The sequence below is a fragment of the Phoenix dactylifera genome, chromosome 7 (genome assembly GCF_009389715.1).
Source record: "Phoenix dactylifera cultivar Barhee BC4 chromosome 7, palm_55x_up_171113_PBpolish2nd_filt_p, whole genome shotgun sequence".
NCBI lineage: Eukaryota > Viridiplantae > Streptophyta > Magnoliopsida > Arecales > Arecaceae > Phoenix > Phoenix dactylifera.
Window position 1 is genome coordinate 1 of NC_052398.1, and position 70,111 is coordinate 70,111.

The following is a 70,111-nucleotide window of genomic DNA, read 5'->3' on the forward strand; positions in this document are numbered from 1 at the left end:
CGTGATAGTTTCAGATCCCCAAGTACGTACCTGGACCATAAAATCTTTCATCACATATGCTACCGCATAAATAAGAGTTATATATTGCTTACCTGGGAACAAGAATTGATCCCAGGCGTTCGAAATCGTGTGAGAACGATCCTCTACAGCAAGAACTCCGAAGGATTCTTACCATTAATCACGATCTAGCCTTGAGGTCAAGAATCATCCGCCAGACTGAGTTGCGTGTCTCCTTTGCAGTCAAGGATATGGTTGTACGAGCCTATAGAACAGATCCTGTTCAAGAAAGGTCGTGGCCGAGGACCACGAGCTCTGATGGATTAACTAATAAAATCCTTTCTAGCAGTCGATGTGGGACTATAAATCTAGCGCTTCGACCGGATTTGGGTCAGGCTGTAGGCCTTACATTGTCTCTTGGACACCAACTTCTGCTGGGCCAATCCTGAAAGCCTAGATTTTGCAGCCCAAGCTTGACTCACCGTCAACTATGGGAACCCTGGTCTGAGCCGAAATCGGCTGGACCCAAAAAAGTCCCAGGAGGTGACAGGTCACTGTGTGAGCACATGAAATTGATAAATTGGCTAAACGAGGTGGGCCAACATGTTGACATACGTAATTACCTTCACCTCGAGAGAAAGGTTAGAAAATAGACTAAATATAAATTGTATTTATTCTTAGAGATAATATTGAATTAATAAAAATATTTTTATTATATATTTATTCTGGGTAGGGTCAAGTTAAATGTAGATACTGTCAAGTAAGCTTGTTCATGGCTTAAAATCGTAGTCTTGCATAATGGCAAGGGGAATGAAGTGTAACTTTGATTTGATTTTTTTTTCAAACAAAAAATTTAGGCTATGTTCCACATTACTTCCGATTCTAAATTTTTAATATTTTTTAGAACAAAAAAATCAATGCAATTCGCAATCTTGTTTCTAGTTTTCTGAAATTTTTTTAGTTTCTAAAAATTTGGGAAGCCAGAATATCATGTTTCTAAAGCTTTTTGAAAAACTAAAATCATTTGTAGCCACCACCACCATCTGCCACCAAACAAAACTAAAATTTAACATGACCTTGCTGCCAAAAGAATACGTAAGCACTTGCAAACGCATGTAAAGAACCAAAAGCAGGTGACATCCAGCGGATACTAAACAGAAACCAATCCCCTCATGTTTTCAAATTCGCTATGACTTCTGATTCTTAACAGAAGGATGGTTCGGCTGACGATAAATGACGGTCATAAAGGTGAAGGGACGTTTAAACAGAGAGGCTCGCATAAGAGCTGGGGTCTTCTCACCAAACAACCGAAATGGCTGATCTAGCGTCCACATAAAAATTTCCATCGAATAGCCTCGTTGACAGGTGATTAATGATGCCTTAACAGTTCAAAACAAAACTCAGAACAAAGATACACCAGCTCCCATGGAGCATAAGAAAAAAAAAAACGCTTGACAGGCGACCACAAATGAGACGATAGCAGTCCTGTTTGTCAAGATACACCAGCTCCCATGGAGCATAAGAAAAAAAAAACGCTTGACAGGTGACCACCAATGAGACGATAGCAGTCCTGTTTGTCAAACATTTACACCTCAATTGGACCGCTGCAATATAATTGGCACTGCTGGATGATGTGTTAAAACTAGGTGGTGGTCATGAATGGAGACCCCTTCGATGCCTCGGCATACTCATACAAATGGCACCAATGATATAGATATTCTATTGTTACAATCACACATCAGTAAGCCGCGCAACATGCTGCACAATAATAAGAGATACTGGATTCTGAAATAAGAAGGAAAATGGAAGAAATAATGAAAGAGAGATGGAGGATTTATCTTACTATTAACATATTAGACGGCCTGCCCTTTGCTGGTGAGTTCTTTTGGTTTACCACCTTTGCCACCTTCCATCTGCAACAAAATGAATTTTGGTAATTCTCAGCCATCTAGGCTGCAGTGCATAATACCGAATGCCGAACCCACTTAGTTTGGGATCAAGCTTAGTTGAGTCCATAACACCAAACCTCCAATCAACTACAGGAGATGTACAATCCTAAGTAATACATGAATGAAAAGCCATGCAACTAATGTTCAATCATAACAGAAGTGCAACCATGCAATACAAACCTGGGCAAATCTAGGATGGTCAGACACAGCTGGGAGATAGGTTCTCACCATTTAAAAGTAGCTGAAGGTCAGATGCTATTACGCGGTGTGGTCTGCGTAGTAAAAGTTGTACGATTGCAGACACAAACCAGCAGTTAAGTTTCGCCATTATAAAAATAGATGAAGAATTCATGGCACATTGCAGCATGGACATCCTAGCAAACAACTAGACCTACCTAGTAATGTCACGCAGGAAAGCTAGGACAGAAGATCGGACACCTATGCAACACAGACACCTTGCTTTTCAACCCAGAAGATCAGACACCTAGGCATATACGGACAAGCAACCAAGAATGTTCATGCAGGAACCTTAAGGTTGATACTTTCAAATAACAACACAGGCGCCTGGGATTTCATATTGCTCTAGAATGCCATTTCATGCATGGAACTGAATCAAATGTTTTCTGTGTTGATAGAAGATAACAAGAAAAAAGATTATTCTTATTGGAGATGCTCATGTCCTGCACATAGGGTACATCCTACTGAATCATGGTACTAGACAAAGAAAAGTGTCCAACTATGTTTATGTTGACAACTTGACAAGTTGAATGAAGTAATGCAAAGATTTGTCTAGAATTTCTGCAACCAAGTACTCAAAAGATTACAAGTATTGACAGATTTAAAAGCAGCGCAATTGAGCTTTAGCTCAAGATGCAGGTAACAAGAATATTTTGAAATTCAGAAGTCTTAATTGGACAATCCATTTGCCCAAAGTATCTTCTGAATGGCACAAGGAGAAAACAGTTCCTAATTTAGTGCAACTAGACAGCTCCCAATTTAGTAAAATTGAGCTTAGTTCAAGCAGCTACTAACAAGACAAACAGGCCGTAAGATTTTTCTATCCTCAATTTCTGGCAAGGTAACATTCCAAGGTGATCAAAGATCAGTATTACAGTTTAGCTAAATTTTTCCATTATAGTTGCACCTAAGAACATTTAGGATAAGCATCAACTTTTCCTACTTCAATTTATTAGATACTTTAGCAGTCATTATTGGACATCAAAAGGAAGCAAGTTAACAAAATCAATCAGACAAAGAAAGAACAAAACTACATATTGACTAACATTAACATGGGTGTAAAAGACAAAGGGACCAACAGACTGACAGACAGAAAGAAAGATAGATGGACGGGGAGAGATGGGCAGAGAGGAGGGTGGGGAGTGAGGGAGAGAGATTGCTGGAACTAGAACCCCGTCCCCACCTGTTAGGAACAGCCGATCAACCGGTGAAACTTACTTAAGGAGCGCACCTCTTCTCAGTAAAGCAACTCAATAGCTCTAAATAATCAATCGATTATCAACCCTGTCATCATACATCCATATACAGTCACCTCAAATTTAGTTTAGGAGGTTAGCATTTTGGTGCATTTTGCAAAATCAACATTTTGATCTCAATTCTGCCTAGTTATACATGACTCCTCATCATTCCTTCAGGTGAGAGTATTCTCCTGACAACCACTGAGTTCATGCGATCCTGTCTCTCACACTCACCCAGCATTACCCACCACATCATCTGTAATAATAATCACTTTGTGAAATATGATATCGGTATTATACTGCAAACTGTTTTGCCAAAAGTCTATTGAGAAACTCTTAGTTGTTAAACAGATAGATAAGATGCCAACTCAGCAGTAAAAATAGATGACATGCTCATGCACATTAATAATCCCTTTGGACATTATATGAATTTCATTTACTAGAGTCCCCCAAATTGGTTGAATTTCAAATGAATGTCTATCCAAGATAAGAATGGAAACCTCATGGTAGGAAGTAATATGAGGATAAATAACAGCAGAAAGAGGTTTCGAAACCAAAGTCGAAGCCAAAAAAGCAAACAACAAACAGGAAAAATGCTAATCAAGCAAGCTGAGGCTAATGTCTTGTTACAGCAAATGTATCAAAAGATAACAATCTAGAAGATTACATAAGATCCAAAAAATCTGAAAACCAAATGCTTCAGCAACTGTAATCATATATTAGATCGGCACATAGGTTATCAAGGACCCTCACAAGCAATTCCAAAAGTTAAGGAGCCAACAACCCGATCATTGAAATGGAAGATCCCAATCTCATAAAATGACCTAAAAGTGAGATGGGATTTGATTATTTGAGACCATAAGAAGCTAGAAGCAGATATAAGATCCCACCAAAAAATAAGCATAATACTCGCTTTTCAAAGATGACAACGTCAGCTAAAATAGCCAATCAATCACCTAATGATGTTTTATAATAAATGGATGAAGAAAGCTGTAGCAGATAATTCTAAATACCTAGTTCAACTCTCAGCAACTACCATAAAATCCTCATGATTTTGAGAGATCGTCAACATATTTAAGATTTTGACACGAAATACAATTGCTTTCATTCAAGGATGATTATAAGAACTAAAAGGTTAAAACTTTTATACATTCAATGCCTTAATCAACCAAAAGATCCCGAAAGGAATCAAGATAGCGATGCTCTCATTTTAGAAAACAGGACAGGTCCCTGAATTAAGCAACAAGTAAGCAATAAAAATCCCACTCTTATACTTCCAAATCAAAATCCCAAGACAATATACACTCGTATGCCAGCAAGATCAGAAGGCGAAAGAGTGAAGTACAAGACAAAAAACTTTCAATAATGCACAAACAAATATCAAAACCGGAAAATTCAGATTTGCCCTTAGAAAATCATCTATTCAAACCCGCCCCCGCCCCCCAAACCCTGGGGGGAAAAAAAAGCTTTCTAGAATTAAAAATTTAAAACTATCGCTGACCTTCTCGTTGTTCTCGTAGTAATCATTCAACGCCCACTGATACTTCGATTGGTTCAACCCAAACAAATCCGCCAAGTACTCATCCAAGCTCGAATGCACTGCCAAGAAAAACAACCACGCCACACCTTAAAACCCCAAAGAACCGACCAACAACCACGCAAACCAACCAGAAAAACCTTTAAAAGGTACCATCTTGGACTCTGGCGACGGCGTTCCAGAAGAAGCCGAACGCGGATGCCGACGCCCGAGCGGCCGACTTCTCGAACTGCGGCGGCGGGACCTGAACCGGCGGCAACGCCGGCGCCAGTGACGGCGACGGCACCCTGACGGGCAAAGGAGCCACATTTCTTGGTCTGGGACTAGGGTTCAGCTTAAGGCTAGGGCTGAGAGGTCTCGGGGCCTCGGAGGGCTTGGGTGTCGGCGGCGGAGTGATGAAGACAGTGTACCTCCCGGCTTTCCCGATCACCGGCGGTGGCGTCGCCTCTCGCGCCCGAGCAGCGGCCATGCCGCAGGAGGGAGCGAGCAGGCACGGGATCGGAGTCGAGACGGTGGAACTCGGGCTAGGATTTAGGCTTGGGATTTGGGGGGAGAAGAGAGGACTCGTGGGAAAGCTGGAGTGCCCATGGTGGGGGAAGGGAACAGGGGGTTTGTGCTCTTTTAAACGGTATCCAATGCCATGCTTCGGAGGACCTTTCATTCCTTTTTTCCCCATATTTCTTTAATGCGGGTGGAAATGATTTCGGTGGGATTTAGCCTCGTAGTTGGAGGAAATATCGAGAATGGCACCGTGAGTGGCGAGTTTATCGTGGGCTAACGGCGGTGGGCGTGCGAGGATTAATGGAATGGGTGGTTTTGTAAATATGTCGGTGGTAACCGGGGGTAGATTCAAAAAGACTTTGAGGAGCAACTAAAGCAACATTTGGCATCAATGGGAAGCAGAAAGAATGTCTAAATATTGATAATATAATAATAAAACGATAACAATAATATCTGGATATGTAAGTGGTCATCCATGTCATTGTTGGAAGAACTTATTGTATACCAAATCTTCATCTAATTGTAAGGTACAAATGAGTCTGAGTCGGATCTTGTGTGTTCCGATTTGATCCGATTTCTTATTCAAATTTTAATTTTAAATTCAAATCCAATTCAATTAAAAATCAAGTTGGATTGGATCCATACCTACAATTTTTGATCCAACAGATCGGGTTGGGTCGGATCTATGTATAACTCAGATTCAACCTAAAAAATTCAGATCCGGATCGAATCTAGTTCCACCTTAGCATGAGGGTACTCTTTCAAATCTTAGAATCCAGCCTAGCTTTGGCAAAGAGACAAAATCCAACCACCAGTCTCCCAAGAATCTCCTAAGTTTTTTTTACATCCTTAATCTCTCTCCTTGCTTTCTCCAACATTAGGCACGCCGTACTATTGTAAGGGCTAAATACCCAACCGATCTCTTTTTTCTTAATCAAATCTTTGTTAAATCTTAATGGAAACGAGCCATAAGGAGAGGCCACGCAATCCCAGAAATGAGAGGAAGGGATACAGCAGGAGATGATAAAGATAATAATGTCGTCAACAAACGGAACTATCGGGTGGGGTCCGCTCGAAGGGAATGCGGCAATGAGCTGGCGGCGCGCTTCCCGTCGCGCCTGACGCGACCGCCGAAGAGCATTCGTACTTTGGCAGCGTCTTCTGGTGGATTCCAAACGATCACCGAAGACTGACAGTCTGACACTCGGCGATCGGTGGCGGACGGAGATTGAAGCATGGTATCGAAACAAGTGCCATTACCAACGAGTCCGGTTTACCACCCATGTTATTTTATGTTTTGGGGGAAGGGGTACGAGATGAAGTTTAAAACTTTAAATCGAAGTGTTTAAAATTTTTTGTTCAAGTTTTTGTTATTTTCTGTTCATTCAGCCGGCTGTTTAATATCAGATCACACAATTGCAAGGAAAAATTATAGCAGCGCACCAGCATGAGCACTAAACAAGCATATGATGAATAAAATCCATATCAATGCATCTCAGTGATCGGCTGAGCGTACGACTGATTTAGTGCATGCAGTATAAGAAATAATTGATGAGGCTAAACAGATGCCTTCTCATTGCTAAGTACTAACAGATGTCTCATCATTACACAAAATGGTAACAGAAACCGGACACATTACTAAGGGCTGGTCACTTGAGAGCGTAGGGACTGGGGTCATGACTTCATCAAGAGGCAAATGATTAATTCCGTTAAGACATGCCGAATTCTACCTTTTCAAATACAACTCAACGAAGTTCCTAAAGAACAAATGCTGTATCAGCATAAAGCACACATTTAAGGCCTAAATTCTCATTAAAATAAAATCCCGGATGACATTTATTTTGATATCACCAGCTAACAGAAGACAAACAAAAGCCAATCCAAACAGGCCCACAGAATGGTGCAACCACAATATTGTCTATCAACCTTAATAGTAAGGAGAGAGAACAAGCAACAGAATGTTTACTCATTACATAACTTTTCTTCTCACGAGCCCCCCAGGTCCTTTGGTGGGGCTGACCAAAGAAATGGCACTTATCACATACATCACAGACATTACCAAGACAACAAGTTTCATCACCAAATCCATGGTTCTCCAGTATACAAATTTAGCTATAAAAGCTTCTGTCCGTTTCCCAAAATTTCAGTTCTACCAAATTTCTATAGCTGCCCCCTATTTGACAGAACTAATATGCAAACAGTATATAGAAACAACAACCAGCATCACATCTACTCCAAATTTTCCAATGGACATACAAGACAATTTTTTTGAAAAATAAAAAGCATCAATAGCAAAATATCTTAAGGGTGTGCCTAGTAAAATTACTCTATTATAAGTTCGAAATACGGAAATAACCTCTCCACACTTGAAAGTAACGCTGACCCTCATCACCCAACAACGACAAAAGCCTCATGCACTGGGCCACCGCCGAATATTTTAAAGGCTAATGAGTACATTGCCCAACAACTATATACAGGAATATAAGAATGATGAGAACACACCCTTTTTTTTGATAGGAGGAACTGCATAACTCTGTTGCTGTACATAATCAAGCAAGAGCAGAACAAAGAAAAGCAAGGACAAAGAAAGGGACAAAAAAGGACTCAGCCAAAGCATTGAAGTGCAAGATAATGTGAGAGATGCAGAGATACACTCACTTATACACAGGCAATTCCGTCATTTTCTATGGAGAGACATATCAGGCGTTGAAAGAAAGCTACAAAACAAGATGCAAACTGTGCTAGTACTTTCTCAATGTTACTTATATGGTAGCAATAGCAAACACATATCCCATCACGTGACAAATATCTCTACTGATGATTGAGAAAGATGGGCTTATAACATCCAAGTGTTCAAACCATAAAGAGCCTAAACCTAACCACTACTCCGGACTTCTCTCTGTCTCAAGCAAACGTTATCCTCCACAAGCAGACTGGATCTGACAATTCTTCACTCCATGGGTGGTAGTGTTTAGTCAGCTCGATTTCTTATTGGAATCAAAAGAGAGCATATGATTTTCTGGCAAGCCTTCGAGATAACTGAAATGGTCCCACCATCATATGACAGAGCTCGCTAGAGACAGCTCATGAAGCTCACTTAACATCCACTCTTCTCCAGTTTGGCCACCAAGTACAACTGCTCTACTTCCTCCAACAACGCATGTACTGTGTCCCCAAGCAAATCGTGGCGATCGACCAGGTACATTCAGTATCCTCCAGGTTGGTTTCTCTTCAGTTGGATCCAAGAGATAAAGCTGGGAAGCTGAATGAAGACCAGCCACTGACCCACCAAATATCAGGACCCTACCACCAGGTAGGCTCACAGCAACATGATCAAGGCGGGGTGGAGGACCAATTCCATCGGGATTTCCAGCACCTGGCATTCCACTCCCAGTAATGCACCTCCAACAGGGTTCTTCTTCACTTAGATCCATAGTGAACACATCACTAGACCGCAGCCGAAGAGGGCCGCTCTTAGCCAGACCACCAAACATCAGTATTTTCCTCCCATCATAGACAGAAAGTGAGTGGCCCAACCTAGAAGGTGGAGTCCAAGATGCCGGTATTTCTCTCCATATGGGTTTTTCCATTGTGACATCCAATAGGTATGTATCACTGAGTAGTACACCAGAATCAGCACAACCTCCTGAAACCACCAACTTCGTGCCATCAAGTGTGCATGAGCTGTGCCATGACCTTGGCAGCGGAGGAGCCAGTCCAGAGATCTCGCGCCATGCAGGGTGTTGTGCATCCAAATCCAAAATGAAGACATCATTGAGCAAGCCCTGCCTTCCACAGCCACCAAACACAACCAACCAAGATCCATTTAAGCAAGATAGTGTATGGCCCCACCTGCCTGGTGGTGCTGAGCTCACATTAACATGCCTCCACTCTGGTTTACTGGCATTCAGATCTAACACAAAGGTATCATTCATCGGTTGCATGTTAACACCTTCACCACCGAAAAGAACAACCCTATTCCCAACAGCACAAGCACTGAAATTGCAACGGGATGGCTCCACAGCACCACCAACTGTCAATTTCCTCCATGCAGCAGCTTCAAGCGTGGTTAGCTCTCTTGCAAGTCTTCCCCATCCTAGCCTCTTTGCTCCAGGTACAGTTTCTAGTGCACGAGTAGTTTCGGTGCCCCAAGCATTCTGACAAACCATTTTCCAGAGATCCTCATTCTTTGTTAACTCATAAAGCCTCTTGCACACAGAACCAACAGATGCAATATCTCTTGGAGACAGCCTTGAAAGGATTTTTTGAGACAATACCTCATCACTCAGTTGCAACATGCTACAAAATTCACGACATACGTGTCCATTCCCTGTAGAGATAGGTCGGCAAGAGTTGTCTACAGTGAAGCGGGTGGAAGGTCTGACACATTCCTTTGTCATGGAACCAGGCAATGGTCCCAGGTCAACATTTGTGTCGGTGAAGAACTGAATGCCCATAACATGAGTTATGATCCCATCATCCCCGTAAATTGGGATTAGCTGCAGTCTGTTCATCAATGGAGAACCATCTTTCCTAAAATTCAACAGGTCGCCCTGGAATTCTATGCCTTTCTCGAGGCATCTTTGTATTTCAGCAACTATTGTAGCATCTACTAATGGATGCCTCCTTTGTGCAAATGGTCCTCTGCATTGCAAGAAGCGGCTGAAACGAGACAATGCAATAGATGAATATAATTCTCAAGGTTCCTGAGAAAAAGCTGATTGAAGATATGCCTTCCCTACCAAATAAAGTGGTCTGGGAGGAATAATATCTTCTCAACAAATAATAGCTAGACAAAGCTGAATGATTCATATTGACTGGGTTATGGAATATAGATATGATCCATATAACCAATTCAACCATGATATGAGTTATTTGCTGGTTCACAGTTACAAAAGAAGAGCCAGAACTTGTTGTTCTTCTTCTTGTTTTTTGATGTGTGTGCAAGCATGCATGCATGCTGTGTGTATTAAAGTAGTTCCCAACATAAAATTACTGCTGATAAGACAGTTCAAACAAGAAATATTTTGAAATTTGGGGCCCAGGTTCTAATCAGAATCATAAAATTTAATTTGTATTCACTATGCCAAGATATTCCGAACATATTAACATATAGATCCTGAAAAAAAATTAATTAAATTATGAGAACCTGAGTGCATCAGAACAAAAAGGAAATACGAAAAAGAACATGCAAAAGAATCAGCTAGAAAGCAATAAAAAAAAAAATGCAAGGTGATGATGGCAAATTTTCCCTAATTTCATGAGATATTTTAAGCATTTGCTCCCTTTTCCCCTTCTATTCTTGGACTCAAAAACTGCCAAAATGGAACGCTGCGACTGGTAGCATACTGCTCCAAAGTGAAACCGGCACCAGTGCAGGTGCTAGGACACCGAAATCCTGCGTACCAGTACGTACCGACTTTACCGGTCAGTACCGCTGCATATTGACGTACCATAGCAACTATTGGTGCGCACGTACAGGTAAGTATTGTCTATATTAATATTTTATTAGTATCGCACCATTTCGATAGAAAAATGCCACAGAGGGAGGTACTAGTATTTAAAATCTTGCTTTATTAATGGAATTTGTATTTGATAATTGATTGCCATCTTACTTGTAGCTTCAGAAATGTATATCAAATTCATGTAGTTCACATTACAGAACAGATTATCCAGATAACCAAATTATGCTGCAGTTGTAACTAGGAAAGCCTATAATTCCAACCGCTGGACCATGAAGAATGAAACAATAAATGAAGGAAGATAACTAATATAACTCTGAACAAGGGTATAACATCCAGATAGAATTACAAAATGAAGAAATCATTTGCTGCAGCATTTAAAATGAACCAAAATGCTCAGCTGGTAATACTATACTCCCCTGAATAGAACAAATTAATTTCTTAGAGTTAGGAAACCTGAAAGGTCTAGCAATAAATCAACATCACAGAAGAAACATATGATATTAATTGAAAAAAAATCAATTTGCTAATGGTGTTTTGAAGAATTAGTAGCTCCATGCACACTGGTATGGCAGTTTTTTTTCAAATCCAAACCATCTAAAGATCTGCCGTCAAAGATGAAGACAATCCCATTTCTAACCCTCATTTCTAACCCATATCCCATAGGATTGACACGGTCAACGTGAGATTATGTTCTAATTTCTCACAGAGGATGAACTCCAACATTCCCTCCTTTCCCAAAAAGACACCAAAAGAGAAGGGAAAAGGAAATGAAAGAGAAGGGAAAAAAATGAAAAGAGAAATGAGAAAATGATAATTCATATAAAATAAGCTCCATATTAGATAGCATAAAATGATGTTGATGTCAAATAAAATTCCAATGTAAACCTAAGTATCACATGTTGCTAACATATGAAAAACATAGCAACAGTTTGCCAATGTTTCTCCTCTTATTTTAGGGAATTGAACAATCCACCATTCCACCTGTTTAGCACGGTGTTATAAAACCTAGGCAGGTGGACCAGGTCGCCAAATTTGTTTCAAGGCATTGTTGATTGTAACAAAATGAAGCACTTACATAACCTTGCAAATATAATTCAAATAGAAACCAAACCTCGCTAAACTATCCAGCTAAACATACTTCTGTAACCCCATCACACCAGATGTGCAGAAACTAATTGTATAACTTCCAAAAAAATTCTGCTTCTTAAAGCTCAAAGACACATGTGCAAAGCTACAGGAGATAAGAGGCAAAACAAGGGGAAATGGATAGGCAGGAAGCCCCATAATGAAACAGGCTGAGGACAATCTTAGACTTCAAAATGCAAAACATAAAAGAATTTGCTAAAAATTGCACCAAATATATTCTCGAATTGTAACTTGCATCTATCTACCTACTAATCATAATATCTAAGTTGATTGCAAACACCATCCAACTGACTGGAACTACTCCAAATCCATGCATATTAAACCAGGAGCTCTTGCAAACCCTGTCTAATGGCTTAATCAGGAGTTGTTGATTATGGGAACTCATTGAAAGGATCCAAATAAAACAGCTGATTCTAGTATTCTTTGAGTGTTTTTTTTAGTATTATAAGTAATATTATTGTTGAAGTTAACATACTTGCATCATTAAGGAGATGTTATTAAATCCAGGATTTAGGTCCTAGTTGATACCAGTTTATACTAGGTGTGCTGGTTTGGACCAATAACCAACCAAGTCCCGGGACCAGTCTATACCCCGAAACCTCATAACCAACTGCTCCCGGCACTTCCCCTCTTTGTAGCGACCAATAACAAGCAGCATAAGAACTGAGACCAGCTGGTTCACCAAAGACTAATTGGGATGCGATCATAGGACACTTGGCTGGCTTTGTTTTCTGTGTTGTATCTAAAGATGGAGAGGTGGAAAAGGAAGGAAGATGGAGATGAAAAGAGGAAGAAACCTTAGATCTGGCATGGCACCATAAGCTTAGTTCTGCAACGGCACCATAAGCTTGATCATGGGCTCAAAAAACTCATGTAACCATAAACAAAAAGTGGTAAAATTAAACTAAACAATATAAAGAAGCACACCTAAACAAATGGGAAAAACAATTAGGTCCATGAATGCTACCAGGATGCCATGGCATGGCAAGTCTTTGTATGCGAGCACTTGGTACTATATCAACCTGGTCTCCAATCAATACAAGGATTGGGGACGGGATCTTAAAACCTTGGTTCAGCTTGATATTAGTAAAGATTGAAGTGAAAAAAATATAATATTTCAACCAACCTTGAGCATCAAATTATCAAACATGAAAAAAACCACCACCAACATCGCAACTAAAGTCTTTTTTGTCATAAAATTGACAAACATCATGGAGAATTTACATAATCTTAAGCTTTCTCTTGATCAAATAGTATAGCAATATTGCTTTTTGCCTTTATTGTGACTTAGAGGTCATGGGTTCAAAACATGAAAACAACCTCTTTGCATGCAAGAGTATAGTTGCATACATCTAACCATCCCCAGGCCTTGCAATGGCGGGAATTTTATACACTAAGCCATTTTTTTTCCTTCTTTCTTCAGCCATTTCAACCTTGTTAATACCCCCTTTTTTCATCATCCTTGTTCCACATAGATTTGGCCCCTTTTTCATTTTTCTCTTTGCTTGTCCTCTTCATCCTACATAGTGGAAGCTATGATCCCTCTAGTTATTCCTCTTTCTTTCTTTTCTCGATTCCCTCATTCCTAATTCCTTTCTCCAATCCTTCCCCCCTCTAATCTTCTGATCCCTCTAATTATTCCTCTTTCTTTCTCTTATCTTGAAAATAGATGCAAACTTCAGTTCTTCACTTTTAGCTGACAGAGAATTCATGACAAACTGACAATACGGATTTCACACACTGCTATGATATTATGATGGATATAGTGCGTTTTGATAGTTTAAATTGTTATCTTGGATAATAGGAATATTCTCACTTCGATTTAATTAGGTTCATGAAAGCTAGGATTGCTTCGTTCCCTGATTCAACAACCACTTCATCGTTGATATGTTCTGTCTAAAATAGCTCTAATATCTACCATCATTATGGGTATGAGCGTGTGTGTTTTTGAAAGGAAGATAATGTTTGATTGAAAGATTTACTAGAATCTCAAAAACGAAAGCTCAGAACCCAAAGTAGCCAACTCCAGCACCTTCCCATGTCCAATTTAAACAGTAAAGATCGATGGAACCGAAGCTAGCCAAACGAAAAAGAACCCAAAAAGCCAAAGACAAGATTTTGGCAGCAGAAACGGGGCAGGGCACTCACCAGTTCCTCCCGAGCACCTCCTCGGCGCGGTAGCCCGTGGCATCCTCGAAACCTCTGTTGACGTAGATGATGGGGTGGTCGGGCTCGAGAGCGTCGGTGACCACCAGCCCGCACGAGGCCGCTGACTGGAGCATGCCACCCATGGCGAAGGAGAAGGCCCCGCCGCCGTCGCTCAGCATGAAGCCTCCCACTTCCTCCTCCTCCTCCTCCACCTCCTCGCCGCCGCTCGGCCCATCCGAGTCGCTATCCCACTCCATCGCAACCACAAAACCCTAGATCCAGACGACAAACGACAAAGTCCTTCAACCCATCCTTGTAGCTGAAGGCAAAGCCAAGAACGCAGGCGGGAGCAGAGCAGAAGAATCCGAGGGGAAGAAGGGAGTCGTGGAGACGGCGATAGAAGGAGAGGGCTTGTCCTTCTCGCTCTCGCTCGCTCGCTCGCTTTCTTTGAGGTTCTGGACGGAGTTTCGATTTCGAAGTGGGGAAGGGGAGGGGTTAGGTCGAGGGGGAGGGGTGGGGAAACGAACGGATGGAGGAGAGTGGTCAGGAACAAACCGACCTAAAACCGGCAGACAGGGGTGATCTGGGCGGTCGCAAGTAACGAGTGGCCAAGGAATACGTGCACAATATTTAATTACCGTGTTTGCTTTACGAACATAACAGAATGAAGGAAATGGACGAGCCAGAACTTGATTTTGTAATCTTAGGCTGCCTTTGGCACGTGACTTCTTTTTTTATTTTTTTTTTAGATTTCTAACAAAAAAAATATCTTTAGTAGACTTTTCTTTTCTTTTTTCTTGCCAACAGGAATCAAATGAAGAAAATATATATATATCTGCCCGCATGGCTTCTCCACGATGCTCCTCCAAATTCCTCAAATATTCCGCCTAATTCAACCTCACTGAGAGCACCAGCCACTCAGGGAATAGCTGGTTGTCGAAATTGGCTATCAACGAGAGGTTGTTAGCATCCGTGATGGACCGATGGTCTCCACTATGATCCAATGGTTGGGCCTCAACGTACCGCACAAAGATAAAGACTATATAGGAGGGAAGAGCACCTCCCGAAGCTCTAATCGATGCGAATAGAAAAAGGGGCGACATCGAACATCTTTAAGGCATAGAGAACGAAGCCTCGGGCATCATTGTAAAGGTGGGCGAGGAAGGCGAGGTGGACCCAGACATAGAGGTACAAGTTGGAATGTTGACAGTAGCCTAGGTAGGATCTAAAAGGGCACAATTCCGCACAAACTTTGAGCATTTGCTCGACCGGCCAAGATTGGCAAGTTTGGCCTTCTGCTTAGATGTGGCCATGGCCTCCTCGAGGGCATTGATGCCTCGGTCGAGGGTTTGCAAGGATGGATTTTGGAGACACGACCGAGGAGGAGGAGCGACCTTCAGTGGCAAAGGAGGGGGAGGCGCTTGACACTGCCAATGTAGGCACGGTAGGAAAATTCCTTTTTTTAAAAAAAAACTAATTTTTTTTCACTTTCATTTTTTCAGAAATAGAGTAATTTAAAAAAATGGAAAATATTGGTTTAATTTCTGTATTTCTATTTTTTCTTAAAAAAAGAAAAAATTATACCAAACGGGACCTTAGCTGCTGTTTGCCGTTTTTTTTCTTCAAAAATTTCAATTTGGCATGTTATTTCTACTCACAAAACATTCAACTACAAATTTCTGTCGCATGTAGTATACTTGGAAAGTTGTTATTAAAAACTCTTTTTTATTTATCTTCTCCTGGTAAATAGATTATCTTTTGAAAGATTGGGAGATAAAAGAGGGACGAATTTGAGAGTGACATAGCCACTTTTTTCAGATTTCAAGATTGGGCCTAAAAGAGATCACTAGATACTAGAACTGGGGCTCTAAGAAAAGACTACATTGAAAGGGAAAGGGATAATGTTTGTTTTTCATGTAATTGTCGTATAGAAATATATTTTTTTAATGCGATCTCTATATAAGATAAGTATGAAACATACAATCAATGGCCAATGAACATTTGAGAAGTGTTATTATATGTAGCAAGAGATAAGAGATGATAAAAAGATGCGAATGATAACAGATTATATATATATATATATATATATATATATATATTGCTCAGAATTTTTTTCATGTGTATAAATGCTTAAAAGTTTCACATCACTAGATGATATTTCTGAAGATATATGATTGTCAAGAGTAAGTTCTTCCCCACCTTGGACAATGATTCATACTGGCAATTGGCACTATGCATGCATGCTTGCGGGAGGTGCATATTGCTTGATTTAATCAGATATCTTTTACTCGTATACATGCATTGAAATTTTGATGGAACATAAAAAAGCATGTGTTGAGGAAAGAAGAGAAGAGAATGGGTCTATAAAGATTATAGATCTAGCATTGCAATAGCAGAGCTGTAAACATATATCCTAGTTCATACACAAATAAATATTTTATCTTTCAGAGCATTCTAAAAATTTATTTAGTAATTTTCCAGCCAACACTAAGCAAAACTTTATAATATAGCATATGGTGGAAGCATCCATAGATAGCTCTTCTATACGCATATACAGGAATATGATAAATATGTCATTGTTGCAATGCCATTTCCTCGTATGTGCTAATGGTATATGCATTTTCAAATACATGTCATAGTTTCAAATAGATACCTTGGTAAATAATTATGGGGCAGAATTTCAATACCAAAAATGCTTTACATACATAGCACATGCACATACTCAGCTTTCGCCACACACACACACACACTCAACTATGCGGAACGACCGTACCACTCAAAATCATCATCAAGCATCAATTAAAGCTGGGCATCGGCAACAAGCAACTTAGAACAAAAATTGCATAAGAGGATACCATACGGGTTGGATATTTTATTCTGTCAATTTTTTTTCAACACCCATTTTAGAGAGGGATCTAAAGATTAAATTGGATGGGCTAATAAGGAAGTCTATAGATTTCATAACTTTCAAAAAACTAAATTAAAAAAATTTGCATGTGTGAATAGAGGCCATCTGCCTGCATCTTTTCTTCTTCTTTATCGAGCTTCTCTCCGCTTGTTCTCTTTCATTGTCGTGTATGTTGGATGATTATTTTACTATGTGTATCATCTGATTATATATTATGTATTGTATCAATATTATTTTTTTTCAAAGATGGGAATTAAATTAAATATGGTAAAAATAGAGTTTGCCGAGCAAACTTGATGAGCATTTGAGGTAGGGAGGCGATTTGTTGCAGACCAACCATGCACGGATGCACCATTTGGGAATTCGAATCCTCGCAAAAATTTGGATACTGCCACTCGAAGCCGATGACTTCTTTCCACGGGTTCGGTTTGTATCTTCCGCACTAACGAATGATTGATCCTCTTTCGCGAGACGGCCGTTGGATCAAGCATTGCACACATCTGAAAGCATCCCGAGATCTTTCATCCATCCACCCGTACAGCTCTCAAAGCGGCTACTGCGTAATCCAACGGTTGATTTGCGCAAAGAAAGGCCGTGCTTCTTTCGCGCGAAAGATTCAACCGCGGTCCTTCTCCATTGGCCTGATTGGGTTTTACCTTATACTATAATTAAAATCGATGGAAATAATTTCAAATCATCCCAACTCTTGTGACGAGACCTCCTACCGGCTACCAGGTAGCCCCTATTTGGCCAAGGCGTTCATCATTTAAATCACCGACCCGACGACGGGCGGAGAGGCGTAAAGGCTGGCAGCGTCATGGCCGGAGCAAGAAACGTAGAACCCAAGAACTCCCCTCTCCCACGGCCATCTCCGTCGAGAACTCCTCTTTCCTCTCTTACCCTCTCCCTCACTCTCCTCTTCTCCCTTTCTCCCAGCCTTTTTGCTCCATTGCTTGATGCACCAGGCTCTCCGAACCGTTATGAGAACCCCCCGAGGGCGCCACACACTCCATTAAATCACTACTCCTCGAATCCCTTCTCCCCCAAGAAGCCCCGACCTCGGATCGCCTCACCGGAGATGGGGACTCGAAGGAGAGATTTCGTGAGGGGATCAGGGAGTTCTGCTTGTGCTGCGCCGCCATAGCCTCCGCCGACGGGGAGGATTCTCTCACCGTGAATTGGAATTTGGATCCCGGAAGACCTTATCTTTGCCGTGAAATCGGCGTTTCGTGAGCTGTCTAAAGCGGTTTCCTTTGAATAGGCGCGTGAGTTGTTTGTGGACTCGATGCCGGAGGTGTTGCCGGGGGTGAAGACGTGAAGTGGGTCATCGGAGCCGTATTGACACGGAAGAGGAGGGGATCGTGCCGGTGGTTCATTCGTTGTTACGGTTCATCAGTTTTCGGGGCTTGTGTTGCAGGTACGTTGGGTTGATGGAGGTTTTTGTGCAGATTATTTGTGGATCTAGGGTATTAAGTGTTGCTTCTTGTGATGAAAATTTTATTTGCGAGTAGTTTTAGGTTAGTTACCTTAATCTGGGGAAATTATGCTCGTTGGTCATTCCGTGTGCTTTGACAGCTCTGGGTCACTGGTCGCCCGACGTGAAAGAAGTTAATATATTCGGTAGTAAAAGATCTTTTCAAGAATGCAAGTTTTCCCCTTGACACCGCTAATCTGCGCTAAGTTTTTTGAGATCTTGACCCGGACATCCCCATCCCCCGGAAAAAGAAAAAGGGAACAATCCTGCATTGAATTGTCAACAGTGAGCCTTCCCTCTTTTGCCCTGCTGCTCGGCACCTGTGATCCCTTATCGACCCCTTGATGAACATGACTAGGTTTCCAACAAGAACAATCTATGCAACAAGTTTGTGCAAATGGTAGTTGGGCTAGTTGTGGCGCATTATAGTTTCGAGGATCACGATGCTTTCTGAAATCGAGGCAGACTTTCATAAGTTGCTTGTCGATGTGCTATGCGCAATATTTAGTAATGAGATATTGGGGCATATGGTAACCACAGCATTGAATGAATGTTTTGCTAATGGACATCTTTTGGAGGAGCCTTTTCTTGAACAGTATCTTGATGTAATCATGAAATTTTTATGCTATATACTACGCTGCATTGTTGGTATATGGCATCTAATATTTTTTGACATATGGGTTGCTTCATTGCTTGCCTTCTTTTCTTTCCTTTCATTATTTGCTGCTGTTCATCCTCTTGCATGTGTACAGGTGCAGTCATGTCTGAAGTAGAAATATTATTCTTGCAGGAGATTGGCTGCTGAGTACCTAGTGCACAAAACCCTTTGAACATCATCTTTTACTGAATATTGTTGAATACTTGAACTTGTAAACGTATATCTGGTGCTAATTGCATATTCTCTTGACATCATATGGTCAATATGCCAGGTTCCATAAAACAATATACTCATGCAATATTTCTGGTATAAAAATACCATTTGCTCCACATTTTTAATCATTTAATGGAACAATGAATTGCCTTGCAGAGACAATTCAATCTAAAAGTAAGGGGAATGACCCTGATTTTCTTTTTATTCAGGAGCAGGGAATGGTTGGCTCTATACATATAGGAAACAATATGAATGCAGCTGAATTAAGTTGATATGAAGAGGCAGTTCTTGATGCATGTAGCTGAAACATTCCTACAAATGGTGAGTTACGGCATCGTGTAGTTAAGTTGTCTGTGCTTTTGTTGATGTGCACCCAGCGGATGAATCCTTTTAGCTTTTGGTTTGTTCTATCCATGTTCCATCCATGTTCCAGTGTTTCATGCACCTTTTTCCTCTTAGTATTTATTTATACATTTTCTTTTCTCAGAACAGTATTTGAAGGTCAAATGCCCTTCAAATGCTTATGTAATAGGATATTGGGAGGCATGTTTTGACGATTTGATTATAAAAGGGTTATGGGTATAGTGATGCTTGAATGGTATGTTTAATATGTGGGGGTGACAAAGATGCAAAATTCAGCAAAATAGACTCGTACTGCACCATTATATGTCCCGAGAAAATTACAAACCAGAGGTTGCATAATCTCCCAGCTTCTTTCCGATGCTTTATGATGAGTTTATGTGCTGTTTGCGCATTCCTCTAGTGCAAACGAGAATTTAATGATAAAAAAGGAAGGGACCAAAACGTAGTTATAATCGGTCATTTTTCATTAGAAAACCACTCGTTTATGAGTTAATTATACAACTATCAGATTAAGATTTGGTTCTTAATTATGTTACCAATTTAAACGTATATTTTGTTTCCTTAAATTTTGTAATGGTTAATGTGCTTTTAAACCAACTTGCACTTGAATTTCTGTTTTTATTTAATCTTGAACCATATGAATATGCTCTCTTACATGCTTAACTCACAAAAAAACTGTCCCATCAGGGGCTGGCTTTAAGTACGAATGAATCCATCAATTTTAATCCTTTGACTTGATGTCAAGTTCCTGACAAGATTTTAAAGACAAACAAGCTCCTGCTATTACACCTAGAAGGTAAGTTGATAAATGGTGAGACCTATTTTCCTGGTTATTCTGTTTAGTCTAATGAAACCTGCGAGCAGCCTTCGAAGATGTCCATAAACCTGGACTGGAAAGTGCAGTATGTGTGCGCATGCATGTATGTGCATGTGTATGCTTGCGTGCATGTATTGATTTTTCTGATGATCATCTCCAAAATGCGTTCCTTATAAGTAGCAAAATTGACAAGTGTCTTATATATTCCATTGATATATCTATCATATTTTTGTTCTTTTTCTTCCTTTCTGAATTCATAAGTCATATCATACTGCTGGAAGTATATACATATATTTTCACATGTTCTAGGTTGGTAGACGAACTTAATATAAAATCAACTGAACAAAGTGGGCCATACTTCGATTCAGTGTTTCCCTTTTCATATTCTACCAGGTTGCTTTATTTCCACATACTTCTCTGATGCTCTGCGTACCTATGCAGGATTAGCTAAATGTTGTATGTCTCCTCTTTTTTATGGAAAAACATGATTAGATATTCCATTCACTGCCCAAGGGGACATGCCATAGATTTCACCCATGACAGACCTGTCTTCTTTATTAAAAACCAGCCAGACTTCAGCAAAGCAATCACCAGCCCATGTTTTGAAACCCATGCTTAATTTTTCAAGTAATATTGCTTCAAAATTTCTAACTCTCTGATCATTTTCGAATATGAATCATTTAATTGTAGTATGATCATGCTATAACTGACATTCCTTGTCCAATTATTTGTTATCATTTGCCTTCTATTATTTATTTGTGACCAAGCAATGGTGCAGAACTAGTGGCGAGTTTTGACAGGTGCTTTGCTCCTTTATTTTCCAATTTATGCAGCACAGAAGGATATAAATTGATCATAACTTGTTTGTATTTGTAAATAATATGGCGTGCAGCGGTGGATTTGGATGGTTGCATAGTTTGAACTAATCCCATCATTTCACAGGTTGTCAGTTGGCTGCATACAGTTATTACATTAACATGGATCAGGAAATCACCATATATTGAAAGGTACATTTAACTGCTCATCTTGGTATTATCTTGTCCTGTATGACCCTGCTCAGCCGAACATTGAAATTGCCTAAACAACTCGACAAGCATCCATCTAAATGTATATAATCACTCCCTTTGTCCTCCCAAAGTTTATTCTGCTTATATCTAGGTTAATGATAAATTTAGAAGCACATACAAATGCGTCTATTATTATCTATTATTAGTGGATCATCTTTCCCATTTGGAAGCAGGATGGAATTCTTGCACTCTCGAATGAATCTTGGATGGATATTTAATCTTGTAACATCCTTTATAACTTAGGTATTCCACTAATTAATTATGCAGTCACGGATTCTGTTGAATAAAAGCTACGGCTGACTTGTTATTCTCCAGTTCAGATTGATAGATGAGCTTTTATTCTTTTGGTACAATGATTTGGCAGTAAGAAAGAGCCACGAAGTTATCCGTAGTCACATTCTGCGGTTGTTGGTACTGTTTTCAGAAGTAAAGGAAAAAATTTGGTGTTTATTAACCGATTTCCTATGGCGTTTCGGGAATCTTGGTGTGCCTGGCTGCTGTCCGCTCGTCAACGTGTTAAAAGCTCATGGTAGCCGCGTGAGCCGACAGGCAGAAATTCATCTTTTGTTTGCTTTCCTCCTTTCAGATTGAGAGCCACCCACTTCGGAACTTTAGACAAATGGTAAAAGACTTGATGCACCGTACTCGCGGCGGCACCCAAGCTCGTGTCCGATTCCTGACCTGCGGGACCCACGGTGACCACTCAGTGGTAGTCACTTATCTCGTGGGTCCCACATCGCAGTTTCTTTGGGTGCACGTTTTGAACACTGGATTTTCCTGTGGCAAAAAAAAAAAAAACACTGGATTTTCTTTCCATCGCGTGAAGCTCACGTGGCGCCGAATAGCGCCGATACAACCGCATCCTTACGAGAAAAACCGGTGCATTCGATCTGCGGCGCATCTCCAATCTTAATCCATTTACCCCGAAATTCCGGTCCCCGAAAAATACCAGACCTCCTCTCCCTCCCTGCCCCTAAGTCAAAACCCAGCCCGAAGCTCCTTCTCCTCCCGCCGCCATGGCCTCCCTCTTTAGGGCTCGCCGCCAGAGGGAGGGGGGATCGGGAGGGAAGATCCTCCGCGGCCGGCGAGGGCCGCCGCCGGCCTCCCCTTACGCTCGCCCGGAGAACCCGCCGCCATCTCCCTCTGCTGCGTCCCCCGCCATATCTCGAAGCCCTAGGTGGTTTCAGGGCCTCATATCGGGCGCCGGGAAGCTGATCTCCACTGTATTTCGCTCTGATGACAGTTCATCTTCTTCGTCTTCTGGTTATTCTTCGGACGAAGAAATTAGTTTGGGCTCCGGTGAGTTACTTGTCTTTTCCCCTGGTTTGATTTCTTGGTCCTGATATTGTTTAGAGATATATTTCCCATTTTTTAGTTAGCGTCTCTTTTCGGTGTTTCTTTACTTTTTTTTGTGTACGGGGTTGTTTTTCTTGATTTTTTTTTACTAATAGGAGAGCGAAAAGATTACAAGAATCAAAGATCTGTTGCAAAATATGGCGATTTTTCTAGAATATTCTGTTTATCAATTTCTTTATAGTGGAAAATTTGCCACAGAAGGGCATACTTGATTTTTTTTTTCGAATTTTGTAATGGATTTTCCATTTAGGTCTGTTGCAGGCTATATGTACAGGAGGTTGTTTGGTCTGTGTCAGCTTTTTAGAGCCTTTCATAGTTGATGGTTCTGGAAATACTTTACTTGCTTACTTGGCTACTTGAGAATTTTCCTGTAGAGTTATATTTGGATTTTGCCACCTTTCATGCTGTTCCTGGTATAGTCCGCTCTCCCTATTAAGCACGTTGATTTGAATGAGAATCTCTATAGTTTTTTAGGTTACCTGGTTGTTTAGTATTTAGATACGCATTCTGAAATATGAGAAAAAATTCTAGTTACAGGTTGGGTGGGGGTGGGATTAAAGTTTGGAACCAATGGCCTCAGGTGGTTCAGTGAGGTGGTCTGGTTTTTTTCTGTTTCAAGTATGCTATTCTTCAAGTCTTGTGAAACTGAACCAGGTGGATGGGTTGGTGGGCATGGAGTTATTTCAAAACCAAATCTAGTTCATCTACATGCTTCTAATTCATGTGCTCTGCAAAAGTATTACTCAGATTCAATTGCTTCCCCCTACTTGGAACTAATGGAATGGTACAGAAAACCCAAAGTACCTTTTAATACATGAGGTCTACTTCGTATTGCCAACTCTAGCAATGATGTGTCTCTGTGTGTGTGTGTGAGAGAGAGAATCTTTTGAAACTTAAAAAACTGTCAAGTGCATCCACATGCTTCTAATTCATACATTTTACTAAATACAGATTTACTAAATACAGATTAAGTTGGCATGCCATACTTTATGCAATCCTTAACAATTCAAATTCTAGTAGAAAAACCTTGAAATGCCTTGATAAGCGACTTAAATTGGGATGCCTACTGGAGATGATAACTTTTGTGATAAAGACTAAAGAATAACCATCTTTCCATTCTTCTAGTATTACTATCTAGCTAAAATCAACATGAAAATTCCAAAAATACACCTAAACAGAAAAATAACAACCCAGACTACCTTCTACTTCTATAACAGCCTGCTTTGATACTATGATCTTCAGATTTGTTTCATTTGTTGTGCTCTTTTTTCAAAGCCTCCATCATAGAGACTAGAGAGGACCCTCAACAGAAAAACAATACCAAACGTTAAAAAAAAGTACTACATAATCCCTAGATATCTTTCTTAATTACATCTAATTTTTGCATTAACAGCTTAGGATTATTGCCACATGATGGGTTACTTGGTTTAAACTACCATGAAGAGGACTTATCATTGAATTTAAATCTTTAGATAATTTTAACTGAAATTGAATATCCACCATTAATTCTTGAGTTTTTTTTTTCCTTACCTATATTTTATTTCATTAAAAACCATACACCAGCAGTCTTCCATCCATTCAACCAATAGTTAAATGAGACTATCAAGTTCTATGCTTATCATCCTATAGGATGGACGTTCAGGATTTTGTTGATTATTCACTATTAAAAAAACTGAGTTATATCAAATAAAAAAATCAATTCCAATATTAAATCTCGCATGATGTGAGGATCATGATCCCACAGAACTGTCAGCTGTTCGTTATCACATATGCATTTGGTTTTCAATTCTTCAGTTATGTATTGGGAAGTAGACACCCCTTCTCATATGGTTGTAACCTCCTTCATTGCATCATTTTATCTCCCTGAGGAAGAGATCTCGACTGGAAACTAGATAGATGGGTTATTATACTCCTGGCCATCGATCTTCACATTCGACTTCCAAGAGGGCGACATTTCTCTGAGTCATGTAATATTCCATTAAAGACTGCAGCTAAAAATTACAATTCAGATCTTCAAGTCATCTACTTGCATGTGAGAGAGACTGCTGACCCTATGTTATGTTGCTAATCTGCAGAGAGGGTATCAGATTTACTTGTCTCTTTGTCCTCAGTTTTACAGTTTTACCGATTCAAAGGTGATGAGGCTGTAACCTTCTAATGTTCACCCTTTCTGTTTCATTGGGAAATCTTAAGTATATGCAATGGGATAGCATCTGTTTCTCTGTATTTCCTTTACAGGTTGCAACAGACCTGAACTTTGATGCCCTGAACACTTCAACTGACCTAATAGATTTTTTTCATCGCATATGGTCGAATATGTAACTTATTTATGTAAGATGAAGTTATTTTGTTAAAATGTCAGTTAAATTCAATTGTTATGGAGCAGGTAATGATCGATCTTATTTGTTGGTGCAGATCACAAGGAAGATGTTGTTGCCTCTTCCAAACATCTTCATGAATTAAATCAGGTAACATAATGATTTTTTTTTATTGGTATCATTATGTCTTATCTTGTTCGTTTTTATTTGTTTATTGATCCGTATGATCTTGTTGCATGAATTCAAATTGAAAATAAGGGGACCTTATGCTGTGAAGACCACTGTATGTTACTTTTAGTTAGTGATTTACAAATATCATTGCGTGAGACAGTTTGACAAAATGAAGTTAGCAAGTACTGCTGGCTACACTCCTAAACTGTCTTATTAGTAAGATGAACTTGTGAGATTCTTTTAATTTGCATATTGATCAAAGCCTTTTTTTAATGAATGATTAGGGAGGAAATAGACCAAATTCAATCAGGGATTGCATGAAGGGGTCACAAGCAGTTGTCTCAAGAAGCAAATCCAAGCTTGTTATTGAGCAGTTGCTTATGCAAGAGACCTTCACAAGGTAGTTTAGAATGTGATCGTTTTTCTAATTTTATCTGGTTTAGATTCATGCTAGCTCCTTCTTCACTTTGCTGCAAAAAAAAGTGTTATGTCGTGACCAATTAGGAATGCAAAATATTTGGCAAGCCCGTCAAGTACCTCTTCCCCCCTTATAACATATTTTGCAAGTGTTATTGCTTTGTGGATCAATTTCTCCTTCTCTCCTCTCTCTAATTTTGTGGGTAATGTCTTGCTTATATTCAATGAAATTTTTGCAACTATTAGGTGCAGAAGATGGTGAAAAGATATAAATCTGTCATTTTGCTGCATTGCATATCTTTTTGATATGATCTGTTTGAACTTTGGAGTCAATGCTTGGTGACTTGGGAGGATAAAAAGAGTACAGAAAATCAAAAATTTATAAGATGAATCCTATCTGATTTTAGATAGCATATGCAGAAGATTCACAAAAATATTGGAAGCATGTAAATATACTCTATGATATCTTCTGTATTTGAAGTTACAAATTTCTGGCTGTAATTTCATATTTGCTTGCCAGGGATGAATGCAAAAGACTTACAGAAATAATACAATCACGAGTTATAGAGTCCCCATTTACAGAAGTTGTTGAGGATGGAACACAGAAGGAAACTTCAAACAGGGCTACTGGCAGTGCTATTGCATTTTCCGGAGCTTGGCGATCCTTGAATCAAAGCAAGAAACTGCCTGAATTGGTTCAATATTCTGCTAGTAAGCTGAATGTCTTTTCTCCTTGGTCTTCTGCTGTCCAAGCATGTACACCTGATCTTCGTGACACAGCTATTAAGGAGGCCAGGAAATGGCTAGAGGAGAAAAGGCTGGCATCAAGTTCAGAACATGATCCTGATTGTGGACCTTGCACTTTAAATACCGATATGCTTCAATATGTCAGTATTGCTTTCTATTTTTTCCTCCATTTGCTTTTCTTTTTTGTGTGTTTGAAGATCCATCTAAGAAGAATTAATTGTTCTGTTTATTTGAATATGTAATGTGCTTCACCGATATGAACTTGGATTGTTAGTTCTTGATTTTTAATGGCTGTCACATGGGTTGGGGAAGTTTGATGGCTCCCCACTTGGGTGAAACCCATATGAACCAATTCTTTTAATTATCACGAAAAGCTTAGACCGGTTCCTCAAACATGTGTGACAAAAGGATGCTCATGTAATTTTGTGAAAGCTTCTCATTTCCATGAGCATGTCGAATGTTTATCAAGTCATAATACATTAGTGTTATGCCATGGAAAAGGATGTAATGTTAACAATCATAAGCTATAGACTTTGCCATTTAGTGGTATATGCACTATTTATCAAGTAGATGGAATATCATGTAATTAATATTCAACAAGAACAAGGGAAAAGGGAGAAAAAAGAACTTATTGGTTGTTAGTCTCTCTCTCTCTCTCTCTCTCTCTGTGTGTGTGTGTGTGTGTGTGTGTGTGTGTGTGTGAGCCTCATCTTTGCAATGCATATGTGTGTGTGAGCCTCATCTTTTTGCAATGCATATTATGTGTACCTCCTGTCATGCCATCTTTAAGCCTTAGCAACTCTCCTAGTTAATTGTAAATCAACTTGATACTCTCATTGATGCCTTTTTCTTTTTTGGATGTCTTCATAGTCCATGTGATTCAATGTTAGCATGTGTTGCAGTAGCAATATAATGGTATGCTTTAGTTTTCAAGCTCTCCAATTATTAAAAGAGTGTCTCCTCATGGAGTTGGCAGAAGCTTTTCTTGGGAAATTTGTATACTGGGGCAAAAAACCTTGGATCCAATTATGGTTTGGGTGCCCAACATGTCAACATCTGATATGCTGAAAAGTGAAAACTAAAGATTGTATAATTTGGAAAATTCTCACGACTCATCAATTGGACAGTAGTTAATGAATTGTAGATCAGTATATTGATGTGGCTTTCTGGTTTTTATGGAAAAAATGAGAGCTTGATGGATGTCAATTGAGAATGGTTGCCAAAAGCTGTCGTTAGATCTTTTACCACCTAATTTCATTTAGGTGCATAATATCCTAGAGCTGTAGATAGAGGTCTTTGCATTCATTAAGGTGTGGTGCATTAGTTTTGTCTTTTCTATTTTTTTCATCAATCCCTGGAACAGCAAAATGATCATTGTTGGTATACCTTTCCATGTTATTAGGAGCAAAATATTTTCTTTGCTAGGATTATTAAATTATGAGACTAACTGGTCCTCTCAAATTTGTCTCAAAAAATATGCTTCTTGCCCCCTTTTTTTCTCAAGACCAATGCATTTTCTCCTTGAATGTTTACGTATTTATTTTCTTAAAATTTATTTTCAATCTCCGTTCCGTATGGGAACCCAAAATGGTATCTTGACAAAAAATGTGCATCTTGATGCTTACTATTTTAAAGTCTAGAGACATAGTGCTGTTGTCTAACATCCTTTTGAACGTCATTATAATTTTTGGCATTCTATAATTGGCTGCAGTACTGCAAAATTTTGAGACAACCAAGATTGTTACGAATAATGACCTTGTCTTAAGCTTAGTTACATATCAGATTACAGGACTTATTTTTAAGGACAGATTTTATCATTACCATAATCATACCATGAAGGGCAATCGCTAGTTTTACTACAACTTTTTTTTTTCCTGATAACTTACATATATGTTAGCTTAGGTTGTCCCTTCCTCTGTTAGGGACCTTTGAGATAGATTTTTATACCTCTCACCTCTGTTGAACAAGGGCCGGCTTTCGAGCCAATTAGATGCAGGTTTTCTTTTGGCTTGCCATGTTCTGAAAATGAGACTCGTTTTACTATGATTTTCTGAGACTTTGGTAGCACAGATCATTCATCGATAATAAAAAGTACTGGCACGGCACACTAAGGCCAGAGAACGGCAGTTCTTAAGGAGTCTTTGTTGCACATGTTTCTATCATCTCTTAATTGGTTTTCTTTAGTTTGTCCTCATTTCATGACGCTCCTATGCTTCACGTAGTATAATCATATGCGATTTTTCTTATTCCTGGTTTCTGGCATTTTCATTTTTGCCATATCCATCTTATTTGTTCAAAACTTTGGACCAAATGCATAAAATTAAGGAGAAAAAGCCAACAATGTCTAGAACATTTGGTCATGCTACTACAATGGTTTTTAGCTGAATTGCAAGTGATGTATTTCGCATGTTCCTCAAACTGCTGAAGTTATTCTTCTTTGGGCAGGCATTAGAATGGATGAGCAGCTGTTTGTGCTTTTTATGCAATTTGCAGTTCTACTATAACTCTAGAAGGTTCAGAGATGTGTATCGCATTCTTTTTGAATCGTTTGGGCTGTGTGATTTTTTCTGACCTGGTTTACAAGTCAAAATTGTAAAGATTACATTGACTTGGTCATTGAAGTGACTGTTTTCCCAACAAATTTAGGAAATATGTTGTAAATTGATTGCGAACAAGTTATTGGCAAAAGTTATGCCAGATTCAGGTTATATTTTCCTGGTATTGGAATAGTCAACATATGTTAATTGGTTTATGGAATTTATCTTTCCCTTATGATTGGCTGTTCGTATATAAGGTAGAAGTTTGCTATGTTTTGCCTCATAATTTGTAGTTCCATGTTGGCAGAAAACTGGCTTAATCAGTTGTGCCTGTGGGACTATTTGGTCACTGGGAGACAGACACTACACCAGTAAATATCAAAAATCCCTTTCTTGTTTCCAACACAGCATCACCGTTTCCTTTCTATTCTGATAGGGATGTATGTTTCCTTACATGTGTAATATGTTTTTCCTTTCTAGTCTATCCAGATAGTATTGCCCTTATTCTGACTTGGTTTGTTGGATCTCTTAACATCAATGGAGAAGAAATTTCTGAATAGCTCTATTCTTGACAGCATTGTTGCCCTGTTTGTGAATATCGAAAATCTCTTTCTTGTTTCCAACACAGCATCACCGTTCTCTTTCTATTCTGATAGGGATGTATGTTTCCTTACATGTGTAATATGTTTTTCCTTTTTGGTCTATCCAGATAGTATTGTCCTTACTCTGACTTGGTTTGTTGGATCTCTTAACATCAATGGAAAAGAAATTTCTGAATAGCTCTATTCTTGACAGCATTGTTGCCCTGTTTGTAATTTTTTTTATGTCGGTGGATTTACTGTCTGTTTGAATAAGTTTTCCTCCCAGTATCTGCTTGATTTTGGACTTCTTGTTGGAGGGTTTCTTCTGTCAGATGTAACTAGAGTCCTTATAGATCTGTAAAAGGCATGTGATATGAACAAGAGGCCACCTATTTGAACATAGAACTGTTTGCCTAGTAAGATTACATTGTGTAAATGCTGTATACTTTCTCAAGGTTTTTGTGATTATTGGGTATTCATGCTTATGTAAAGTTTATTTCTTTTTTTTTTCTGTTTAAAATTGCATGTTATCTATGTTGAGTTTCTTGAGTGTCAAATTTATCTCACTTCTAATTTTCTATGCAGGGCATTGAAAGTGAGACAAGCTCACCTGTAGATTTAGCTAAATCGTACATGTGTTCCTTGCCTCCATGGAAATCTCCATCCTTAAGTAGTACTGGGTTCAAGACCCCACCGCCTAGTCGAATGCATCTTTACAAGGATGAACCCACCTGTGCGGCTTTAAATTATTCCTGGTCCTCATCCAAGGTACTTTTTATAGGTCATTTATGAAAAATATGAAAGGTGATTTCCTTTTTTTGTTACTGTACAATTGTTATCATGTATGGCACACCATTCGGTGCACTGCATATGGTAATTCAGTTTGTTAGTGCAAATGGAGTGAACATGACTAACTGATGTTAAGGAGAATAAGGGCTACTATGAGTTTGGATAAAACCCAAACCTTTAGTGCAAATAAGGAGTTTTATATCATACTACAGGCTCAAGTAAGGACTAGAGAGTATTGAAGTTAAATTGTTCTGATTGAACCTAAACCCTAGTGTGAACTAGATTAATGATGCAGTCAGTTAAAGTGATCGGTGAAAAATAAGCCGAGCTTGAGCAGGCTGGCTCATCTGAAGCTTGGCTCTGTTATTTGCAATGTTAACTCGTAACTTGGTTCAAGCTCATCACAATCTGGAGTTACCTAACGAGGTTGGCTTGTAAGAAATCAAGCTAGCTCAAGTTTGGCTTGTTGGGCTCGTTTAAGCTGTCACTTCCTGGAAATAAGCGATGATGCGCATGGAGAATCGTGCCAAGATGCCACTGCCAAAGGGAAGGGAAAGCGGATGGTGTTGTTGCTGCCAGCATTGCTGCTGGTGTAGATGAAGGGTAGGAGGTGCAGTCAGAAATGTTGCTGTAAATTGCAGAAGGCTGGCAGTGGTTGTGGGTGTAGTTATGGAAGGAGATGAAACAAAGCAAGAGACGGGTGAGTAGAAGTCGAGAGGGGAGGGGGGGAGGTAAGGATAGGATTTGGGTGTAGGAGAGTGGAGAGGTGAGATCAATTGAGAGGAGATGACAGGATAAGTTGGTTGCTGGAGAAAGGGAAGAGAGATCAGGAGAACGAGACACGGGGTTTGAGCACTGATCTAGGTTTTCATAAAAGACTAAAGACTCTACTACCTCGTAGATTCCCTGTGATTTGGAAGCTTGGTCCGTCTTCATCCATTGGATTTTAATCTGACTGCTGGACCAAATTAACAAATATTTAAATCAACCACTAGATCGAGATTGAAAGGCTGTTGTAGCTAATAGATTTTTAATAAAATATTTTAAATGTTATATTTACATATTATGTACATATGTATATGCATGATGGTATGTATCCTCGAGCTAGTTTGAGCCGAACACAGGCAAACGGGGTCTTGCTCGTACTCATTTTGTTTATATTTCTTGCTTGTGTTTGGCTTGTTTACTGTTCAAATGAGTCCAATTCGAGCTGAATTACAGGCCGTCTAATAGCTAAAGAACATCTTGTCTTTTCTATGACAATTAATATTATTAAATTTGTCTTAGCAAGATCAACAGCAAGCTGCACTTCGTCTCCTGGTATGTGAATTAATATATGATGTCTTTTCTGGCCCATATATCAGTCTGAATGTCTTTTCCAGTACACAGTGTTTCTAACTTAGATTATGGGTTCCATATGCATCCTATATGATGCTGATTTGTCATGCTCCAATCTGCCTCAAACATGTATGCAGGTTTTAAAAAGGGGCTCTCTTTCTATTGGATTGTCGGACACCCTTGATGAAACTCGCAGAGTTCGTCTGAAGTCAACTGATGATATATGGGAGATTCCTAAGTTTAAACAAACTGATTCATCTGTAAGATTGTTTGAGAAGGAAACCTCTAAGATCCCATCTGGAGATGACAAGCGAGATCGCGAAGTTCTAGGAGCTGGCCATTATTCGAATTCTTTAGAACCTACAGAGGCTTTCAATGCATCTCCAAAACTATCTGTGGAGTTGAATGCTGAATATCTTTGTTCAAATGGAGCCTTCAAATTAACTGACCAACAGGCTGGTGAAGTAAACCCTCTCCGGGAAACAGGCAATGTGTCTTCAACCAATATAGTTTCAGAGCCTGAAGAATCTCCTCATGCAGTGCAACCGACCAATAAAAGTTCACTGCCAGATACTAATCCGTTGAGGTCTGTTAACTCAGTAATGGAGAGTGAGCCTAAGTCCTCTAATCATAATATTCTGAATTTAGAAGAAAATAAGGTAACCTACATTCTCAACACTGGTTCTGCTATATTGCATTTCGTTTAAACTTCAGTTTCTTTTTTATTTATCTTGTTCAATAAGGGCAATATTTTGTAATGTTTGACTGGTTCATTCTTTATGTCAGGAGGATGGGACAGAGCTTTCGCAAAATGAGGTTCAAGATGACAGTATTGATGTTCCCAGTGAATCTCTTATTTCAGCTTCCAAATCAGTGGAGCATGGTGGTAATTTCTTAATGTGGAGTTTTATTGGATTTTTAGCTTTTCCAAAAATTTGATTCCACGATACCAAGCATCAGTTACTTTTGTTTATTAATATAGAATGATTTTTAAATTCAGGCGACCCCTTATCTGTAGCAAAAGTCATGACATCAGAAGGCATCAAGGCTGCAGCACCAAGGTTAGTTATTTCATGCACGAACCATTATCTTAATCAAAATTTCCAATGGTGTCTTGACATAAATGCTACCCATACACAGTATGAGAAGAGTAGGGCCTTTTTTCCTTTTTCCCTCATGATCTTGAGAGTCAAAATACCAAATCGGCCTTAGACTCCACAAACAATTCAAATCAGTATAAAAAACCAAAATAAGCCCCCCAAAGAATATGTGTGGATACTCTTTCAGCATCTATTTATTGGGGTGGTCAGCTTGCCTTTATCAGTGAATATGACATCTAATAGATTGAACATTGATTGCTGTCTGTATTTATGGTGCAGTGGCATTTGTCCATTTATTTCCTGTTTTTTGGCATATCTGGAAAATATGCAATGAGGAAGTATAAGGAATGATCCTTGAATATGCTTTATGAGCTTCATCAGGAAACTTCGGTCAAGTGAATAAGGAATTGATTTTTTTTAAATAAAATTTCGGATATAGGTACAAGCTGTTGGGAACTTATTCATTTTTTTTGTTTTAATATTTTATATATGTTTGCTAACATATCTCATGTCTATTTCAGATATGAAAAAGGGTTAGCCTCATAAATTGCTATGCAACTGAGAAAAAAAATGTTGTAAAGCAGCTTGAAGGATTTGTCAGTTGTTTTATTTAATGAATTAATTTACACTTGTTGGTCTTCATTAGTGTTGGTCATCTCATGAACCATGATATTTGGGTCACATTGGTGGTGTCGATCTCGAACCTTCTAATGATGATGGATGTGATTTGAAGATTGCATCCAAATGGTAGTTAGTTGATTGCTGGCCTTTGCCGGTCTCATTTTAATATCACTATGACTTGTGCCATTAGCTTTCAAGCATTTTTTTTTTTTGCAAAGGCTCTTTAGAGCCAATTTTGCTGGAGATGTAAATTCAGCCTGCTCATGCTCATCAACTCAAGATTATCATTTCACTTTAATAGGGGAGCACAACTTGCAGTTCTTTATACTACTTATTTAGAATATTGATATTTTCTATGAAATTAAGTAATAATTAATAAAATGATGAACTTTTGGAATGCTTCCAGGTGAAAAACTTTAAGTCAATTTTTGATTATTAATAATAGGATTAAAGCCAACACTTTTGTTCGGGCTGTAATGTTCGGGATTATGGACTACATGAACATGAAATGAGAATATTAGTTATAAGAATGCTGAGATTGGATGTATAAATAGGAAGTCCAAACGCCTAGCAATTTTTTTCTGCAACCCATCTATTCTTGAGTACCCTCCCTTCCCAATTTCTTACCAAAAGGAAAATGTCTAAAGAGGTTATGGTTATGAAGTAGTTATTTATTGGTCATCCTTTTTTTTTCCTTTTTTCTTCCAGGGCTGAAGTTTATTTAGAGAGTTCTCTTGTTTTATGCTGCTTTTGGATTGTTGTAGAAACACAACTCCGTAGGATCAAATTCATTTTGACCCTATTCTTTGAATATCAAATAGGCAATGGTTTTAAAATTTGTTGCAAAGAATGAATCTTGTATGTTTTCTGTCTTGTTTTTGTGCTTTGTTACAATATTTTATCCTTTTCTGTCTGAATTTCTACCTCTTCTTTCCCCTAGTCTACATGAACTTATGAGAAAAGTAAGGTATCAGAGCATTCCAGTTGACCACCAGAATTCTTGAAGATTTGTTGATGAGAAGAACCTGATAAAAAAGACAAGGGACATGAGCAACCTGATTGTTGATTTTACTTTTGCTAAGTAGACAAGATCTTGGCATGTGCAATGCATGTGGTGTGTTCAAAAACGAGCATTTGTTGGATGGTTGCGATCCCATTGATCAAGATTGTTTGAAGTAGGTTTGATAAATATTTTCTCAGGCTGTTGGCTCAAGAGATGGAACTTGTGGATGGAGGCACGCAGGAGGTTGCATTATATAATAGAGATTTGATAGGCAATACATGTTTAATGCAGTTAGTCCATTAATATAATAACTTCAGATTCTGTGCATATTCTTGAGTTGGGGATAGTAGGTCAACATTTTATGTTCATCCGCGAGCTAAACTTGAAATTTTCTGTTTATTCTTTCACACTTCCAAATTTCTTTATCTTCAACTGCAGTAATGATGATGGTGCGGACAATCGTGACAATAATCACATTTACAGCACACAGACGGTTCCCAAGGTTTTGGGGATAGTAGAAGCCAATGATAATCCACATCTGAATCTGGATCCAGGTCTCCAAGAAACACATTCTATTGCCGGTATGTTGAACATTACAATTTTCTTACACTGATCTGGCATTATCTGAGTTTGCTGTTATTTTTCCACCTTTACATATCACAACATTCACGGAGCTAATGCTAAGTTAGAAAATGATGCTGCTGACATGAATCTTTAGGAGTTGATATTGTGGGACCTTTTATACTTGAATCCTGTTTGGATGATCAATTAGTATAATTGGAGATTGCTTCCATAGTGGCGGGAGTCACATGAGATGAGGAGGTGCTGGGAAGTGGAAAAGTACTATTGGCTAATCAAGGAGTTCATGGATTCCCTGATCCCAAATGGTACCAAAAATCATCCACTGAGGTGGTTTTCAGTACCCTAAGTATCTCAGGTTTGTGGGATGAGTAAGGACTTACTGGTCCTCCAACTTCTTCCACTACAATCCCTTAGCCATTTGAAAAACACGGCATGGGAGTTACAAGCAGACGTGGCAAACTGGTTGTCCAGACAGGCATTCAGTGGCATGATAGTAGTATAACCTCATGTAATTTGTCCAAACATCATCTTTTTAAGATGCTGGCACTTAACTAAGAAGTAGAGCATCTTATAAGTTCTAAGTGGCAGTGTTCGTAGTATATGACCTGTTACCTTGGCTAGTGGTTGCTCAGAAATGATCATATGCAGGTTCCCCCAAAATTCCATGGTGATTCCCCTGTTATTTCTTTGTACTTTGTGCTTGATTGCCACTTATCTATGCGTTTACTTTGTCTGTTCCGTCAGGTGCTTTTGGATGGACCACTAGAACTTGAGCATGTTGTATATTCTATTTCTGAATTCATTCCTCTATTGAGCATGTTGCCTTATTCTATTTCTGAAGTCATTCCTCTATTGAGTCATTCAAGGAATTGACATACATATATCTACACAATGGCTAGCAACCATTATTCTTGAAGTCATGCTTTAATTTGATGGCCAGCTTAAATAGACTGTTCAATCATTCCAAAGAGTCCTTTGTTGACATTTTCTGGGATGACGATGATCATTATCTATACTTCAATTGTCGAATCGAAGATGTTCGATGCACGATGCTTCCAATGAAATTGTTTGGGTAGTGCAAGTAAGAACAGTCCTGCTGAGAAGCATCATTATCTTTTGTACTAAATGGGATTTCACCAAAACATAATTTTTTGCGTGAAGCTAATGCTGTCATTGTTTGACCTTGTCTATAACCAGCAAAGCTTGTCCTATTTCATGTCTTTAGCTTCCTCAAAATTCTTATTACCACTTCTATACTAGTCATTCTTGCTCCCAAGCTCTATTTTGTGGTCTAGAGTGATAGGCATTGGAGTCACATCTACTATGTATAATGTTAAATGCCTAGATTCTGGATGTTGTTGGAATGGTCCACACATAAGGTGAGTTTTATAGTCAAAAAGGTTATGACTCTGCCTCTTAAGTTCTATCCGAGAGTCCAACTCGCACAAGTACAAAATACTAGTCACAGCCATCTGAGACAAGCCTTCGATGGTTATCTTATGTTTCCATATCTCTACTCATATCTCCTCTTGGACAAAGCTGGTGCATGCCACGTGCAAAATACTAGTCAGATAAAATCAAGGTTTTTAAAGTGTTTGCATGTTACAATTGGATGGACTTGGAAACAAGGTTTTTAGAGTTAGGGAGTGAGTAACTCTAGCTGAAGATTAGGTGATAGCAAAGCATTTGAGAGAGCTTCCACTCAAATCTTTTAGGCATTGAATTGAAACCAATGGTGAAGTGGCTTATCATTGAAAGTTATTTGGTATTGAAAAGAAACCATCGGTGATCTGATGGCATGGGCTCGTTCACTATGTTTAAGTTACAGAACTACCACGAAACTTGATCTTCATAATGTTTCCATATGAATTAATATTTTTTAATTTGCTTTGATTTTTTTAATTAAAATTCTTTGATGATTTTGGCTTAACATTCACTCTGATCTTGTCTCAAACCATGGACAGGACACTTCATTTTCTTTTCTTTTCCTTTTTTTAATATTTTGGAGTGCTGGCAGTTGGCACTTGGGCGTGAAAAGAGACCAATTATGGCGAGCTTACAACAATCCTGTGTATTAACATGTGCATAATTCTGGAGTTTTGGTTTAGGGACATTGTAATGCTAGAAATGAGACTTCATTCTTCAACCAATTCGAGTACCAAGCGATAAAAGCCTAAAAGTGTCCAAACACCTGCAATGATGTTTATCCTTTTGTGTTAAAATGAAGCACAAATGCATTTGACAAAAGCACCATTAACAAGTAAACTTGGTATTGTATTCGATTTACACATGCACACAAGTGATTTTTTGGTACTTTAAAAAAGTGACCTTGATTAGGTTTTGTGAAGGTCATCGAACACTTGGGAAAACCTGTTATACTTGGCACTCATACCAAGGATCTAAGTTACACAGTTGCTGAAGTTTCTGAGAGAAAACCAGCAATTAAATATCTTCCACATGTATGCATTACATGAGAAATCATACGGAAAAGAACCACTTACCATATGCCTTGGTATTCTGTCCAAAATAAAGAGAATCATGCGAAATTTGGCTGCTTGGCACGCTCACTGTGGCAGCTTCTTCAAGGTGATTCTTTTCATGTGCCTAAGTGCTTATAGATTAGCTACAGGAGGATGACATATTGGGGGTTCTAATATTGCAAGAATCTTCGTGTCACTTTCAGAGACTGAATTGATTTACTCTCTCTTAATGTCAGCCATCTAATCTTGCTCTCTTTCATCTAACCTCAATTTGTTATAAAATTTTGAGTCTTGGTTTGGTATTGATATGGTATGGTACATTTGGTTTGGGGCAATATGCATCGGTATAGTGAGCCTTGATACAATCATTCAAACAAATGTTGCTGTTAAGATGACAGGACTAGAGAAACAAATAGCAGGAAGAGGAAATAAAAAGAGGGGATTGATTTACCCGAAAAAGGAGGGAATTGAAAAGAATTCGTGAAGTTGAAGTAAACACAACTCTGTCCAGAAGCACTTTAACTTTTTATAAGGCTTCATAGCTAGCTATTTAGGTCAATGCTTTCATTTGCATTAGGAAACATGGGACTGTTGATACAGAGAATCTATTCCTATAGTCTAACTCTTAACTAAAAGGACTTCCTTCTAACTCTATACAGAGAAAAAATCTGGACTCAAACTGATAAGCTTAATATAAGAGTCATATCAATACTTCCTTCCAGTTTGGAAAAATGATGCTAGCTGAAAAGCTAAATTTTAACTTGTCTTAGATAAGTGAACCTTTAATGGGGGTTTTGTGGGTTTCTTTGTGTAGTTATCCGACATATTCTTTTGATTATTTTTCCCAAGTATCTTGCATTGTTATTTTAGAAGAGAAAAGATGTTAATTTTGTGTTTTTCTTTTGGAATTGGAATAAGTATTTCCAAATAGGCATCCTAGTTTTTAGAATGAATCATGGCATACTGGCATGTCGGAAACGGTTATGCAGATGTTTATGAAATTAATGAGAGCATAATTTTGGAGTAGCAGGTGACATGGTAGAATGCCGTTGCATCTGCCAGTTCAGTCAGCGGCTTGCTGCACGGATGCCAGAACTTGGCAGGGGATTATGCTTGGTCTACTTGCTGTATCTTTTATCGCCATATGCTGTGTGTGTGTGTGTGTGTGTGTGGCTTTCAATTAAGATAAATAGAACAATCTAGGTCTTTGCTTATAATTTCCTTATATTATTTCATACTCAGCATGTTCAGGACCCCCAGACGGGAATCCTCAGATACAGACTGAAGCAAATGGATCAAAGCATAAGTTTTCTGCCACTAGGTAATCTTTAGTGAAGAAACCCTGTTTGACAGCCATCCTTGTTACTTTGCTACTCTGCTTTTCCAACAGATTGGTTTTGTTGCTCAGTTCACCTGCAGACTCCAATGCCAATTCGGATCTCAGAACCTTGAGCAAGGGAGACCTCAGTGGTACCAACTCCAATGGTGAGCCAGCTACTGCAGGCATCTCTGAGGGAACCCACGAGCTTCAAAACGAGACTGCCACTGACGTCTCTGCTGGTCATGATTCCAACAGTGCAGCAGGCAAATCACGGAATGGTACAAGGATGAAGACAATTGAGCGGATGCTGACTGAAACTCAGCCCAGAACTAGCGGCCGCAGGCGGAAAGCAGTGGCCAAGGCAAAAAGAGGAAGAGGGGCAAAGTGAGAACTGGTTGCTCGAACCCACATTGTATAGTAGTTTGCTTAAAAGGGGTGTAGCATGAATAGGTTGTAGTTTCAATTTATTAGCATCCATCATCAAGGTTGGGTGAAATACCACGATGTATATCCGTGGGATGTGCATGCTGTATCCATGAGATGTACATGTACCACATATTCATTTTCTATTAATTAACAGACTAGGATTGAGGTTCATCCCTTGAGTTCTGCAATTTCTGCCGTAGTTGTCCAGTTTCAGACTGCAATCAATCTGTATACTTCAACATTTATTTTGCTTTTGTCCTAGTCACCCACTTATTTCTACTTTTTCTTGATGTAGCTTCCTAATAACTATTTCAAATGCTGTGTTTTATCAAGATCTCTTTTGGAGTTTTGATTTGGTTAAATTCTTTGCGCTTGGTCAGAGGCCAAAATGGAAGAATCAGAAATGCGGGGCATGCCTTTCCGCAGGTGCACATATGACATATGCTTACAGCGTGGGTATGGGTTCGCAACATAGGCTGCCTGTGCCGCTGGCGTGCCCTCCAGATTGCTTTGTGCTCGGCCTTATAAATCCTTTGGTCAGCTTTTGTATTGGGCTGGAAACTTCCAGCTGTTTGAATTGTTTACCATTTGCAATGAACTTTTTTCAGGCTATGAACGAATGCACACTTTTCTTCTTCTTTTTTTAAACCAAAAGCCCTGCTATTTGAAATGTGCATTAGGCATGCATTTGTGTTACTGTTCTTGAGATCGTGATCCAGACTCAGCCCAACCTGATGGACAGCAGCAGAACGGAATGGTAATAACTCCTAAGTTGGGCGCTCGAACAGCATATCAACTAAAATTAGAACATCGAACCAACTCCCAAATGTGTTGGTAGGAACAGGACTCAAGAGCATCGTCTGTCGGACAAAGATGACCATACAGGTCCATTCATTCAGTATTCTGCCATTCTCCCGACCAGAAGAAAGCATGGATCAGGTCTAGAAAGCAAAATATAATCTTACAGACGGTTCATCTCTTTACACTTCACAGCTTCAATCCATCACCAGAAGGAATCATGTCTGTATAAAGCAGCCGTAAGGGATTTCACACCCAACCAGCGTAGCCTGTGACTTGATATTTCTCCCCTATTCATCTCAACATCCTGTTGTGTGGTTAACCACGACAGTCAAATAAAAGCTTTCCTCGAGAATTAGACCGAGATATAAGATCAAATGAACAAGGCGACAGGCATTTCTTATGGCCTACGGGCAGTCCTCGCCTGGTGTTTGCATCTCCATAAATTATTTATCATAACACTCAGCAATCCAATTTTAAAATTGGCCGATAATTCCAGATCCAAGGGCTTCTTCACATTGGGAAATTGTGTGGTATTGCAGACGAGATCAAACCAAATAGAACCACGTATCAGGCATACCCAGGGGGAAGTCTTTAACAAATCAAGGGTTTGGCCAAAATGCCGCATTTTTCAGAAGGGTAAGGCATCAATGCGTCAAAAACTGAAAAACTCCTTTGCTGTTGGAGGCATCTTCATGCTTCGACCATTGGTTCCGGGCCAAAAGAGTCTGAAAGGCTTGCACGTGTGCTGCTAGAGTGACGCACAGAGTTGAAAAGGATGTCCTTAATAACCTATAGCAGATGAACAAAAGCATGGATTAGAAAGGGAAAACCTGATACAATTGTTTCGAACAAGGCCGCTCACCTGTGACATAAGACCATGCACCTGCTCAACAGTAATTCTCGAGCTATCGCGAGTTGTCTTTGCTAGCTGAGATTCTTCATGCTGCCCGTGTAAAAAAATTAAAAAACAAAAAATGCAAACTGTATTTCAGATTGGGAAATATCTGTTACCAAGCAAATGACAAGAGGCCTCATAAACATTTTAGAGAATAAAGGACCACATAAGAAGAATATAAGCACTCATAATTTATTATAACATCTTATGAATTGTAGAGGTAATTCGCGGTATTTTAACTCTATACAAAGCCAATATGTTGGTCATAGGAATGTGCAGTATCAATATAGCTCTTGAACTGGGTGACCAAGGAAGTAGCGTAGGCTCATCTATTGAGTCATCAAACCAAGTACAAGGTCCCTTCCCTTGTGTGTTGTTTAAATTATTTTGGTGGTATATGCATGTACATATCAAGGTTTTCCATCTTGGCTAGCATCTCAGCCAAGAAGTTCGTTTGTTTCTATATTTAGCACTCATCAATAAGGTATATATAAAATCTAAGCCCTTCGTGATTAAGCCAACATATATCTATGTAACCCAATACATCAGTTAATCCGATACCAAAAATGCTGGCTAACATTTTCCAATCCTTCTTTTCCAATTTAAGATAGGTTTTTCATTTAATTATCAAATACTAAAATCAATGCCTTAAACAATTGTTAATCTATGTCCTATTATATCAACAAATTTTTTTATAAGAACAGAACAATAGCGCAGGTATAGGACTCTAAAGATTCTTAGACCACTGACACTCAATGGTATGGATTCCCGTGCACATATCAATGAGTGGAACTGAAAGAGGAGAGTGAAAGAACAGGATCACAAATGAGCATCTGGACAGATGTTCCTTGTGGGCCAATTCCCTCTTGGATTGTATATGTCAGCCTTTCTATGTGCTGTATGGGCTGAGATAAAATAAGATCTAGGTTCGTCTTAGTATAAGACATGCACCAAGGTTGCAAGATATCAGGCTCAAAAAACCATGGTATGTATGTAAAAGATGGAAGCACTTATGCAAGAATATAGTCATTTTAAGGAATTAAAAAAAAAGTTAAAGTTCATGTTTCACATCAATTTCAGAATTTCATATATCATTTTATTGTTACATGACAATTTAACAATAAAATAACAATTTATATCTATCAGGATTAAGTTATAGAATAGCCAAAGCTATGCAACCTCTCTCTCTTTCTCTCTCTCTATATACACATATGTTTTTGTGTGTTTATGTGTTTGTGTTTTGAACACCGATATCACAAATGTTGCCAGAAACTTAGCCAACAACATACAAAACTTACAAATTGCAAACTTGATCTTAGAATAATACTTTTCTTAATTGGAAGAAATGAAGAGATGACAAAAATTATGAATATGCTTTAATATACAATAAATCTGATTCAAAAGCACATTGCAGCTAAATCGATAACAGCCCCAGTTTATTCCACCCAATACTCATTTTTTGTCTTAGTTTTGAAGTTTCAACTGAAACTTGAAACCATGATCAGATAGAACTTGCAAGCAGCTTGTTGCTGCGACTATGCAAACAATATTAGTGGAAAAGGATCAAGCACAGTACCAATTCCAAGCATACAACTACCGGGAGAAATAACAGGACCAAAAAAGTGGCTTCAAGCCCTAGACTCTGATCAGTCCACTTAATTTGCTGCCGCCCTTAGGATTAGATGCTGTAATAGCTTCCTTGCTTCAGCAGCTCTTCACACTGATAAAGTGGAACTCAGACAAGTACTCTTAAAAAATTGGATTATACAGACAACAATGAGATCAAACTCATCGATTATGGCAATTCCCTAGGACACCCTAGGCTCGAGGAGCTCGGAATGAATTCTTCCAGGCAAGCAATGTCTTCTTAACTATCCTGGGAATTATGTAATCCCACTTCTCTCAGGATGACTAGAAGTTTTCGCTCTTCCAGGATTGGGAAAGCGAGGGAAAGTGGATTTGTAATGTCATAAGTCGGCTAAAAGGAAATGATAGATTTCCTTGGTTAGCTTTGTGAGTATGCAGAACAAAATTTGGATAATCTGAAAACAACATTTCATTTGTAAAAGCTGGGAGTGAAATTGGTTTGGCTTTAGCACGAATGAGGGATTGGTTATTCAGTAGAGGAGCGATGGTGATAATTAACGACATTTGGCACATGGGGCAAAATGCCTTGTAAACTATTTTCGACATAAATACATATTCAGTGTCTTGAGGATTGATGAATTCATTAGCATTAGTGAGTGCTGGGCGGTGAATATTTTGTTTGCTCATGGCATGACGAATTACTGCTGCCTACTGTTGATGTGTGGATGTCTTGTTGATGTTCTGCAGGCTTGTAGAAGATTTAGGTCAACCTAACGTGTGTATGTGTGTATTTGCCTAATTTCAGTTGACTGCCCTACAGCTCTTTGCTAGCATTCACATTATGATGGGGTACTGCTGTACTTTCTTTTATTCCTCTTTATCAATCACATCTTGCAACATGATTTCATGTGGCCATAGATAGGCAGAGCATGACCTGCTTGTAGGGAGTATGGAGGACCAAAGATGTCTTGCATTCGAGTTAAACTACAGTACCATGGAGCTATATTGCACCCTAATATTACAGCATCCCTCTAAAAAAAGCCTAAAATATTTCAAATTCAAGCAAAACTGAGAGCTATTATTAACTGCTTGTGCTATTTAAAATGCACTAATGAGCTTATATCACAGTTGAGTATACTGAGAGAAGATCAGTAAACAAATATACTATCATGCTAGATTAGAAGTCAAAGCCACAATTCCAATGTGAATGCATGAATGCATGATAGAACCAACTCTATTATAAATCCACATGAACTCTTACAGATGAAGGCCTTATCATCCGGTGATAATGCTTTTACAGATACAGCAAACCACTGGGGAAAATTGAACATTAAGAGCTAGAAATAATGTAAAAATACAAATGCAACATACATGTTTGATATCGCAATAACCAACATAAACCATTAGCATGAGACCATAAACACACCAAGTATAATTATCATATGGTTCACAATGATACACTATATTCAACATAATAGTTCTCCTTCTAATTAACTACTTAGAATAATCACCAGCCGGTCTATGCAGTTCTAAAGACTCTTCTCCATAATATCAGTGGTAAGATGACACAACCTATGCCTGCAAGTATATCTATTTTCCTCCTAGTAGCAAGACAAGCATATGCCATCTTTTTGCCAGAATTGTGAAGCCTTCATATCCTTTTTTATTGCTTTGTAATTGCAAAGCTCATGAGCTCTCCCTCAAACCCCCCAGAAAAACTAGTAGCAATTATCACAACAAAATAAGACTTGTAAAATGTAGTGTATAGAGAAGGGTTCCTTCCAGCTGAATGTCATGAGGTAACTCCTCATTTTGGTATGTTATTTAGCCTTTCAGTGGGATCAGGTTAAGAAAAGCTTCTTTGATTAGAAGAAAAACGTCTGCTGATTATGACTCCTCCATTTTGCATTCTATACCATGTCAATCAAGTTTTTGCATTACATGTCAGTTTTTACCAAATTCACAAGGATGCATCAAAGTTACAAGAGTTGAATGACCTTCCTCAACTTTGTATTTACTTGACTAAAACATTCAATGAAGTTAAATTCCTCCATTTCTAAGGTGAACCCTCAAAGAAATCCCCCTGGACTAAAACCTACAAGAAGTTTTACCATCCCTACCAGTAAAACTTCTCCAATATGTTTTCATCAATCATGTTTTGCTGGCTAACACTGTCACACAATTCTATTCAAATCTGAGAACAAGTTGGTGGAACAAAAATATTTCACAGAACTCTTTCCCCGGAAAATACTTTCCATAACATACTTTAGATGCATCCTTGGTAAAATAGGCAAAGTGACTACTTTGGATCGATTCTCTGAATTTTGCTTTACAGGCATGTGGAAAGACACTAGTCCCCTCATTCAGAGTCAATTGAAAATAGGTAAGTAATTGCTTATACTAGAACATATCATATGCATATAATGAGTGATAAACACTGCTTATTAAAATTCTCAAATATCTGCTTAGTAAAACTGACTACTTTGGAAAGATTCTCTAAATGTTGCTTTACAAGCATGTGGAAAGACATTAGTCCCACCCATTCCAAGTCAACTGAAAATAAGTAATTAATTTCTTATAGTGGAATATATCATATGCATATAACGAGTGATAAACACTGCTTGTTACAATTCTCAAATATCTGTTCATGTTGTCCGAACTTCAAAGAAAGTAGGCCAAGACAAACAAAATTTGAGCCAAAGCCAATCATCAAGTACTGAACCAACATCCATTGTAAGAACAATGTGAACTGACCTCTTTCTTTCGTTGTGAGGGCAAAAGGAAAGAACCCAAACGTGTATGAGCCAATTGATTTTCAGCATGCTCCAGTTTTTCCGCTGCATCAAAAGATAGCAGATATATGTCAAGTAACTAAATCCTAATCCTGTGCATGTAAGCATCCATGCAAACAACTCCACCTTGCCTCCATTTGCAACTTGAATGCCACTACAGAAGTTGAAGAGCTAAAAGTAAAACTCACCCAAATCGGAAATTTGCCCTGCAACATAGTCACGGTTGCCTAAGAGTGGGGACGAAGATAGCGTGTTCACCCAGTATTTATTCCACAGAAGATCCAAGAGGTGGCAGTCCAAAGAGGACTTGAAATACGTTATATCCAACGCATAATACTACAAGCAATAATGTACAATCAGTAAGATGAAGATATCCATATGCCAAAATGAAGGGGCAAAAACATTTGACATTATCCATAAACACCTGTTTGCAGTGAACCCCAAAATCTTCAATTTTGTTAAGTGGGATGGTCTGGTATTCTGATACAGGTTCATCAGGTGGTTTGTACCCCTGTGGGTATGTTCTGAATGCACCAATCTCCACCTTCCCAGCCGAAACAGTCCTGGTAGGATCAATCACAACAGCCAAGAATGGCTCTTGAAACTGCTGATTAAGCATCTGAGTAGATACATCGATACCCGACAGCCAACACCCATATCCAGGGTGTGAGTGGTACCACCCAACGACATTCTCCAATCTTCCAGCCTACTTATATGTAAAGTAATTTGAATTAGCACCAAGATTTTTAAAACTAATTATCTTTGGCAAGGGACCAGCCAAAAGAAACAAAACAATTTGACAAATGCTAATTGTTATGATATGTAAAATCAAAACATAAGCATCAAATTCTTTAGCATCAAAAATAACAGCATTGACATTCAGGCTACAGCTACGTCCTTGCTGGTATCTGAGAGCTCGAGTTTTCACTATAGATGCGTGCAGTCAAAATAACAATATCGGAATTAGGCTAATACTAGGATCAGGGTAAGATAGAACTGTCCCACTAGCATCCAAGCTACGCTGCACAACACGAGAAAGCTTAGACTTGCTCGTTGTTGGAGCATAAGCATGTTCCTTTCAAAAGATAACATTGCATGGATCAGCCTTAGCATTAAGCTGCTTGTTACTTGGGACCAAACAATCATGCACTAAGAGCAGGAACAACAAATTTGTGCAAGGTATAGCATTGAGGAAAACCTTGATGCTGGTCCAGCAACTAAATAAAATGAACGACTTTCTTCCCGATATTCGAGCCACATATGGAAAATAAGAAGAAATACTAGGGTTAGGGTCTTCAAAACTACTCCCTGATGAATTATAAGTGACTTCTTGGGGGGAACCGAGATATAGGCTTAGGGTTTATGGAACTAATCATGAGTAATAACGAAACAAGAGAGGGAAAAAATACGTCTAGGATTAGGATCAAGGTCTACAAAGCTGGTCATGAATGACAAGTAAATTTCTTTTCTGCAATCCAGATAAATCGAACGGCACAAGAAAAACAAGGCCTAGGGTTAGGGTTTACTGAGGAACTATTCAGGAGTAACCAAGAAGCATCTTTCTAGTCTTGAGGGTATCATCCAAGAAATAGGTATTCTCCGTTTCTAGGGCTAGGGGATGGAGAGGGGGAAAAGGAGTTTAACCTGCTTGTTGGTCTGGGAGTAGTCGACCATGTACTCATAGGCGTCGGCCTGGGCGTTAACGCGGGTCTCGGTGCCCTCGACGGGGAGAGCGAAGGCGTCCATGACGACGATGGTGTCGCCGTCGGTCTTGCCCTGCATGAGGCCCATGACCTCGATGGTGCCGCCGGAGCGGGCGTGGACCACCATCTTGAGGAGGGCCAGGGCGGAGATCCTCACCCGCCGGAAGAAGTTGGGGTCGTGCGCCCACGGCCTCTCCTGCTGGAACTTTCCCTGCGCCGCCTCGTCGTAGTAGTAGATCGCGTCCGCCTCCGCCGTCCCCGCCTCCATCGCCACGACGTTGTTCTCCAGCTCCCACGTCTGCCGCGCCATCGCCGCCGACATCGAATCCATAGCGGGTCCCTCCGGCGAGCCCTTCTAGGATTTCCTCTCTCTCTCTCTCTCTCTCTCTCTCCACCCTGTTTTTCTCTTCGAGAGATGTATGTGAAGGACCCCAGGGGCGGAGCGGGTAAATTTGATGGGAGGTCAGGGGCTCGGAAGGAAGGAAAAATTCCCACAATCGCCCGAACACGTCTCCTGTATATGAGAAATTTAATATCCAGTCCTTTGTTTAACTGACAGTTGAATAATAGTCCTTACACAGCTTTACTTTGGTAAAAAATTAGCCCTTGTATTAACAGCGCTTTTCCATGCAGTACTTCTTTTTTTTTGATGGAAAATGGGGGAAACTTCCCCCATGCATGTATACCATGCAGTACTTTGTACAGAGACAAGCCTCTTTCAACCTCCTGCCCACAATTATGCCCCCATTTGACATGCAGACCTCTGTTGAAGCTACAGGCTGAGGATGGCAGTTCAGGAGCGACTCCATACATTTGGGACATAAGATGAACTTACTAAAAGAAGTTTCTTTTTTTTATCTTTAAGATCTTTTCTACAGTACGCTGGCCTAAGGCAAACTTACTAAGGAGGATCTTTTTTTTCATTCTATTTTCTCTTCGAAGCCATTGGCCTTTTTTGGGCTGGGGCCTTAGACGACCACCTCGGTCGTCCAACGGTTGGGCCGGCCCTGTGACAGTCTAATCAAGAGGAACTCTATACAAGCTAGTTATGCAAAATTTGCCACCAAGCACTGTTGCACAGGTTAGGTGCATTTGGTTGTTCAAGTTTAATCAAAGTATGGATTGGATTTATCACTTACACAAGTAGATTTATGTAACAAAACTGAGAGCTAGCACTGCAGTAGCAGTAGCAGTAGCAGGAAGCTATGTCTCCTCTCTGCAAAGAAATATTCAGCACTTAGAGCTTTATAAGCAATCTCCTTCCTGCATCTTTCAATTAAATCCGCTAGGGTGAATATAGTGGAAGGAGAAATTTGTGGGCTCATTTTTCTTATGTCCTAAATTTCTTTGGCAAGTTCCCACCCTAAGAATTTTAGGGATGCTTAGTTGGAGGAAATTGAATGTTGGAATGAAAATGGGAATGAGTGACTTTCATTTCAACCATTTAGTTGGGAAGAGTCCTATTTTCACTTTGATTTCAAGAAAAGAATGGGAATGCCTCAATCCCCAAAACCCATCTACTCTTTTCTAGTATTCAAATTTTATTCTGATTCCGATTCGAGCAACGAATCAAATATGTCAGAGGATATAGCCATTCCGGTTCCTATTCCAATATATTCCGATTCTGATCACGAACGCGTCGTTAGAGTAAATTAGGCGGTATACTGAGCCAATTGGCCATGCAATCACGGACATGGGCCACACAATGATCATCGTGTTCTACGACAGAAGTACAACATATTTTAGTGAACTTCGGTCGTACATTAACATATTCAGCCAGGAATCTCCGACTAGCTGATTTTACACTATACATTACTGAGGGATCAAGCTGATGGATTCTATTGCAGAAACATATTGTTGATACAATTAACAACAAACAAAAACTAATAGCTGAGCAAACTACAAAATTTGCACTGAGCTCTTAAATTACCAGTTCTGATAATGCACTGAATACATCAAAAACTTCAGAAATGGAATGACACTATTAACAAGGTCATGAATCCAAAAAAAAAAAACATCGACGCTAATCCGCAGCTTCAATTGTGGGAGGCAGACTGATTCGCAAAGTAGATGGAATTCTGCAGACAGATGTGTAAAATTTTTCAGTCAGTATAATTGACGGGAAGCCATGGATAGAGCAACGAGATGTGACACAGAGACAGGAAAACCAAGATAAAAAAGAGGAGATTTAAAATTTAAAAGAAACGCAAAGTATCATTAAAAAGCCTTTTCCCTAAAGCTCGGTTATTCGCTCTCTTTTTTCTATAAAATTATTATTATTATTATTTTGAAAATAACAGAAGACTCACAGCAGAATTGTTTTGTTATTTCATGATGCATGTAGGAAGTCTGAAAACACTGCTGTTTCATCTGGGCCAGCATAGTAATTGGGAGTAGATTATATTTAATGAGGAGAATGATGACAGCCACAATGTCGAACAAAGCCTCGTTTTAAACTTTTTTTTTTATTTTGCTCATGTTTAATCCCCACTGTGGTTCATAAGCCATGCTTTGGTCCTTCGACCAACCTAGAATAAAGAAACGCCAGTTCTACGTGATTTAAGTGGTTCTCAGTAATTAAAATTCGCACCTAACATGGATAGAAAGTGCATTGATCAGAGATTTTTAACTTTAAACCAAAAGTGTATCTTACCAAATTTACGAATTTTAGTAAATCAGAGTAATGATTGAGTGTATTTTCATAATAGAATTTACAAAAGAAGCCAATACTCGAAATGTTTAAAGCATAGAAAAAATAGTTTTCTTTTTGATACAGCGAAGACTCACACTGATCGAGCATGAGTACAACCAATAAGATTAAAAAAGAAAAGTTGACGAAGAGAGAAAGAAACAGATTCGCGATTCGCTTGGAGGATCTTTTACGAATGATGTGCAGTATAGGAGGCGACCCAGTCAGCAGCATTGTTCGCCTTCTGATAAATATGAGTGGCCCATAAGGAGCCAAACCCTCTCGATAGCATGTGTATGTCTCAAAGCAGCGGGTGCCGATCGTCATTATCGTGCTGGCCTTAAATTCACTTAACCGCCGTAGCTGAGTCTTCTTTAAGATAAATGCCATCTGCACTCAGAACTAACTTCGTATAGATGATGCTTTCTCATACAGCTCTCAGTTTTGCTCCAATGACAGTCGCATCAAAAATGCGCCGACCTCCGATTGCAACGAGTCTAGAGTCATGATTTCTGATTGTAAAGCCCACTCTTCCTCTGCCTCAGTACTAAAAAACATAATGATATATTAATTTGTTTAATATGCAAGAAGTAGAAAAACCTCACTCAAAACAAATACAAACGCAAGCTTTAATAAAGTGAAAATTGAAAAGTAACAAAATTTGTTTAAAGTTTGATCCGATCAGAGAGAAGAAGATTTTCTTCAACCTGCTTAACTCGAATCTCTTGAAAGATAACTAGAAAAGATAGAATAATTACGAAAATAGGGCTTAAGTTCCTTTTTCTTTAATTGATGATTAAAAAATCGAGGTATATAGCCTCTATTTATAATGATGAGGTCTGCCCTTGTACAATTTGGATCGAATTCCTCTTTCTAATTCTCGTAGGATTTTATTTCCTAAAATAAATATTTCTAATAGAAATCTTATAGAAAAAGCTATAAATTTTGAGAAAGTAGATTTTAACTTCTATATCAACTTTATCTTCCGTCGCTCCACCTGATACTTCTCGGATAAAGGGCTATACTGGTCAAAGTCTTATCCAAAAAAAAAATTCAATTTGATTGGCACATTAGTGGTGTGCTTCCTCAAGGGTGTAGCTTCACGTCGTAGATTTCAAAAAACTGTCTGACTTTTTTTTAAAAAAAAAAATCTCAATCGGACGTCATATGACAAAGCTATAGCCTCCAGAAGTTTGACATGCGACTCAGCTTTTCGATGCAGCGAATCTTGCTTCTGCTTTTGATCCCTCTTCAGGTCAAAATGGTGCACATCAATTAGAAAATCTTTCTAGATCAAAATTCTTAGAGGCACCAAGTTTAAAGCTTACTCATCATTAGTCTGCTCGGTTGGATTGCCTTCTTGACATCCTTTTCCCCATTTGTCCTTCTCAAACTGGCTGACTCACCCACTTGGAAGCTCTCAAGAAATGGCCTCTTCTCAGTTAAGCCTTATCATGGCTTCGTCGACATCAGGGGTCTACTTTGTCCCTTCTATAAACGAATCTGGAATGCTCTAGTTCTAGAAAAAGGTCAAAATCTTTTTTGGGCCAGCTGCGAAGGACAAGCTTCACACACAATATATCCTAGCAAAAAAAAAAAAAAAAGGTTGGTCGGCCCACTGAGAGGAGGTAATCCTGAAACTATTTCCTATTTATTCCTCCGATTTGCCTTCTCTAAAAGCATATGGCCAACCTTAAAAACTTGTTTAAATTTGAGATGCTACCCCTTCAACCTTCTATCTCTTTCGATCTTGTGGAGACGCAAGAATATTCAGCCTTCTTCAAAGAAAACTTCCTCAAAAAAAAAAAAACGGCATAAAAAAATTTGATCATCTTTAGCATCCTTAGCTGCACCACAAACCATTCTTTCCCCTTGAGCTTCGGGTTCATGGAGTTATCGTGCTTTACTGTATCTTGATCTCCTAGTCTGCGCCACTTGCTATATTCTCAGTTTGACACTCTTCATTTCCTCTGTTCTTATTCATCGATACCTTTGTAGATTCATTCTTTTTCTCATCAATAAATTGGGGGAAGTTTTTCGCTTCCTCCACACTTAATTCACCAAAAAAAAAAAGGATGCTGAGAATTATAAAGAGAACTTTGAACAAGCAATTGAAAAAAAGAAATGTCAGACAAAAAAATGTTTGCAACACAATATGTACATATTTTAGTTGAAACAGAGTGCCCAAAAAAAGACAGGCATAAATAGATAAAGTTTTTTGCAATCATTCAAAAGCATGACAACTGAACAAAGTTTGGTTGACCACAATATCAAGGGAGGAAAAGTTTCATGCAACCCTTTAAGAATCAAGGGTCATTATCTCAATTTACTCTGGGATGTTCAAACATGATCACCACTTACTTGCAACTTTCTCACATAAAGAAATGAGAGGCCAAGATTCCCACGCTAAGCGACCAAAACATCGCAGGCAGTAGATGATGCCCCATTCCCCCTCCTCTTTGCTTAACTTCACATTACTTCTCTCTCAACATATTTATCCACTAATGAGACGGCGAGGAGTGATGCTGCAAGCGGCCTACTCAAAGATAATTAGTGCGAGAGGAGTGTTTACACAAAACCTTCCACTAAATGATGACATGTGGTAACTTGTAAAATTGTCCTTTACGACACCATAACAGACATCAACTAGTGTAGAAAATCATAGAGCCGGATGTACCACAATACACCGAATTAGGATACGTGGTGAGATTTGTGAGTACCTGTGCAGACGTGTGTTTAGCCCCATATCATTTATTTGCTAAAAAGATTTTGAGTACTTATATAGAACTACGAAACTCAAAAAAAATTTTCTGACTAGTCTTTTTGGATGAAGTTCTGAGTTATGACAAATGGTATCAAAATGAGAACCTGTGTGGACGTGTGTTTAGTTCCATATTACTTATTTACCGAAAAAATCTTTAGTACTTATAACAGACTAATGAACCCGTTGCATCTTATCCTAATTAAAGCGAAAATGAAAGCATGCACCCTGTTATAAGACAGGGAACTCTTCCATAGGGCAGGGCAACATCTTGTAATAGTTATGATGGAGAGTGCATCTAATAAAGAAAATTGTTGACCACCATATGTGTGACTCCTTTGAGGAACCAATCAACAGTCTAGTTGGCTTCCATCTATATGTGTGGGTTTGGAGTTTAAATCCCCTCTAAATGGGGTCTGAAATGGAGAAGTCGAGTCTAAATCACGAGAACCAACAGTGAAATGATTTGTTAAATCAAACCCTGCTAACATAAATGTCCAAAACATGACCACTTTAACATCTTATGCACAGTATCGCATACTATTCGCTCATTCCCATACGAAAAGACGGAACTACAGGCTCGCAGTCAAGAGGAAGAGGAAGAGGAAGAGGAAGAGGAGGAAGAAGAAGAAGAAGAGAAAGATATCTCCACAGATCCGCAATGTAAAAGCTCCTTAATCATCTCCTCGATGCACTCCTCATCCATGCACTCGACCTTCTCTTCGCCATCCACCGCCGCCACCTTGGCTCTCTTAGTCTCTTCCTGCGAAGCTAAGCAGCACTTCTCCAGCTTTGCCACGAGGCTTGGTGATAGGGCGGACGACGTGCTCGTACCGCTAGGATCCATCGGGAAGTTGGTCTTCGCTCTCGGCCCGCACATGAGCCTCGCAGCCTCATCATAGGCCCTGGCCGCATCCTCGGCACTCTCAAAAGTCCCCAACCAAATCCTAGTTTTCCTGCAATAAAGAGAAGCATGCGTGTTTGAAGACCACACCATAAGACATCAACTCCCTTGTAGAACCGTGCTGTAATTATGAGGGAGGGAGAGATTACAGGAGAGGATGCCGGATTTCGGAGACCCACGAGCCCCAGTGCCGCTGCCTCACTCCTCTGTATCTTTGTAGCTTTGGCATGTCTGAAACTGAAAGCCGAGAGGAGCCCAAGGGAAGGGCTGTATATTAATGGAGAGGAGTTGTGGCTATTGCGACTTGGTGATCTTATGGAGGGGCTGCTTCTCTTCGTCCTTTTTAATCAGATACAGTGCTCTGGTTACCTAGATGACATCACAGGGCTTTTCATTTACCTAGATGGGAACATCAGCAGATGAGTATCTCTAGTTACATATGAATCCTCACATGGCAAGTGCAGTGTCTCCCCTTTTTTATCCATATTTTCCTCGCTCATCCTGCGCTGAGTCATCGTATAACGCCATAGTTTGGTATCTAGCCAACCAAATCCTGAGAAAGATCCAATCATGGGTAACAAAAAGTAGTACTTCTTTTCATGTCGCTTTGTATGTCTCGGTGTGAATTGTGTGGAACATGGAGATGGAGAGAGGGTTTAATAGGGAGAGAGACGAGAGCATGTCACATGGAATCATTTCCCGAGCACATGAAAAGCTTTGCTTGTTAAAGGTTCAGGTAGGAAAGCTCCAAAGGTTGGGTGAGGATGGAGAGGGAGGAGGGGCGGCTCGAGCCCCGCCAGTATGTCATTTAGTGCGAAATTTCAGCAAGGGGAGGGACACTACACGTGCGAAGGCATGCCCCATGTGGGGGATGGAGCATGTGGCATGAGTTGATTGGGCATGCAATAAATGAGCAAACACGAAATTGTTAGGGTTTGGAGCGCCTAGGAGCCAAGCTAAGCTTGGTTGCTCTGTAAGCTTGGCTCCCAATTTTGATATCAAGTGATTGAGAGCAATAGTAAATTGAGCCTTAGAGAGACTCAGCAACATTTTTATGATATATTATTAAGTAGACTTAGTCTACCACGTCAGCTATAGACTAATCTAATAAAAATTGGACATATGACCATTTTTTATTGGGCTAATTTATGATTGATATATTGGACTAAGTCTATCTAATAATTTCTCATTTGTAAAGCGAGAGAGAAAAGGTGGAAATTACGGAATGTGAAAGAATTTCATATTTGTGCGATAATTTAGAAATGCACATGATGCGTCTAAGTAAATACTCTGATTGGAACAGGACTATTGCTAATTGCTAGAGGAGTTGAAGGCCAAAATTATATGTGGATGCCTACATGATATTTTGGATTAAAGGAGGATGACTTATAGGATTGTCAAACATTACTTTCTGCTCGAAATTTAGTTCGAAGCCGTCTTACTCGAGTGACAAATCAAGGGAGCCCAAGCTAAATTTTTGAGCTTCAAAAATAAATGAGCTGAGGTCAAACTTGATCCAGCTAGATTGTGTTCATAACTTAAAAAACTGGGGAAAAAAACATAAACTATGTAAATAGTTATATACTTATTATTAGATGACACTGAGCATTTAAATAAAAGAGGTATGCTCTAGGTCATAAATTAAATTTCAAAAGTCTAAACCGCTTCTGAGTAAAATAACATTGGAGCCGTTAGAGGCATGCTCACCCCTTGCATGAAAGAGAGATCAAGACTGCCAATATATATGGGATTGGCTTTCTTGAGACATAAACCAACAAATGGGAGGAGGTTTTGATCTCGATGCCCTCCCTTTTTTTTTTGTTTTGGTTAAAACAGATATATTAAATCAAACTAGAATAAGTACATCCATAAAATTCAGCAAATAAAATACTTAACAATAAAAAGGAAAGACATATCATAGAATCTCATAATGTAGATGCCAACTTGTTTTGAGGGATGCTTTCTTTGGCAAGCGTAACAAGCCAAGCTCATGCCAGCGAGCACAACAAGCATGAGTTGGTCCTTCCACGCTTGACTCGAGTTCAAGCTAGTCCAAATAAATTTTGAGTCTATGTATGCACGTATGTATGCAGGTGTGTATGTATGTATGTATGCGCTAAATAGGTGCCATCATGATGTCACTGCAAAGATCACAGCATTTATGCAACAATCACGTTCGTATGGAACAGAGGTGCCTCAAGATTGTCTCAGCACCATGCTTTCATATAAATTCTCATTCTTTTTACGGATAAAAACACTGCATGGTCAATTAACCTGCAAATCACGCAAAACTACCAGCACGAATATGTACTAGCATAAGGCGATCAAACTCGCTCGCATGCTTTTTTTTTTGAAAAAAAAAGGGAAATCACACAGGTTCATATGTTACAACACAAAACATGCACCTCAACGTAGCATCATCGGATTTATTTTAAAAAAAGGTTTAAAAAATAAAAGAACAAAACGTTGTATCATCAGATTGTATGCCCTCGAGGGACGCCGGACCCATGCCGAGCCGACGGTGGTGGACGTGCAGCCAGCACACCGCCTGCATGCTTCGATGCATCGACCGCTGCGGCTGCCGGAGGAGCACTGAGGATAAGGCTAGCCATCAGGAGGAGGAGGAGGAAGGAATGCATTGGTTTGGGGGAAGGTGTGAGGGGTGTTCATAAAATCATGTTTAAATTCGAGATTTCTGTACCTGGGCCCGTGGCCAATGGGTCAATAGCCGGATCTCTATGGGTCATTCACAATCAACTAATGGGCCAGCGATGATAGGACCTTCGTACAGTGGTGGCAATTGTAGCCGACCCATTAGATTTCCAATTCAATCAAATCCAACCCGGCCCATTTAAATCCCGGGGCAGATATGGGTTCTAGGTAAAGTACCTGAAGTGAGTACAGATTGGATGCGGGTAATGATATACCCCATCTCAGCCCCAATCCAATATAACCTTAATCTAAATCCCCCTATTCCAAAGTTACATCATTTTAGAATGCTTGCATGATGAGTTCCTTTCCCAGTCCGTTTTGTCTACCCAATTCGACCCACCCGAACCATCTATTTTATCCGATCTGACCCAACCCGAGGAGGGTGTGCATATGGAATTTTTAATTGCGGGCATGTATGGGTATTAGCCAACCTGACCTACACTCGTTAAATCCAAGCTATAAATGAGTTGGACTTAAATCTGCATAAGATTCATATCCTAACCCAATAGGGAAGATTAAACATGTCATAGATTGGAACAGATGGAGCGTTCGATCCAAACTATATTTAGCTATTAGTTTGATTAGATGGCGACTTATATGATTAATCATACAGAAACTATTGTATCGGATATTCCTTATAATTTTTTATATATATTATTTTCTAATTCACATAGATGCATTTTTACTAGATTGATATAATAAATTGGGTTTCACCAGATGAAAGAAGAAAAAAAAAAACTAGTGAAAGATATAATAGCAGGCTTACCATGTTTCACCAGTTGTTCATGTCCCCTTCATGGCCTTCCCCATCCCTTTTGGTGCTACAACGTCATTCGACCAGATGTAGGCTCTTGAAGCAGGAAATTGAAGTCAAGCTCTAACCATCCAAAATTTGCCGACACCAAGGATGCAAAGAATCTCCCTTGGAGGTGACAGTCACCGGAATTTGTCATGTTTCGAGCAACCATGTTCTTGCCGTAACATAGAACATTGCTTAAACGACACATTTAGAAGCACCCTTTTATACCATCAAATGCTGCCGGTCCCACTCGCATAACAGGCCATATGCATTGAATGCAACATGCTGGATTCAACTCCTTCCAAGGCCTTCCAAAATAATTGAAAATATTAAAAGAGTCCAATATTATTTAATCACATTTGGTCACCAAATCCCCCATTTTTCAACCATTAATGTCTCTCAAAAAAATAATTAGCTATCAATGTTCCGATGCACCATTATTTAAAGATATGGAAGGCATAAGTATTAGCGCTCGAGGTAGAAATATTATTGCATGCATGCCAGGTGTATTGCTGTGGGTCAATCATTGAGATGAGTGCGGAATGAATGGAATCTGCCTCAGTGATTGATGGCGTGCACCACCATGGAACGCAATAATTTTTCTCGAAAATATTTAAGAATTAAGAAAGAAGCCATTATTGATCCCTAAGCATGGCCAATTGGTCATGGTATAGGGTTCTAAAAGATAAGATAATCCTATGAATGTAGAGACATGATCTCCCATACATATTATAACAAATTTCTAGGTCTTCTCACTGGGCCAGGATGTCGTGCCTCCGGACCATGCCGCATTAACTTTGTTTGGAAGGGAGTATAAGTCGTAAACACTGCCGTCATGATCTTTATCTACATGAATGGTGTTTCTTTTATCCCGTGGGAGCCTGGCCTACTACTTCTTGGGCTAGTTGACCTGGGAACTGTTCCCATCGTCCATTCAAGTGGTTGAATGGTCCCTCTCGCATCAGTTTTGGAAGGGATTGGTTCCTCACAAAACACAAGTAATGTTTGATTACAAGTGTCTCGCCTCCCGGCTTTATTTTTGGACTTCATTCCTCTCATTACCATTAGAAGGTCATTAACTATGAGTTTATTACCAATATGCCTCCCACATGGGAAAGAAGCCAAGTTGCTCACACAAATTTAGCGTCAGCATAGCCAACTGAGTCAAAAAAAAAAAAAAAACAACTTAGCGATAATGAATAGATACATGGCAAGCTCAGAAAGCATCTCCGAAGTGTTAGGTAGCAAAAAAGACGACCTAGTCAGCTGCTTTGTTCGCCTCTCACGTTCTTGAAGGCACTACACTCCGAAGCTAAAGTTTCACCATGCTGGAATCTTTATTTTAAATTGGTAAAACTAAGATCTATATTATGTTTTTAGTCTTCAAAGTTTCACAAATATTTTTATATGGTCTTTATAGTTTAAAACCCTCTAAATTAAATTCTTTTGGCCAATTTCAACCAATCTCTGGCATTGAAAAGTTCCGAACACACAACTTTGCTTTCCTTGTTGTTGCTAGTGTCAGCAAATAGGTGATGATGTGACATAACGGCTGAAAAAATTTATTTTGATAATGTAGCATATTCGTTATTTATGGATAATGATATGAAACTGATGAAATATTTTACTGCAGTAAGTGCTGGGTGCCATGTCATATTAAGTGGATAGGCATCTTGCATGCTGGTCTATGTGTAGCTGATTCATGACTATGTGTGATTTTGGGTTTGTCGCCACTTAATATAAAGCCACCATATTCATGTTCAAAATTGCACATGACCCTAACTTGTGCTGAAATCAACTGCACCCGGGTGACCAACGGCTCACTTTCATTTTCCCAATCTCCAAACTATCTGGCCAGCCTTTTTTTTTTTTTTTTGCTAAAATAAATGATTTATATAGATCTAGTACCGATAGATTCAAAAAAATTAAAATACAGCATATCTTGGAGTGCATTAGGCAGCTTACTCTCCCCAACCCGAAGGATATTTTCAAAGTGGTTGGCCACATATAAGGCCACCCAGTCCACAGCCTTGTTAGCCTTTTTGTAGACATGCATGGCTTGAAAGGTCATTCCACCGCAGACTAAAGATCGAATGCCTCAAATCAGAGGGTATGTCATGTCTGCACCACCAACTGTCCACTGAACCCATCTGATGATCGTAGCTGAATCTCTCTTCCAACACTCCACAGCCGTGTTACCCAAAAAAAAAAAAAACTTAAGGGTTTGTTGGACCGGCCGGTATGGGCCAAGTGTTGTCTTTTGTACTCGAGTACGAGCATAGAAGAGTACAAAAAAGAATTGTTGAAAAAAAAAAGAAGTACAAAAGAGTGCATAAAAATACGTACGCTATCGAGTACTGATGAGCTGACAGAAGGCTCTAAAGAGTGTTTAACGGCAGCTGCTCGGCCACTCCAAGACCCGTCAGTGAGGTGTATTTAAAGGACTTTCCACGGCTTCTGTGGTTAAGTTCGACAAGTTGGCAAAACGGATAAAAAGAATTTATAACCTACATCATCGACGCACCGTTGGAACCATTCGACACAAGGTGGGTTAGGCTAAGACCTAAAAAAAATAATACCCTACACCATAGATATCAAACCAGCAATGCACAACAAAAACAAATCAAGATGAAAGCATGATGAGTGAAGCCTATAAAATTAGAGACGTGTGATCAATATGGTGCAGCACCATATGGTGCATTACCATATGATGCACATGATATATAAAATAATTTTTTCAATTTGAGATAAGTCTCATGATAAATAGAGCCTACAAATGAGAAATCTGGAAGATAATTGGTGTAGGGTATAATTTAACTATGGTCAGATACTTGTTCACCTAAAATAAACCAGAGATTCAAAATCACTCTAATACTCTATGGCAAAATAAAGATTGAGCGACCTGCGAAGGTGGACTTCTGACCCCAATGTTTTATGATGTATGGGATTGAAGGGATGGTTAGTTAGGAAGTTTCCCCCGGGACGTATATATTCCTAGTAACTTCCCTTAATGACATTTTTTTTTCCTTCTCTTTGGACATCCCAAGGCTATCAATTATTTAATATACTCTGTACATGATCCATAAACTTAGCCAAAGTATATTAAAATATATTTAATTTTTTCATGACATGAGATGTTAGAGCGAGGGGGCCGGGTAAAGAGTGCAATAGGTTTGAGGTATCACGGAATCAAAAAGAATTAAAATATAGGCCATTAAGGTGACAAAAAATTGTGATCTCCATGCACGCAAGTGCCTCATGATGAAAATGACAAATTTTTCTTACCAAAAATGTCTCATGAGTCTTTCTTTTTCGTGCGGTAAATCTAATGAATCTTTCAAAGACAACTTGATTGATGTTTAAACTATCATAGTATATTGACTCCAGCAAAAGGCCCATTATAGGATAATAAACAATTTTGGGGAAGAAAACAATGGGAAAAATATCACTTGTGATGCTTAATGGTGGGCCCTGCCAAGGTAAGGAAGAAGACTTTTGGTGAAGGGGCTGAGGTGGGCAAGAGATGGTTAGCTTTTTTTTTTTGGGGGGGGGGGGGGGGGGGGGGGGGGGGGAGAAGAAGTTTCTACACAGTTTGAAGAAAATTTTCCAGCTCTGATCATCTTGCCACGAAGCTGGTCTTCCGTCCCCTGCACCAAATCTCTCGGGCTGATAAATTTGAACCAGATCCGATTCGGTTATATAAAGCTAGGATTCTGCCAAATCACTTGGCCTCTAGTGAGGGAGAAAAATAGAACTACAAAGTAACAAGAGAAGAAAAAAAGAATGGAAAGCACGCAAGTGCCAGCCAAGGCGCATGAAAAAATATTCTTAACTTTGGCAATGGCAGACAAATTTCTATGGTTGGATAGGGCTGGAGTACGTGGTGAACGCACTCAAAAAGCTATGCATCATCCTAATCAGATGGTCTTATTTCTAATAGGCTATATTTATCACGTGCTTGTCCCGATGATTGGCTCATAGGAACGAGATAATCGGATTCACATGGTGCACAGCCATATTAGCGTATGCGATGCATGATATTATTTGTCGAAAAAACTAGAACCATCGTGGCCTCATGGGGCGCGTTTCCTAAAAGAAAATGGAATAAATAGGGCCAAATGCTTGGATAGAGGCGAAACCCAAAAATCCATGTGGCATAGATTTAACCAATGAGTATGTTGGGCATTTAAATTTCGATCTTGATGACCCGGATAAAAATGAATGCAATAAAATTGGACCAGATAGGTCGGTCGCGAACAAAACCAATTTCACTCATTTAAGCCTACGCAATGACAAAAATAAATAAAAACATGTTGGCTCTCTTGTTACATCAGAGTAAATCTTGATATCTTGCTAGTTATTTATATTTTAAATGGCTAGAATGGGTAAAGAAAACTTTAAAATAAGGGAAATTTGGATGATGGACTATGTCCGAGTTCAACTAAAAATTTGAAATATTGTTTGTTTCATCCTATATGGTATAGTCTTAAATATTGAAATAGAAGGAAAAAAAATTATGCACGATGAACTTGAAGAAATTATATCCTCTATCGTCTGCACCATGTGACCGTGCATGCACATAATTACTACTGTTCATTTTTATAGCAATGCATTTGGATAAGTACTTGATGAATGGAGCTTATAGAAATAAGTGGCTGTAACTGACAAATGTGAACTTACGGGGATTTATCTTGTCACGATATTGCGTATGGGAGTTGAATTAGTCCAATTCCCTGATAAAAGCTAGGTGCCAATGTGTCATTGTCTCGACTCTCGACAGAGTAATGCTACAAGAAAATCAGCTGTACTTGGCATTGCAGAATAGGATTTGCTGCAACGTTGTACTAAAAAGCACCAACTAACACATGGCACGTTGCAATGGAACTTTCAAACCAAATATAGTTGAAGAGATAAATGTGTTCTTGTACAAACCTTAGAAACCATGCTCATTGTTTTTCTTCAGAACAAATTACCTGGCTAATTATTAGAGCCTTGCTTGGTATCCATTTAGCCCCTATCACACAACAAGGCTAGAACCATATATTTTAAGACAACGATCTTTACCGAGTTTTTTTAATGAACTCTCCAATCCCCCCCTCGTCGCGAGAAACACCTCTCCTGCACCAGCCGGGTCAAGTCGAACCTGAACCATCCTGGAAGGAACCACTCGGTCTGAAACTGTTATTAAATTGGAAGGTCAATTTTGGCCTCCCATTGTAAGCCTCCAACACTACCAGTTGGGCCCACACAAATGCCCGCGCTTCGATGCCACCGCCTATTATAATTAATGCTGATTCCCCCAATTCCAGCCTACCAGAATTTAATAAGAAAGCATCCCCGTCTATAATTCTTTTCCGATATTTCTCACGACGTGCTTGCTTTGCCCGTGTCTTTGATCATGGAGCATCGATCCAATGGTCAGGCTCTTATAATCCTACGAATAGATAAAAACCGGAAGAAATAATTTTTTTTTTATTTATTACTGTATCTCCATAAAACACAATTTTTACCTAAATATTTTTAATATAATAATTCTTTTAATAAAAATTATATTTATTTTAATTAAAAATAAAATAAAATCTTAAAATTACATTTTTTTTGTCTTATATATATTTTTTTTGTGCATCCACTCATTAAAAATATTTTAATTATTTTAATGATATTAGATGGTGTGGACAAATATGTAAATAAAGAATTATTTATATAAACAAATATTAAAAAAATAAAAAAAATGTTTCAGCAGTCTGAACCGGGAAGAAAGGTAAATAAACCGCCATTGGTCCGGGTCAGAAACCTACCGGTCCGCGGCAGACCGGACCGCTGCATTATTGTCATCTCAGCCACCGAGGCAACGACCAGGGGGATGGAGATGGTGGGACCCAGGGTTTTGAAGTCAAAATTCGCCGACCTTGTTCACCGGCTCGCGGAGGCGCCCAACGGGATGGAATCAGACGGTGCGCCTCTCAAGGCGGGGCGACGGTGGGACCGGCACGTCAGCCGGTAAACGAAGGCCAGCCGAGGGGAGGGGTCCGAGGGGAGGGGCGTCCATCCGCGCGTGGGCGGGCGGGGGCGTCCCATGTGGGGCCCGCCAATTTGGACGGAGGGGTGCAGCTCTGGGGGTATAAAGCAAGGTGCCGATGGTACAACAAGGGCTACCGTGAGCCGTTCTCTATCCCTCTCTTTCTTCCCTTCTGTTTGCTTCTTTGTTTCGGATAGAGTGAGGAAGAAAAAGGGGGGTAATGCAGGCTTCCTCTAGTCTCCTCTCTTGCCACGGCTTGGGGTTGTAGGCTCTTTTTTTCTCTTCTGGAATTCCATTCTCTTAGCCGTTTGTGTGTTATTTTTTTTTTTTCTTGTTGAGGGGGGTTGTGAGCTGAGGAGGAAGGGGAGGAGATGGGAGGGGACAAGCCGATCAGTCTGGATGAGATCAAGAACGAGACCGTTGATCTGGTGAGCAGCTACTCCTACTGCTAATCTCGTATCTTCTCATTTCTTATCTTGTCCTTAATTCCTCTACTTTTTTTTCAGTCTAATTTTAGTTGAAATTGGCTTTTCTTTCAGTGAAATTTTATCCTCCTCCGTTGACTTTTCATGCCGATGTCTATTTTTTCCCATTATTTTTTTTATGTGGACGATGGCATGGAGATTAGTCGAAGGAATTATTGGTTTTTTAATGTTGTGGAACAGAGTGTAATCTCTTCTAGATCTACTGTAAAACATGGCTACGCTCAAGAAAAGACTTTTTTTTTCCCTTCAGAATAAAGGCGAAACAGCGGATTAGTCTTTTTTAGGCAGTCTTTCTCTCCATGCAGTACGATAAAACAGAAATATTTTTTTTCCTAAACATATATGTATTTTCGTGGTATACGATAAAATAGAACTAAATTTTTTCTATATATTTCTCGGTTCTCGGGCTATCTTGAATTATTAAATAATAAATAAACAAATTCAATATTTAGAATTATCTGTACTAAATCTGTTAAAGGCTATGGCTATTTCGGAAGTTAGCTGATTTGCTCCTTCGAGAGTCGTGACCGGGGAGTTCTTCTATTATCTATCATTTACACGGCTCTCAAAGTCTACGCGTACGGTGATCTTGGTTGAACGTTTTGTTTCCTCGAAACCTGCCTAGTTTTTTTTTGTTCTTCCGTGGTACTTCATCTTTTTTTTAACTTCCGAAATAAAAATAAAAATAAAAATAAAAATCTTCCGTGGTACCCATAAACGCGAACCTTTCGATGCTCATCGGACGGCTGCTGTGCCTGGAGAGTTAGCAAGTGGTATAGAACTGATCTAATCGGACGACAGTGATTTATGGGTCGATGTGATGACTTACGTTATGGGTGGGTTAGGTTAGCGACTTATCCTTTTTTATTGTTTGTGCGCATGGGAATGGGTCCGTCCGTTCATTGACTTGCAAGACACGATTTTTGTTGTTTGTATAAAATTTAATGATTCCGACGTAAGTATTGCCATCCACTGAGAAAAGTATCTCCATGCCAAACAAACCTTCAATTTATATATAAGCGGGCCAAGTCTATCCACGCTGTGAGTTGCATCAATTCTGTAAAGATTATTCTTCAAGTGGTTGGATTCTAGGATAGAACGGTGTAATTTGATTTCCTTTTTGCTTTTCCGCCATTCTCACAAGTCACAAGGTTAGAAGACGGGGAGTGATGGGTGCGTAGACTCACTTGGATCGCTCATTAATGAGCTTGAATTGGGAACTAGAGGTCTGCTTGGGTTGACTTCTTTACCAGCGCAAGAGACGGCTATGGGCAGGTTCCCGACTTTTTCGCTTTTTGGGGAGACGTCCCGAAATCCATCGACTTTTTGGCCGATCTCGGCCGAGTTTACGTCTGTGGAAAAGTTTTGCACTTTTGATTGGATTTTGTGTGGATTTGTCGGATAATTTTATTCTTTAGTGGAGCGGTGGTAGGAGAGCGAAGGTCGCGGCTGCTGACTTTGTTTGGGCGCTGGGTTTGTTTCGCAGGAACGGGTTCCAATAGAGGAAGTGTTCGAACAGCTGAAATGCACCCGGGAGGGTCTCTCGTCGGAGGAGGGAGCCAACCGGCTCCAAATCTTCGGCCCCAACAAGCTAGAAGAGAAGAAGGTCTTTCTTTTTCCCCTTTTTTTGCCCCCAAAAATTGATTTTTAACCTTTTTTTTGCGGTTTTCTGAAAGCTAGAATGATGATTTTGTAACAGGAAAGCAAACTTCTCAAGTTCTTGGGATTTATGTGGAACCCCCTCTCTTGGGTCATGGAGATGGCTGCTATCATGGCTATTGCCTTGGCCAACGGTGACGGGAGACCCCCGGACTGGGAAGACTTTGTGGGAATCGTTGCTCTGCTATTCATCAACTCCACCATCTCTTTCATTGAAGAGAACAACGCCGGCAATGCGGCGGCCGCCCTCATGGCTAGCCTCGCTCCAAAAACAAAGGTGAGAAGAAGCTCTAAGCTTTGTTATGAAAAAAAAAAAATCATATCTTTTCTTTAGACGGCGAATGAATTGTCTGTTCGATGCCTGTAGGTGCTCAGAGATGGGCGGTGGACTGAGGAGGAGGCTGCCATTCTGGTTCCTGGAGACATCATCAGTATCAAATTGGGAGACATCATCCCGGCCGATGCACGTCTGCTCGACGGAGATCCTCTCAAGGTGGATCAATCCGCGCTGACCGGCGAGTCCTTACCTGTGACCAAGAATCCGGGAGACGAGATATTCTCCGGTTCGACCTGCAAGCAAGGTGAGATCGAGGCTGTCGTGATCGCCACCGGAGTTCACACGTTCTTCGGAAAGGCGGCCCATTTAGTGGACAGCACGAACCAAGTCGGACACTTCCAGAAGGTCTTGACGGCCATCGGTAACTTCTGTATCTGCTCCATCGCGGTCGGGATCGTCGTCGAGATCATAGTCATGTTCCCCATCCAGGACCGCAAGTACAGGGATGGGATCGACAACCTGTTGGTCCTTTTGATCGGAGGAATACCGATCGCCATGCCGACCGTGCTGTCCGTGACCATGGCCATCGGGTCTCACAGGCTCTCTCAGCAAGGTGCCATCACCAAGAGGATGACTGCTATCGAGGAGATGGCCGGCATGGATGTCCTCTGCAGCGACAAAACAGGGACGCTGACCCTGAACAAGCTCAGTGTCGACAAAAACCTGATCGAGATTTTTACGAAAGGTGTCGATAGAGACCATGTCGTCCTATTGGCAGCCAGAGCATCCAGGACTGAGAACCAGGATGCTATCGATGCTGCCATGGTTGGGATGCTTGCTGACCCCAAAGAGGTATAGCTCGATTGATATCTCCATTGTTTATGTGTTCCATCTATCATCCTCCTTCACCAATAATAAGAATGAGTTCTTGAATTTATAGCAATATGCGAAAGTTCATTGTTTTTTCTCTTTAATGTTTAATGAAGTTAATCGATATATGATACTCAGGCAAGGGCTGGCATTAGGGAAGTGCATTTCCTCCCCTTCAACCCAGTCGACAAGAGAACTGCTCTAACTTACATCGATGCTGATGGCAACTGGCATCGTGTGAGTAAAGGTGCTCCCGAACAGGTACGATGCTTCCTGGAGTTCTTCATCCTTTGAATTTTCACATTATGTAACTCCCATGTACATATCATTTACGGCTTAATGATTCTAATTGGTCCATGGAAACAGATTATGAGCCTTTGCAACTGCAGAGAGGATGTCAGGAAAAAGGTTCACAATGTGATCGACAAATTTGCTGAACGCGGGCTTCGGTCGCTGGCTGTTGCAAGACAGGTTCATGATCGGAGTCATTATTACTTCTCTTGATAGCATAATGAATTCCTTATTCCTTATATTATTGGTCTTAACTCCTCTGCAGGAGGTTCCTGAGAGAACCAAGGAGAGTGCCGGGGGACCATGGCAATTTGTTGGCCTGTTGCCTCTCTTTGACCCCCCAAGGCATGATAGCGCGGAAACCATTCGCAGGGCTCTCAACCTTGGTGTGAATGTGAAGATGATTACAGGTGATCAGGCTCGTCCCTTCCATCACTTAGTTGCCAATTTATAATAGCTTTAGTTTGTTTTCTGTTCTTAATACAATTTTCTTCCTTCAGGGGATCAGCTTGCGATTGCTAAGGAGACCGGTCGAAGGCTTGGAATGGGAACAAACATGTACCCTTCCTCTTCGTTGCTCGGTCAACACAAAGATGATTCAATTGCTGGACTTCCGGTAGATGAATTGATCGAGAAAGCTGACGGGTTTGCTGGAGTTTTTCCTGGTGCGCTTCATGTGCATATTCCCTGCTGAGAAATCCGAACTCTAATATTTTCGATCGTGGTAACAGTGGGGAATTCTCTTTTCTCTCTGAAACAGAGCATAAATACGAAATCGTGAAGAGGCTGCAGGAGAAGAAGCACATATGCGGAATGACAGGGGATGGTGTGAACGATGCACCAGCATTGAAGAAGGCTGATATAGGAATTGCTGTTGCCGATGCCACCGATGCCGCGAGAAGTGCTTCCGATATTGTCCTCACTCAACCTGGGCTCAGTGTTATCATCAGCGCTGTCCTTACCAGCAGAGCCATCTTCCAGAGAATGAAGAACTACACTGTAAGCTCTATCCATCAACGTTCATCTTCCATGTCTTCCTTGTTTGCATCATTTTGTGGCTAATATCTCTTTTCTTGTCTGTCATTTGCAGATCTATGCAGTTTCCATCACCATCCGAATTGTGGTAAGTACCAAATAGAGATCAGACTCTGCCAAATACTAATCTCTTTCTGGTTTGATGGTTAGATCGCCAGATTTTTTCCACTTAGAACGTCGATAACTATTTTTCCGACCGAACTGCGACTACTTATATGACCTGCTCTCACTTCTTCCAAAATTTTGTAGCTTGGGTTTTTGCTTATTGCTCTGATATGGAAGTTCGACTTCTCGCCTTTCATGGTTTTGATCATTGCGATCCTTAATGACGGTGATTCCCTTACTAAATAATTTGATTCATACCATATGTATGCTCCTTCAACTTCAAAACTGACAGAGACTGCCCTCTTATGTGGTAATTTGAATGCAGGTACAATAATGACAATCTCGAAAGATCGAGTGAAGCCATCTCCGATGCCGGATAGCTGGAAGTTGAAAGAGATTTTCGCTACTGGTGTTGTGCTGGGTACTTATTTGGCAATAATGACTGTCGTCTTCTTCTGGGCTATGAAAGAGACTGACTTCTTCTCGGTGAGCATTTTAAATGCTCTTCTCCTATGTCTGGAACTGCTATTGGATGAGCATGGTTACTGATGCTGCCGCATTATCTACTAGCTAAAATTGATTTGTTCAATTATGATGCCATGTTGCAGGATAATTTCAAGGTTAGATCGTTGAGGCACAGCGAACACGAAATGATGGCTGCACTATACCTGCAGGTCAGTATTGTGAGTCAGGCCCTCATATTCGTCACCCGGTCTCGCAGTTGGTGCTTCGTCGAACGCCCCGGACTTCTTCTAGTCAGTGCTTTTTTGATTGCTCAACTTGTAAGTTCCCCCTTGTATATCTTTTAGTCTTTTTTCCATAATACATCAGTATTAGCAAATAGTGGTGTATGCCTATCATAATCACATCAACAAACATGTATTTACTTGCAAGCAATCAGAAAGGTTTAACATACGAGATATGTTTAAATGTACTAGCCCATCAAAATCCTTGACTCGTTGGAAGTGGACCTGGAAACCAGTGAGACTGTGGGATAGAACCTCATTCTTGCTCTTTATGCATGGCTGCAATGCTGATTTCCTTCACTTTCCACAGCTTGACTCTGCTATTTTCTACGAGCAAAGCTGAATTCCACTATCTGCCAGCCTCAATTATGCATATTCCACATCACATTTGGGACCTTGTCTGTCCTGATGATGCATTGCTAATTCTAGTTCTCTAGTTCTATTCGCATAGTGTCTACAAACAGCTGTTGTTACTGCCACGACCGAACTAAGATTTCCTATTGGCAGGTTGCAACTCTCATAGCTGTTTATGCCAACTGGGGTTTTGCACGAATTAAAGGTATTGGGTGGGGCTGGGCTGGAGTGATCTGGCTCTACAGTATTGTTTTCTTTCTCCCACTTGACTGGTTCAAATTTGCCACTCGCTACATTCTAAGTGGAAAGGCTTGGGACAACCTCCTAGAGAGGAAGGTATGGCACCTATTTCATGTCCTTTTACCTAATCATTATATATATTGCTTATCCCCTGATCAATGGCCCTCTATTCCTCTGGTTGCTTGCTGCTGATTGTTTGCATCCATTCGCTTTTCTGACTACAGACTGCCTTCACCACCAAGAAGGATTACGGAAGAGAGGAGAGGGAAGCTCAATGGGCTACGGCACAGAGAACACTTCATGGCCTCCAACCTCCAGAAACTAGCACTCTTTTCAATGAAAAGAGCAGCTACCGTGAGCTTTCAGAAATTGCCGAGCAGGCCAAACGGCGAGCGGAGATTGCAAGGTAAGGGGTTCTAAAATTCCAAGTACTTGTTGTAACTCTTCAGGTCATTGTGCTTTTCAGAACTTTTGCTGGAGGTTTTATGCACCAACTAGTCAAATATTCAGGGGCTTTTGCCAATATTTTTCTTTTATGATAGTTACAGCATTCACCATTGCTTTTGTCGATTGTTCCTATAAGGGCTACCTTTGGAGTTATTGCAAAGCTTTTGATCTCCTTTTGCATGATTCACCATGTTATACCGTAGGTCTTCTCCTCTTCTTAATTCCTAAATCTTCCTAAAAATTGTTATGCATGCACTCACCATTGCTTTTGCGTTTCTACCATGTTGCCTTCAACTGACTTTAAACTCCTTGAGTTCCTCTACCTTTTGTTCCTCACTCTACTTTTTCCTAATTTCAAACATCTGTTGCAACATTCTCCTACACCACATTGCAACTCTAATTACTTCGATTCATTTGGTTTTTCATCCCAATGCC

The 70,111-nt window shown here is 39.8% G+C and overlaps 6 protein-coding genes and 1 non-coding gene across 15 annotated transcripts in view; 2 read left to right on the top strand and 5 right to left on the bottom strand.

The window, feature by feature from the left end:
* Nucleotides 1–89: 89 nt before the first annotated feature.
* On the bottom strand, nt 90–294 carry LOC120111444. The gene has a single exon (XR_005512628.1). It is a non-coding gene; the product is annotated as a small nucleolar RNA U3 (small nucleolar RNA).
* Nucleotides 295–1,310: 1,016 nt separating this feature from the next.
* On the bottom strand, nt 1,311–5,591 carry LOC120111269 (calcium-dependent protein kinase 27-like). 2 transcript variants are annotated; one of them, XM_039127799.1, is made up of 4 exons: nt 5,112–5,591; nt 4,923–5,020; nt 1,841–1,910; nt 1,311–1,775 (listed from the first exon to the last, which is right to left on the bottom strand). In XM_039127799.1, exons 1-3 carry the CDS (start codon nt 5,425–5,427, stop codon nt 1,851–1,853), a joined length of 474 nt encoding a protein of 157 aa, XP_038983727.1. In that variant the 5' UTR covers nt 5,428–5,591; the 3' UTR covers nt 1,311–1,775; nt 1,841–1,850. The 2 variants fall into 2 exon arrangements, with proteins under 2 accessions (XP_038983727.1, XP_038983726.1); XM_039127798.1 differs by having other exon boundaries at nt 1,311–1,755; nt 5,112–5,588.
* A 2,458-nt stretch (nt 5,592–8,049) lies between these two features.
* On the bottom strand, nt 8,050–14,794 carry LOC120111270 (adagio-like protein 1). Its single transcript, XM_039127800.1, has 2 exons — nt 14,219–14,794; nt 8,050–10,121 (listed from the first exon to the last, which is right to left on the bottom strand). The coding sequence occupies exons 1-2, from the start codon at nt 14,473–14,475 to the stop codon at nt 8,516–8,518; spliced, it is 1,863 nt and encodes a 620-aa protein (XP_038983728.1). The 5' UTR covers nt 14,476–14,794; the 3' UTR covers nt 8,050–8,515.
* Nucleotides 14,795–17,919: 3,125 nt separating this feature from the next.
* LOC103721530 (cell wall protein IFF6-like) lies at nt 17,920–39,784 on the top strand. 8 transcript variants are annotated; one of them, XM_039127802.1, is made up of 14 exons: nt 17,920–18,543; nt 19,681–19,792; nt 20,522–20,630; nt 21,594–21,658; nt 25,490–25,542; nt 25,848–25,963; nt 26,501–26,867; nt 30,431–30,613; nt 32,110–32,631; nt 32,759–32,858; nt 32,973–33,033; nt 35,135–35,277; nt 39,001–39,079; nt 39,167–39,784. In XM_039127802.1, the coding sequence occupies exons 6-14, from the start codon at nt 25,881–25,883 to the stop codon at nt 39,465–39,467; spliced, it is 1,839 nt and encodes a 612-aa protein (XP_038983730.1). In that variant the 5' UTR covers nt 17,920–18,543; nt 19,681–19,792; nt 20,522–20,630; nt 21,594–21,658; nt 25,490–25,542; nt 25,848–25,880; the 3' UTR covers nt 39,468–39,784. The 8 variants fall into 8 exon arrangements, with proteins under 8 accessions (XP_038983730.1, XP_008810017.1, XP_026665999.1 ...); XM_008811795.4 differs by lacking the exon at nt 20,522–20,630; XM_026810198.2 differs by lacking the exons at nt 17,920–18,543; nt 19,681–19,792; nt 20,522–20,630; nt 21,594–21,658 and adding exons at nt 22,352–23,017; nt 38,789–38,885 and having other exon boundaries at nt 39,010–39,079.
* A 582-nt stretch (nt 39,785–40,366) lies between these two features.
* LOC103721529 (COP9 signalosome complex subunit 5-like) lies at nt 40,367–47,752 on the bottom strand. Its single transcript, XM_008811785.3, has 6 exons — nt 47,225–47,752; nt 46,005–46,286; nt 45,769–45,916; nt 45,543–45,625; nt 41,169–41,249; nt 40,367–41,095 (listed from the first exon to the last, which is right to left on the bottom strand). Exons 1-6 carry the CDS (start codon nt 47,612–47,614, stop codon nt 40,997–40,999), a joined length of 1,083 nt encoding a protein of 360 aa, XP_008810007.1. The 5' UTR covers nt 47,615–47,752; the 3' UTR covers nt 40,367–40,996.
* Nucleotides 47,753–53,173: 5,421 nt separating this feature from the next.
* On the bottom strand, nt 53,174–54,960 carry LOC108511816 (ethylene-responsive transcription factor ERF003-like). Its single transcript, XM_017846284.3, has 2 exons — nt 53,787–54,960; nt 53,174–53,689 (listed from the first exon to the last, which is right to left on the bottom strand). The coding sequence occupies exons 1-2, from the start codon at nt 53,864–53,866 to the stop codon at nt 53,320–53,322; spliced, it is 450 nt and encodes a 149-aa protein (XP_017701773.2). The 5' UTR covers nt 53,867–54,960; the 3' UTR covers nt 53,174–53,319.
* Nucleotides 54,961–63,538: 8,578 nt separating this feature from the next.
* LOC103721526 (plasma membrane ATPase) overlaps nt 63,539–70,111 on the top strand; it is a 7,156-nt gene continuing 583 nt past the window's right edge. The window contains exons 1-15 of the mRNA XM_008811782.4: nt 63,539–63,595; nt 65,139–65,258; nt 65,352–65,588; nt 65,679–66,440; nt 66,597–66,719; nt 66,825–66,929; nt 67,015–67,159; nt 67,250–67,414; nt 67,510–67,748; nt 67,840–67,872; nt 68,034–68,115; nt 68,215–68,375; nt 68,498–68,671; nt 69,143–69,325; nt 69,454–69,635. Coding sequence (XP_008810004.2) covers nt 63,539–63,595; nt 65,139–65,258; nt 65,352–65,588; nt 65,679–66,440; nt 66,597–66,719; nt 66,825–66,929; nt 67,015–67,159; nt 67,250–67,414; nt 67,510–67,748; nt 67,840–67,872; nt 68,034–68,115; nt 68,215–68,375; nt 68,498–68,671; nt 69,143–69,325; nt 69,454–69,635 — 2,768 coding nt within the window. The remainder of the gene's footprint in view (nt 63,596–65,138; nt 65,259–65,351; nt 65,589–65,678; nt 66,441–66,596; nt 66,720–66,824; nt 66,930–67,014; nt 67,160–67,249; nt 67,415–67,509; nt 67,749–67,839; nt 67,873–68,033; nt 68,116–68,214; nt 68,376–68,497; nt 68,672–69,142; nt 69,326–69,453; nt 69,636–70,111) is intronic.

What these genes read in the sequence shown, in the direction of transcription:
- LOC120111269 (XM_039127799.1), bottom strand. Translation starts at nt 5,427, where the DNA reads ATGGCCGCTGCTCGGGCGCGAGAGGCGACGCCACCGCCGGTGATCGGG. An exon ending in CGTCGCCAGAGTCCAAGATG is followed by an intron (nt 5,021 to 5,111) that starts GTACCTTTTAAA and finishes TTTTCTTGGCAG; the next exon opens with TGCATTCGAGCTTGGATGAG. An exon ending in ACTACGAGAACAACGAGAAG is followed by an intron (nt 1,911 to 4,922) that starts GTCAGCGATAGT and finishes ATTTTGTTGCAG; the next exon opens with ATGGAAGGTGGCAAAGGTGG.
- LOC120111270 (XM_039127800.1), bottom strand. Translation starts at nt 14,475, where the DNA reads ATGGAGTGGGATAGCGACTCGGATGGGCCGAGCGGCGGCGAGGAGGTG. An exon ending in GAGGTGCTCGGGAGGAACTG is followed by an intron (nt 10,122 to 14,218) that starts GTGAGTGCCCTG and finishes GTCTCGTTTCAG; the next exon opens with CCGCTTCTTGCAATGCAGAG.
- LOC103721530 (XM_008811786.4), top strand. Translation starts at nt 22,735, where the DNA reads ATGGCCTCCCTCTTTAGGGCTCGCCGCCAGAGGGAGGGGGGATCGGGA. An exon ending in CAAATCAGTGGAGCATGGTG is followed by an intron (nt 32,859 to 32,972) that starts GTAATTTCTTAA and finishes TTTTAAATTCAG; the next exon opens with GCGACCCCTTATCTGTAGCA. An exon ending in ATCAAGGCTGCAGCACCAAG is followed by an intron (nt 33,034 to 35,134) that starts GTTAGTTATTTC and finishes CTTCAACTGCAG; the next exon opens with TAATGATGATGGTGCGGACA.
- LOC103721529 (XM_008811785.3), bottom strand. Translation starts at nt 47,614, where the DNA reads ATGGATTCGATGTCGGCGGCGATGGCGCGGCAGACGTGGGAGCTGGAG. An exon ending in ACTCCCAGACCAACAAGCAG is followed by an intron (nt 46,287 to 47,224) that starts GTTAAACTCCTT and finishes ACATATAAGTAG; the next exon opens with GCTGGAAGATTGGAGAATGT. An exon ending in AGGGCAAATTTCCGATTTGG is followed by an intron (nt 45,626 to 45,768) that starts GTGAGTTTTACT and finishes CTTTTGATGCAG; the next exon opens with CGGAAAAACTGGAGCATGCT.
- LOC108511816 (XM_017846284.3), bottom strand. Translation starts at nt 53,866, where the DNA reads ATGCCAAAGCTACAAAGATACAGAGGAGTGAGGCAGCGGCACTGGGGC. An exon ending in GAAATCCGGCATCCTCTCCT is followed by an intron (nt 53,690 to 53,786) that starts GTAATCTCTCCC and finishes TCTTTATTGCAG; the next exon opens with GAAAACTAGGATTTGGTTGG.